Below are 72,089 nucleotides of genomic sequence, written 5' to 3' on the forward strand. Positions count from 1 at the left end.
TTTGGTCTGTCTCTTTAACTACAATACAAAGACCATGAGGTCAGAAACTGATGTCTTATTTAACACACTAGTGTTATCTTGGGCACCCAGCATGATGTCAAATATCGAGTTGCTGCTCAAATGACTGTTGAATGAATGAGTAACTATTCTGTGAGTTTGTAAATGGGACATGTTGACTAAAAATGTATCAAACTGTGATTTAGTTCTTGTTATTATAGGGTTGGGACTTTCAACCCCCAACCCCGGACCTCTATGGGCTGGAAGTTGAAACCATCACCAATGGCCAATGATTCAATCGATCGTGCCTGTGTAATGAAACTTGCATGAAAATTCCCGACTTTGGAGAACTTCTGGGTTGGCAAATGTGTGGAGGTGCTGGGAGGGTGCCATGCCTTGAGAGGGTATGGAAGCTCCATTTCCCTTCCCACACACCTTGCCCTTTATATCTCTTCTGTGTAGCTGTTCCTGAGTTGTGTCACGTTATAACCAATGCTCTAGAAAGGAAACTTTTTCTGAGTTTTGGGAGCTGCTTTATCAAATTGTTGAACCCTATGAGAAGAGTCATAGCAATCTCTTATTCATAGTTGGTCAGTCAGAAGTACAGATGACAACCTGGACTGACAGTTGGCATCTGAATTTGGGGGCAAGCAGTTTGATGGAAATGAGCCCTCAGTGGGTGGGGTCTGCACAAACACCAGGTAAATTGTATCATAATTGCATTGTAGGATACACAACTGGTATTCGAGATTTGCTGGGTATAAGACAAATCCCACACTTGTGGTGATCAGAAGTGAAATACTGAAAACAAGTTGAGAGGAGACACAGGAGTTTATTCTTCTCATGATTAAATAATGTTGCATATTTAAACTGCCTCTCATAATTTTTGGCCCATGGTAGGAATTCAGAAAAGTTAGAGAGGAATCCTTTTTATTTTCTTTACCTTTTTAAAAAAAGATTTTATTTATTTATTTATGAGAGGCACAGAGAGAGGCAGAGACAAAGGCAGGGGGAGAAGCAGTTTCCCTGTGGGGAGACTGATGGGGGACTCAATCCCAGGACCCCAGGATCACGCCCTGAGCCGAAGACAGATGCTTGACCTCTGAGCCAGGCATCCCTTCTTTTCCTATTAATAGCTAATACCAGCATATTTTCTTCAAACATAAAATGTAGCTCAATAATTAGCCAGAATCAGGCCCACAGTAATGATAGTCTGTTGCATTATGAAGGCCTATATTTCAGAATAGGGTGAGAGAATTTCATATATATTCTGTAATTCACCAAAGTGGGGCAGTTCATTCGTTGACTGCCAGTAGCTCAGGTCGTGATCCCAGAATACTGAGATCAAGTCCTAATCCAGCATTTCCCCCCACCACCACCACAGGGAGCCTGCTTCTCCCCCTGCCAATGTCCCTGCCTCAATCTCTCCGTGTCTCTCATTAATAAATAATATCTTTTTAAAAAATTCACCCAAGTTGACTGAATGTACCATTAATTACTGGTGATTTTTATTGAATCTCTACAACTCTCCATTTTAATGAAAAAATACACAAGTTAGGGGGCATCTGGGTGGCTCAATTGGTTGAACAACCAACTTTTGGTTTGGGCTGAGGTCATGGTCTCAGGATCAAAGGATCGAGCCCCATATCAGGCCCCGTGCTCAGTGGGGAGTCTGCTTGAGATTCTCTCTCTTTCCTTCCCTCTGCCCTTCCCTGCACTCATGCTTACTTTCTCTCTCAAATAAACAAATCTTTAAAAAAAAAGAAAGTATAGTTTAGTTTAAAATTAGAGAACTCATTTGAGACTTTTCCTGATGAGTGTTAGAGATTTACAGAAATGGTCGGTAAATTAAAAATATGGAAACTTTTTGAAATTGAGTCTCTGAAGAAACCAAACTCAAACTTTTTCAAAGTTTAAATACTGTATGCCCCCCAAATGGCAGTTCTTTCTTCTTTATTCGTTGCAGTATTAGAGGACTTTATTTTTTAATTTTTAATTATTTTTTAAAGATTTTATTTACTTATTCATGAGATACACAGAGAGAGGGAAAGAGAGGCAGAGACATAGGCAGAGGGAGAAGCAGGCTCCATGCAGGGAGCCAGATGGTGGGACTCGATCCCAGGACTCCAGGATCATACCACTGGCTGAAGGCAGGTGCTAAACTGCTGAGCCACCCAGGGATCCCCTAGAGGACATTTTTAAAAACTGCCTTAAATAAAAGATGCTTTGGAAAAAAACATTAACTCTTTCAGGTGATCAGAGTATTTTTTTTTAAATTATTGATCCTCTTTGTTTTATTTGTAGAACAATTATCTAATGATGTGCAAGTCTTTCTAAATTCCTATGGAATAAAAAGAACCAGAGATCAATTAGGTTTGTTAATTCTTCCATATTCAAAATAAAATCATATTGATGACATTGTTGATGAGCATTACAAGCCACAGTTTATGATTCCAAAGTAGGTTTCTTCCAGCATTTTTGCCATAAAATAGTGAATTGTACTGAGTCGTGACCATGTTTATAGCTGTGGAGTAATGGAGCCATCTTATCAGAGTATTGTGTAGAAGTTAAAAGACAAAAATCTGGAATTTGCCAAGAGGAATTTTAGGGAATAAATCAAGATAAAATATCCTGCTATTATGTAGGCAATACTTATTAAAAACCATAAGGAAGTGAATGAGCTGAATAATGGGGTTCTCTGGGAATGGATTACTCTCAACAGAGGGAAAAGCAACTGTTAAGTCCCTGAAACACAATCTTGCCTTGGTTGTTTGTGATTAAGAAAGCAGCAAGGAGTCAGTGTGTCTGGCACAGAATGATGAAAGGGAGGGGGCAGGGTGAGTGGTAGGAATTGACAAGGACACCTGTGCTTGCTCTTTCCATTCCATCCTCCTTTGTGAGCAGATTTGGTTTTCTCTGACCACAAATATTTAATTTAAGCTTTGCCTGTTTATCACAGTACCCTGACTGGTGCTTATTTATTAGTGTCAGTAATAACTTGTTTGTTTTGGTCTCCCTGTTTAACTAGAATACAAGTGCCACCAAGTCAGAGACTGTGATGTCTTATTTATCATACTTGTGTTATCTCTGGCACTCAGCACAGTGCCAGGTACCTGGGTGGCCCTCAAATGACTTTTGAATGAATGAATGACTGTTCTGTGAGGTGGTAAGTGGAACATGTTGACTTGCTAAAAATCTATCAAGCTGTGACTTAGGAGTTATGAGCTGCTTTATGTGCACATTTTATTTCGGTAAAAATTGATCCCTCTGGGATCCCTGGGTGGCGCAGCGGTTTGGCGCCTGCCTTTAGGCCCATGGCGCGATCCTGGAGACCAGGAATCGAATCCCACATCGGGCTCCCGGTGCATGGAGCCTGCTTCTCCCTCTGCCTGTGTCTCTGCCTCTCTCTCTCTGTGTGTGTGACTATCATAAATAAATAAAGAAAAAAAATATTAAAAAAAAATGATCCCTCCAAAAGTGCAGAGTAAAAATATAAACGATCAAAACTTAACAAACCTAAGGAGGTGATGATAAAAATGGAAAGAGGAAAACCGGAAACAAATGGTGAACTGGACCAGATGAGTATACAGCCACCTATTGCTGTTGGGTAGACTCATGCCCACCCTCTCTCTGTGATGACTTTGCACTAAGTACAAGCTTCCCACTCTCATTGAATCCTTTCTCTTGCCTCTGAAGAATGAAATCCCACTCCTGCTCCTGGTCCCAGGGAAGCAGTGGACAAGGAATCTTCCTGCCAACCTAAACTGAAAAACTGTCCTTTGGAAAGTTATTTTAACGAAAAAGCAGATATGATTTTAACTGGGATATCAAGCAGTGCTATAGTTCTGTTACGTTTACAATTAAATCACCTTTAAGTAGCATATGGAGAACTCCTACCATTTAACTCACTGGAAACAGTAAGATCAGAAGACATAATTCCACATCATTGACCCTTCCTAAGTCCAACGATTGCATGTAATAAATGTTTAAGTAGTTTATTTTTTTAATGTTTAAGTAGTTTAAAAATAAAGTATTTTTATTAATTCATTGAATGTTAAATATTAGAACAAAAATGAGTCTTCTGATGCCAACTGAAGTTACTATATATATTCCAGATGCCAACTTATTCCCTCTTGTTTGTGTTTAACTTGTACACAGCAGGTTTTAATAAATTAATAACGTACAACATACAGGAAAACCTGATTCCTTTGAAATAAATAAAGCAACGATTAGGTTACCCAGTTGAAGAATTCCAAGAGGTAGACTGAAATTTGGTTTATGTATACATAAGTTATGTAAACTTCTTCATCCCGTATACTGCCATTTACTTGATAAACTTACTCTAATCAGTAACAATAATTTGAAAATTTATAATTAAATATTAAAATTCTTCAAGTTGGATAAGTGGTTTAAAAACATTTTCAATAGGTAGCCCCACCCCCAACACACATACACACAACAGAGTTTTTTTTTTGTCTGGAAATCGTTGCTGAGGTATTTGGACTCTCCTTTAGAAGTATAGAAAATCTAGTGGCTTGTGACTCCTGGGAAACAAATAAAACACTCCTTTCCCTTTCACCCCACTCTCTAATTGTCCACCAAGTATCTTTAGAATTGGATAACCTAAATGTGATAGCCAGAGGTAGATGAATATATCATTATCTTTTTTATTTCCTGATCCCACTAATTAAAAGGAAAGAAAGAAGGGAGGGAGGGAGAAAAGGAGGAAAGGAGGGAGGGACAGAAAGATAAAAAGGAAGAAAGGAAAAGGAAAGGAAAAGAAAGAAAAGCTGATTATCTGGGGAGAAAATGTATACATTTTTTCTATACATCAGCCCTTCTTGTTGACTGTTTCGACCAGGTTACTATTGCCTGATTCAATTCACACAGGGAACAGAACTTAAATTAACCTGTTTACTTCTTTGTTTATGTGCAAGAGAATAGTTTTTGTACCAATGACTGAGCTTTTATCTTGATATCCCGGTACCATTTTTTGATTAATTTGCAAAGTAGAGTTACCTCATGTACAGATCTTCTCAATCGTTAAAGGTTTAATTGACTCATTATTTGGCACATGGACCAGGCTTCCTGGTCCCAACCTGACCCTGAAGGATGACAGAGTGGTCTTCCTAGCCAACTGGCACACTGTGGTGTGACTGTAAAAGATAAGCAAGTGGCAACAACCTTAGATATAATTTTGAGGCCTCACAATAGATCTTCTTGACAAAGTTATATTTTCTGCATTTAAAGGTATTACTGGGAATGTTTTTATTGATCCTTGTATCTGCTTTGGTGCTGTGGTGTGATAGTCATTCGATGGCTTCTCTAAAATACCCTGATTCTAAAGTGGAAAATTAAGGTAGATTATATAAAAATGTGTGTCCTCTAACTGCATATGTTCATTTATTCAGTTTTTCTTTCATTTGATATTTATTTAGTATTGATTTGTGTTTAAGGTTAGCAACCAGGCATTGGAAATGCAGCCACAAAAAGAGAGATGGCTATAGATATCCATGAGTTTCACCATGAGTTTATTTGGAAGAAAGATCCATGCAAAGTGCAGGTCCATAGGGCTATAAAAATAGCCCATAAAAGACCAAATTTTATTTAATTCATAGGAACTGTTAATGTTAGTGATTTACAACTTCAGTAAAAATTCATCCTAGTATAGTTTTAATGTAGTTGATATTCTTTGATTATAAAAATCTTACGTTCTGCATTCCTTTTACTGCAAGTCTGGTAGTCATCCTACAAAGTAAAACATGTTGACATGTTTCAGTTAAAATGCATTTGAAAAACTTTAAGAGCAAATGTGTGAATAACCTTTATGCTGTGAAAACCCTGTGCTCTTTTGATTATAATAGTAAGAAATTATTTTATTTAGATTTTTTCAGTCTCTGTAAAAAGATATCTTTTTTTTAATTTTTATTTATTTATGATAGTCACACACACACACACACACACACACACACACACAGAGGCAGAGACATAGGCAGAGGGAGAAGCAGGCTCCATGCACCGGGAGCCCGACGTGGGATTCAATCCCGGGTCTCCAGGATCGCGCCCTGGGCCAAAGGCAGGCGCCAAACAGCTGCGCCACCCAGGGATCCCAAAAGATTTGTTTCTGAAAAAGTATAACATGGAGGAGGAGAGAAAGCCATTTCTTGCCCTTCCTATCAGCTGAGATTGTGGTTGGTATTCCTCTGCAAACAACCAAGATAAAAGTCTGCAGTAACTACCTATTAATGGTAATAAGGTGAGTTAGAATTAGTTTTATTAATCTCTCTCCATACTTCTATGTATTAAGCAGGTGTTTGTAACCTTTCTATTGGTAGCGTTTTATTGCCTTTTTTATATGAAAGCAAACTTACATTGTTTAATTCACCAATATCTTCAAATTAGAAATATGGACAGTAGGAGTAAATAGAGAACTGAATTGTCAGTGTTCTATAGAAACATAGTTTTACCAACTTTAGTTTTGTAGAGAAGCGATTTAACATATTTCAGTCTGTAAAAATCTCCCTTCAAGAGAAATTTTTATGTAAAACTGCAAAAAATCAGCAGATCCCTAACCTTACATCCATTTTCTGCAAATCACCCCAACCTCACATGTGTAATCTCTGCAGGGGTACTAAATTCCACAATTTAAGGACACAACCAAAGCATTGTTGTCAAAGCATTCATTGAGTGGGAAATATCAGAAAGGGAGACAGCACATGAGAGACTCCTAACTCTGGGAAACGAACTAGGGGTGGTGGAAGGGGAGGAGGGTGGGGGTGGGGTGACTGGGTGATGGGCACTGAGGGGGGCACTTGACGGGATGAGCACTGGGTGTTATTCTATATGTTGGCAAATTGAACACCAATAAAAAATAAATTTATATATAAAAAAGCATTCATTGTGGCTTTCAGAGCATTCCTTACTCCTGATGGCTACGATAGGAGGCTAAAAGAACCAGGAAACATTTTAATATGGGCTATACAATGGGTCTGGTTAATTTACCAAGAAAAAAATGGAGTACATCAATGCCAGAGGGCAGAGGATACTTGGCTGACTTGCATTAAAAAGGACTTGTCTAATCTCTATACTCCCCTCAAAGGATATTGCTTTACCAATAGTTTCATGGCCTAAATGCCACAGGGACTTAGTATCCATTTTTCTACTCAAACTTCAACCAAAGTCCTACCATCTCAGGGATACTGTGCCGGAAAGTGTCCCAGGTTTATGCCGCTCCTGGAACATGTAAACTTGCTTATTCCTCATATGAATGAACACAGCTACCAAAGGCACCACACTCATCACCTACAAGTGTCAGTCTTCATCATCTCATTTTTTTTGAAGTCCTGATCCTTCCAAAGCAAAGGCTGATAAATACCATGATTTTCAGGGAAGCTCTATCCCTACTGGGAATATCTCTTATTGAGACAGAAAGAATGTCTTATTTTATTCTTCTTTACTACAGAGACATCAGAACCTGTAAATAAGTAAGGCCCAGACAAACATATGTCTCAGTCATTTTCCTACAAAATAATGTTGGTGTGTGTGTGTGTGTGTGTGTGTGTGTGTGTATTCTCTGAATATGATAGCCAAAACATTGAACAAGTTGAGATACTATACTTTTAGTCATAGTACCAAATGACTTTCCTCCCTAGATCTCTTGGGCATAAACCGACGGGTCTTTTGAGTCACAGAACCACTAGCTGCTTTGCTATGAGCCAGACCCATGCTACCAAGGACCCAGAAACCAGGGTAAATGCCCAGGATAACCAGTCTTCGAGGAGTAGATCTAACTCCCCATAATTTCTGGGTAATGTGCTTCTCCTAGGCTAGGCTGCCAAAGGACTCAGAAGTCACTTGATAATAAGTTATATATACTGTAATTCTTGAAAAACTACTTGAGTTCTCAGGACCTTGAGCCAGTTTTTTGCTGAGTTATGAAAGTGAGCATGGAGGCAATTCACTAAGAAACCTTGATGAACCTGAGAACTTTATTATCCGGTCCAACTCTATATGTAACAGAGAACAGAAGCTTTTGCTAAGGCATAGCTGGGATGGAGTGGGTAACATGGAGCACCCTATATAAAAAAAGGGAGTAGAGAGGGAGAGAGAGAGAGAGAGAAAGAAAAGAGAGAGAGAAGAGAGAGAAGAGACTTTTTCAGGTAATCATTACATGTTCAAGGGCTAGGAATTCTTACTTTTGTTAGTGGCCAACCTTTCACTTTTATCTCAGTTCTAGAAACTTAGACTCCTGTCTTAATATGTCACATATGGATCCTCATCTTGCTGTGTTTTCCCAGGATGGTAAAATAGGGTTTTCTTTTATTTATAGACTTTATTAATATAATTCTCCTTGGAGACTAAAGTGGAATCTCTGAACTTCATTTCCTGTGGTTGGAATGTTAGACCTTCCTGTTATGATTTTTATTTTATTTTACATTTGGTTTGGTTTCCTAAACTAGCTGACAGATTTTTTTTTGTTGTTGGTTAAAGATCTATACTATAGACCTGTACTCTAATGAATTTGCTGTTCGACATGGAAAGTTTAACTCAGTTTTAGCCTGTTCTATATCAGCCAGTCAGATGTTTCTGGTAATCTGGAAGAAAAAGATGCTTTCCTGTTGGGAGGAACCTTAATATGAAGAATAGATTCTTTTGAATAGGGGATAGGAAAAAGGAAGGGAGCTTAGTATAGGGAACTCTTTTTAGGTACTGGGTATCTGCTAGGCAACTGTGTATATGTATTATCCTTTGGACACTACATTTCTTGGGAGCTGGAAACATGTCTTATTTTAAACATAGAGTCTAGCACAGTATGCCTGGCACATTGTGAATAAACACTTCGTAATATATTATCACATTTTCCTTTCACATACAGCTAATAAGAAAGATACCATGACCATATTACAGATATAAAAGTGACATTCAGATAAATTAGAAAGTTTGCCCAATAACACTTTAAATGACAGCCCAGCATTCAAATCTGGAATCCAACTCTAAAATATATATTCTTTATTCTATTTGATTATTATCATGTGTTTTCACTATAAAAACATGCTTTAAGAAAGAGATCAGGCAACTTGAATATTAACAGGTATATAAAAGGATAGGCTCTTAACATTTCTGAAACTTCCCGAGATATATGACTAATTACATATAAAAATTCAATTTCAGTAAAAATTGAAATTAGTTATTTGCTTCCCTCAAGTGATACAATAACGTGGACTCTGGAAGATGAGGCCCAGGAAGATGCAATGAATTACATAGTTATATTTTTTGACAAAATTGAAGTTGTTTTTGCTAGGACAAATTTTTTTTTTCGTGATAAATATAAAAGAGAAAACAAGCAAGACCAAACTTTTCTTAGAACTTACTGGAACTCAAGGACAAATAGGAATGATTAGATAATTAACAGTAAGGAAAGGTGGTATCGGTTTTAGCTTATGATACTATTAATAAGCCAGTGAAATCATCTAAGTGACAATAGCAATACCAAGGGCTCATTTGAACCCTGAGTCTCTATAGTTTGTGATATATATTTGGGGTTGGGGGCTCCTGATACAGGAATCCGTAAACAGAGAGTGGTCACCAAGGAGTCTTCTACACTCTTGAATTTATGTGTTTAATTTTCTTAAGATATTATTTTCTGGTATTAGTGCAAATAAGTCCATTCCAAAGGAGACTGAATTTCAAAATGTTATAAGTAGTTCTTTAAGATAATTATCAGTTGGGTAAACTACCCAATAATGTAGTAATTACTGCAAATACATAGAAAGTACACAAACTGCTAATACGTGCTAAAGACTTCACAGGGCATACATTCTCTGAACCTCCCCACAACCCGTGAGGTAAGTACAATTATTATCTCCACTTTTATCCCCACTTTCTGGATAACTAAACTTGGGTAAAGAAAGATTATTTTCCCAGAGTCACAGAGGTATTAGGCAGTAGAAGTAGGATTTGATCCCAGGGATGTCAGAAAAAGAATTTATAGACCTAACTGCTATACCATCCTTTAAAGAATGAAAACGTCATTAGGTCAGGAAATCTTTGTTTTATTTTCTGATTTCCGTCAAATGTAAGGGTAGTGCTTAACTCATTGTACACATTCCATCAATGTTTGTGAAATTAATATTTCTCCTTTCTTTACTTCAAATATATACCATTACATCTGTGGTTTTTTCCCTCAAAATTCCATTCTTTAATATATTCTATTGATTATTATTTGTAATTCTTATATAACCTCACATAGTAGGAGGCTTTTAGCCCTCATACCTAGTCCTCATGATTTCAATTCTGATTTTGTGGTTTGGAATTTTAGTTTATTGTTATTCTTTTAGGGAATTTATTTATTTATTTATTTATTTGAAAGAGATAGCATGAACAGGGGTGGGAGGGGCAAGAAGAGAAGGAGAAGTAGCCCCCCCCCCCCCCCCCGCCACTGAGCAGAGAGCCAGATGCAGGGCTTGCTTGATACCAGGACTGAGATCATGACCGAAGCTGAAGGCAGATGCTTAACATATTGAGCCATCCAGGTGCCCCTTTGTGATTTGGTATTTTATACTCGGATTTCAGAAAACCCCACTGAGAGTCTTGGAATTCAGAATATTCTCATAGCTGACCAATACTGTGTGATGACTTAATTCCAGTACACATGAACATACACTATAACACTCTGACTTGATGTTTACATATTTTTTATTTAAATTCAGTTAATTGACATATAATGTATTGCTGGTTTCAGAGGTGGAGGTCAGTGATTCATCAGTCTTCTGTAACACCCAATACTCATCACATCATGTGCCCCCTTCATGACCATTACCCAGTTACCCTGTCCCCCCATCTACTTCCCCACCAGCGACCCTCAGTTTGTTTCCTATGATTAAGAGTCTCGTATGGTTTGGCACCTTCTCTGACTTTGTCTTGTTTTATTTTTTTCTTCTCTTCCCCTATGATCTTCTGATTTGTTTCTTAAAGTCCACATATAAGTAAGATCATATGATAGTTGTCTTTCTTTGATGGACTTATTTGGCTTAGCATAATACCCTCTAGTTCTGTCTGCATTGTTGCAAATGGCAAGTTTTCATTTTTTGATGGGTGACTAGTAGTCCATTGCCTGTTTATATCACATCTTCTTTATCCATTCATCTAGTGATGGACATCTGAGCTCCTTCCATAATTTGACTATTATGGACATTGCTGCTCTAAACACTGGGATGCAGGTGCCCCTCGGATCACTACCTTTGATTCTTTGGGTAAATACCCAGTCGTGCAATTGCTGGGTCATACGGTAGTGCTCTGACTTGATTTTTAAAATTGTTATAAAATTTCACAAACTCAGTACCTTCATTCAAACAGTACCCAGATCTAGGAACAGAATAATAGCAGCAGCCTGGCTCTCCTCCGCACCTTGCTACCTTCTTGTGGCTGCCCCTGCCACCCGACCCCTACAGGAGTAACTGGGATCCAGATTTCTCACACTGCAGATTAATTTACTCGTCTGGTACTTTAAGTAAGTAGAACCATATGGTACACATCTTTTTTTCTTCTGACTTCTTTCCACATTAGGCTTGTGAGAACCACATATAATGTAGTATCTGTGGAATATTTGTGCACATGTCTTTTGATTGATACTCAATTATATTTCTGTCTAGGATATACCTTTGAGGAACAGTGCTGCATCACAAGCATGTATATGTTTAGTTTTAACAGATACTTACACTCTTCTAAAGTGACTCTTAACAATTTTCAATCCCAAGGGTAGTATCTAAAATTTCTTGCTCCATAGCCGCATCAGTGGTATATTTGCTAAAAAAGCAATTATGAAGATTATTTAGTGATATCAAATTGTGTTTTTAATATGTATCTCTTTGGTGACTAAGTTGCTCATTCTTTTACATGTTTATTGACAATTTGCATATTATTTTTTGTTAAGTGTTTGTTACACTCTTTTTGCCAGTTCTTATGTTTTAAAAATACGTGCTAGATGCGAATCCTTTCTCAGACATGTGTGTGGCAAATATCTGCTCTTAGTCTGTTCATTGCCTGTTTATTAATGTCATATTTTGGTAAGTGAAAGTTCATAGTTGTAATTTTACGGTTAGTATTTTGTGCCTCATTTGAGAAAACCTTGCCTAGCTCAAGGTCATTTACCTTTATTTTCTTCCAAACGCTCTATTGTTTGGTCTGTCACACATTTCGCTCTTCAATTCATCTGGGATTGATTTTTATACCTTGTATAAGCAGGGGTCAAAGTACAGTTTGTTTTCTTTATAGATATAGATTGTTTATAGATGCTGAAAATGCGGTCTTTTCCCCACTGGATACTCTGACTTTATCTTACCTCTGGATTTCTTCTTGGCAGGAATGCTTTCCATTTTATACCCATGTTCTTCTCCCACCACCTACCTTTATGTCTTTCATTACAAACATATAGCTTAAAACCAGTTTATCTAGTTTTAAGAAAAACACACACAAATTATACACGAACACTGGGATTTTTTAACGCAGACCTTCACTGTCAGGACAGAGCACTGTGTTTAAGGACCATGATTGTGAAATAGTTGGTTCAGCAACTTCCAGTGTGGGCAGGTCTGCGATCAATGGGGTGGAAGTGGTGTGCAGGGAGTAGCATGTGTTCCACTCCCCTGCTTACATGCTTCCCTGTTCTTTGAAGTCAGCAAGTGTAGAAACTGAATAAAACAACAATCTTTTTATTGGATGCCTGGGTGGCTCAGTGGTTGACCATCTGCCTTTGGCTCAGGGTGTGATCCCAGAGTCCCGGGATGGAGTCCTGCATCGGGCTCCCTGCATGGAGCCTGCTTCTCCCTCTGCCTATGTCTCTGCCTCTCTCTGTCTCCCATGAATAAATAAATAAAATCTTAAAGAAAAATATTTTTTTCCAGTTCCCCTGAGAACTAGGGTTCTGTATGTGGATAAGCTGTGCTCATTCAAGACTCAAGAAACTAAAAATCGCAGAGAAAGTGTTCCTGTGGCTTTAGTTGTTTCTCAAGTTCCAGTGTGGAGACCCTCACAGGTTGTACAGGGTGCTCAGGCTCCTGTCTTATTTGGGGGGATTGAGAAATACTTACGTTTCTGCCTGATTCCTAGACCAAAGCTCTGTTGGGTGTCTTTATAGACTGAAGGCTTGTTTTTCAGCTTTGTTGGTGATAGAAGTCAATAGTTTCTTCCCTTGACCTTACCTGTAGGTCATTCTGGGAACTTTACCTGGACGTCTGGCTTAGAGCACACCTTCTCCATGATGCTGACACTTGGCTAACGTGTCACACTTCCTATGGAAAACCTCTTAGTGCCTAAGTCATTAGGATGCCTTATTTCCTGCCATTGTGCCCCTTTGAATAAAGAGACGACAGATTGTTACTGAAGGATGAAGTACTTGAGGAAAGGAGGGCAAAATGCAATTTGGAACAACTGGGTTCAAAATACAGTTCTGACTCTCAGAGGCAAGGTTACTCTAGTGGCAATAACAGAAGAGCACTGGTAGTAAAGAAATGATGCCACTAGTGCGGAATAGGCTCCTTAAACATTCATGTGATATGATTTGATAAAGGCCTTCAATGAAGAGAAAGTAAGCTCCAGATTAATTGTCAACTTCTGCTGTGCATTTACTAAATTGTTTTTCCCTACTTGCCATTAACTAAGACAGGTTGAGTTCACAATGAACATGTCTCCAACTTTGAAATCCAACTTTGCTTCATGATGCAGTTTTACTGACCCAAACTTCCAATTTTGTTAGAGATCTTCCTCATTTTACAGTGGCGTTATGTCTCAAAAAGCTCATTGTACAGTGAAAATGTTCTAAGTGGATGATGCGTTTAATACACCTAAAGTACCGAATGCCATAGCATAGCCTGCCTTAAATGTGCTCAGAATGCTTGTATTAGCTTATACTGTAGCAAAACGATCTAACACAAAGCCTGTTTCATAACAAGGTGTTGACTATCTCATGTAGTTTATTGACTGCAAGGCGAAGGTGAAAACCAGAAGGGTTGTCTAGGTGCAGAATGGTTGTTAGGGTATCAGTCCTTTACCCTGGTGATTGTTCCACTGAAGGGGAAGTGCACCTGTCTGCTGCTGCCCATCATCCCAAGACAGTATCTTACTGTCTATCAGTAGCCTGAGAAATAGTCAAAATTGAAAATTTGACGTACGTTCTGCTGAATGTGTATTGCTTTTGGACCATCATAAAGTTGAAAACCTCCAATAAATGGGGTATTGCCTGTACTTGCAATAGAGATGTTTACCTGGAGGAAAGGAAAAGAAGTAATTGATTCTTTTCCCTTTGTTATTATTTTCCTTTGTTATTATAATTTACCTAAATCCATAAAGGATCTGAGCTAAATTATATAATAAATCATTAAAATAATGCTAAAATATGATTTATATAAAGTCAAAGATAATATCCATGCCACAATATAAACATGAGGCTAGAAACAGCAGCCTACTACAGAGTTCGACTTTAAACTTCCTAGAAACTAAGATAAACACTTTTTTTCTGTTACCTGTTACCTAAGAAAAGATAAAATTCCAGCCTATCGAGTAAATAAAGATTTTTCAGGCATAAACTGAGAAAAACTTAGAGAAAGGGTGTCAAATTCTGTTAAAACTGTAATTACAATTAAAATTGTAAGGCAATTTATAAAGTAATAAAATAAAGCTTAATCAAACACATTCTCATATTTGAGGAAGATTAATGGAAGGCACACTAACAGATCAAAATATATTAAATTACTACTTTGGTTTTCCAATTACATTCAGTATTAATCATTAAAAAAAGTGGACAGTAAACTACTTAGTATGTATTTTTATATTGAGTTATATTATGTCCAGAAACAATGAAGTATGATTTATTGTGTTTATCATAGGGAATATTACTTTATTGACACCAGTGATTTATGTGAAAATAAATATTTGAAAATACAAAAAGAGATAAAGTTGAAAATAAATAAAAGCAAAATCTTTATTAGGTCTTAATTTTTATTTTCTTAGCTTTCCTTCAAGAAATACTTTCTGAGAACGTCTTTTGTTTTGAGGACTACAGGAAATCCAGCTGGTATAAAAGGCATTTAAGTCCCCACACTTGCATGATCTAGTTCTTCTTCACAGACTCTGATTACTTTTTTTAAACATGGGTGATGGAGAAAAAAATAAACACCGTTCTAATATTTCTCTTTCCTCTTTCTGACAACATTATCATCATCATCATTATTTTTTTTTTAAGCTTCCAACAGCCAGTTTAGCTCTGTTATCCCGGGGTTGTGTCCCACCCCCTGCTCTGGGGATTTTGCTCTGAATCCTGGGGTTCTTACCATTAAAACGTTATTAAAGGGGATTACTTCCATATTGATAAATTCTCACTTAATTCCAGTTTGGTTTGCACCCTCAGATTCCAGCCTGAGACATAGACTCTTTGCTCTTACCAGCTCACTTGGTCTATGCTTAGCAGCTTCTTTGTTGTCTACATTTTTTTTTCTTTTCTTTCTTTCTTTCTTTTTTTTTTTTAACTGTGAAGCCAAGCTGATTGTGGCTTAATGCTCATTGTTTGCTGGATTGTCAGAAAAGGATTATTTTATAAGGTGCCTATGTGGTTTGAGGCTTCTTTGCTGAGTTCAGGCATGGGGAGTGATAATCTTCTAATGCCATAGTCACATCCGTAAACCCAGTGGGTTCAGAACAATCTAGGATTTCAAGTGTTAGAACTGGACTTAACCGGATTTCTTTATCTCCACATGTGGGTCCACTTCTTTCCTCTTATGGCCTTGACCTTGGTTTAGAAGACCTCCTGGAACTGAGAATTCAACATTTTTCTGTAGCTCTTAAATTATAGTGAAGCCCCAACCTGGTCCTCTGCTCTGTCTGCCTTTCAGATATAAGTGATCAGGATTCCTATCAATGTTGCCAAGGAGACACTAGCTTTCATTTTGTGCCTTGAATTGGTGATTAATCATTCCAATCCTGTCATTACCTATCTTCTACAAATCAATGGAAGTCAGTAGCACTTAATTTCATGGCATTTATGATTAACTATCCTGTCCTACTTCTCTAGTAGCAGAGATATTGCACCAGCTGGGTTGTCCCTTTGCACTGATATCCTATTCCAGTTAAACATTGGTGGAATCTTTAACAATTACATTGTTATAACATGCCACAGGCTATCCACACTCCTCTTACTACCAATTATGGTTGCTCGTCGCCAGCTAGCTAAGGGATCCATTTCCTAAATCCCATATTAGAATATGCTTCCTCGAACTAGCCGTTGGTAGTGGCTGTCTTAAATTGTGTTTCCTGGAAATAAAACTCTGAGACAGAGAGTTGTACCAGAAGGTTTGTTGAAGAGTGGTCTCAGGGGACACACCCATGAGAAAGACAAAATCAGATGGAGAGAGAATCTATACCCCAATGTTGTTGGAAGAGAGGCCTCACATACTTGTGGGGGGGACCTCTGGAGTTAAATGATGTTTCAGAATTGTCCTGAATTGAAACAAAGGAGCTAGAACTTGTATCCCTCTGGCAACCAATCAGTGGTTTCACATCAAAATCTGAGTAAGGGAATGACTTTATATGAGGATGTTTCCAGCGGTGATTTCTAGTGATTGCCACACTGTATGAGCCATCAGCTGCCCAGCATTCCCAGCAACTGGAGGATAGATGGATTGACTCTAGAGAGGAACGGGATGGGGTTATCTAGACAGAACACCATAGCGATCATTTTAACCTGAGAAAAGGTATATAATACAATTTACTGCTGCCAGGATATTATAATGTATTGGAAGGAGGAAGCTGACATTTTTGAAAAAATGGAAAGGACGTTTGTGTATTTAATTATGTTGTGAGGTATTTGTGGGTGAGTCCTATTAATCTATATAGATGGAACCAATTGGAAGAGATTGTAGAAAGTCAACACAGGCAAAAATTATTCACTGGGTTTTGCATTTTCCTCCTGAGTGTGCTCATAAATTTGGAACTCCCCTCATTTATGCCCTCTCTTGGAAGTACTATAGTAACTAGGCTTCTAACATCACCTCAAGGTCTTTATTTATCCCTTCTCTTGAATAAATAATAACTTTTGATTGTGAAATATTGAGCACTTGGGATCAGTTGGGTCCTGGCAGCCTGTTGAGCATGGCAGGTTCTGTTTCTGCACGACCTGGACTCTGGTCACTTGTGTTTCTTACACGGCTGTCTGCCATCAAAAAGGTGTTTTACTCAGTGCTGCCTTCTTCACTCACCAACTCCTTGAGAGAGCATTGGTAAATATCATGTATCACTCAACCCATCGTCAAGTGTTCCAAGTTGTACGCTGGCTGCCTGCCTGTAGCCTTCTATTTCTTCTCACACATATAATCACATCTTGCTCTGCTTCCATGGTACTTTATGCATATTTGGTTTATCTCCCTGCATCGAAATGATTCATTTTCCCCTTTGATATCGCTTGTTTGTGTCTTCCAGGCAGCATGCATCCTGCAGAAGCATGACTGCATTTTATTCATTTTTTTCCCATTGGTTCATTAAATGATCTTTATTCGGAAAGGCACTAGGGGATACTCAGATACTTAAGACAAACCACTGCTCTCAGAGAAACAACAATCTATTAAGGGAAAGCAAACTATAACAAATAAATTACAGTGTAGCACGATAATGTTCTTATAGTGTCTTTCCTTGTAAGCACTGAGTCTGGTACGTTTTCACAGTTGGGTGATCCCTGGGCACAGCATTGTTAGGAACAACTTAGCTTTTGCTCATGCAATTCCTTTTGCATCAGTTGTGGTTCCTACATGGAACTAAATCCTCTTCTTTCTTTAAGACCAGTTGAACAGGTGATCCTATTTTGAGAAGTTCTTAAGCGATGCAATAATATATATTTAAATCTTGGGTACATGAACTTCCTCCAAAATTTCACAGAAAAAAATAAAATTTTATCACGGTGCTTATTAACTAATGCCATTATTTGATAACAGTTGCTATTATTTATTAATAACTACTATTTATTGACTGTTTACTATGTGCGGGCTACAACTTTACATATTTTGCATGTGTTTTTGCACTAATTATCTATGTAGTTTTAGGAAGTAAGTATTATTTTCATTTTATTGAAAGTAATAATGCTTGTGCCTCAAAGGCAGTTTATTAGCACCTTAAAATGATAACTGCTGTCTTAAACCACAAATTCATTGTTTGCTTTATTCCTCTTGATAAAAACTGAAAATATCTTGTACCTGTTGAGAGACACTTCCTATGGAGGTTAGTGGAATAGTATATCTATGACACTTCCAGATGCTCAGAAATGGTACTATTTTTCCAATTAGTGACTTTATGTCTTTGGCCACTTAGATTTGTATTATCTTTTGGTGTTGATTTTTACATTGTGGAACATGGCAAAATTTCACAAAAATATTCATTAGAATATGGAAATGATGCTGTAAGACTTTAGAAACATTCCGTTTTATGGAGAGACTATGTGTTTCAAATCTAGGTAAATAATTCCCTCTTATATACAAATCTCTTTTTAAACTGTTTCCATCTGATCTTTTTGGGAGTATCATCCTTAGCCCTTAGGTAATTTCAATCTCTTACAGATGTTCACCTACCTTATTTAATTTGCTGACAAAGAAAATAAAAGTGACTTAAGATGAAAATACTTCCTCAGATCTCTGTGATTTCTTATTCAGGCTTATAGAACATTATTAAATGTGAATCCAAACAGAAGACAAAAATGTGTGTGTGTGTGTGTGTGTATGTATGGAAAAAGGAAAATGTGTAGAATATAATGGAAAAGAGAATATATATACACATACATAGCATGTATATAAAGTTTATGTGTGTGTATGTGTGTGTGTAGACACACGCAAAAATAACCATGAGATGTATGACTTTACAGTAAGAGCCATCTTTAGAACCATAGGCTTTAATGTTTTTCCAGTTAAAAAAAAGACTTTTTTGGACCTTGAATCATTATCATATTGTGCTTCTTTTTATTATTATTATTGTAGCTATTTTAAGTATTATGTTGTGTATATAGAAATATTTTTTTTATCATAGTGACTAATGTAAATGATTTCCCGATCACTCTAAGACCAAATGCTTTGCTCTCATTACAGTCTTTTAATATCACAATGTTTTTTTTTCCTCTGGAATATTCAATAAATGTGGCTATTAGTTGATGGAAATCATTTCATGCTCATTGAAAAGCAAAATACATTTAAGCCTCATGGCAGTCAAAGAACGACTGAAAATAGATCTCAATTTGCCTTTACAGCATCCATTTCTCTTTGTGAGTCAAAGAAGTCACACTGTGAGGAAAAACAGGTGCTTGGAAGCCTGCTCTTACTAGAGACCATTAGCCTCAGGAAATGTTAAATGTTAAGAAATATTTTCTTTTTCTTGATTCCTGTTCAGGTACAACTTTTTCTCCATTTACCTTGTCAAATACCTCTGTCAACCCATGTCTTATCTCTCTTTCTGATTTCTTGTAATTGAAAGACTGATGCTGAAATCCTAGTGTGCTACATGCTAGAGCTCCAGATTTTATTAAGAAAAAAAAATTAGGTTGCTGTGCTGCTTTTCTTCTGAAACATTATAATTTTCTTTGTGAGAATGGAATATCATTTTTCTTATAGGTCACTAGTTTCAGGTAACATAGTATTTAACATTAAGATCCACCCCCTTGTAGGGTGAGAAGAAAAAAAAAACAACCCTGTGTTAAATTATTCCTTATTTGGAAGAGACATGAACAGATTTTTGTTGAAATTCTTGTTTATGGGAACAGTAGGCAAAAGAATGAAGAAAGTAAATATATTTTTCTTATCAAATTTCTTTTTACAGTAATCATTAAAGTGGCATTATTATAGGAAAGTTCAATGTGCTTGTAAATACCAAGTATCTTACGAAACCATAATTATATACCATTCAGGTATACTTGAAATGCAAAGAGCTCTACTGGGCAAACCCCAAAACATGTGTTATTAAAAATAAAATTTTATCTTTTACTTAGTAAAAATCAAAGAGCTCTTTGAAACTATATATATATATATATATATATATATATATATATATATATAGTTTTTTTTTAATATTTAGCTGGCCACATCTGGAACAGATTTTCCCCCCCTTGTGGGGTGGGGGGTGGATAATTAGAAGGAGGGGAGCGCGCATTTGTTACTTACTGTACGGGCAGTTCTCCTTCTTGGTACCGCTGACCTTCCCGTTCTTGTCAATCTTGAGAAAGTACTTGGTAAAAGAGAAGAGCTTTCTCCAGCGGACATCTCCTTGGAGGTGATTGTAGCTCCGCATGTGCCTCCCCGCACTGGAAGGAGGGGAGAAGGAGGAAGAGGACGAGGAGGAGGAGGAGGAGGAGGAGGAGGAGGAGGAGGAGGAAGAGGAGTTGGTGGCCTCTGGTGACACCATGTCCTGACCAAGGGCTTGGCAGGTGACAGGGATGGAAGACACCAAGAACAGCAACAAGAAGCAGCAGCAGCAGCCAGGCAGGTGGGGAGAGGCTGAGGCACAATGTGTCAGTATCCATTTCCACATTGTACTGAAACTCTCGGCACTGGAAATTGTCTCATTAGAAGGAACATACTGGAAGGGTAATAAGCCCTGGTGCGAGGCAAGGAGACAGCTGGAGGCGGCGGCCGCTGGTTAGCTCCCCCAGGGCGCGGATCCGGCCAGAAGTGAGTGCACCACTTGTGGTATATATATATATATATACCTCCAGCTTCAAAATACAATAGTAATAAAAAGCTTCTCAGATAATTTGTCCAGCAAATATTTTCTTGTGGCTCAGCTATGTTTGAAGAAGTTGAAAAGCAGTGACTAGTGTTACAGAGTTGCAACATGTTTAAGATAGTTCTTCAATACCCATTGTATTTTCTTAAAATTTCCATTTCACAGACGCCTGGGTGGCTCAGTGGTTGAGCGTCTGCCTTTGGCTCAGATCCTGATCCCAGAATCCGGGATCCAGTCCCACATGGGGCTCCCCACAGGGAGCCTGTTTCTCCCTCTGCCTATGTCTCTGCTTCTCTCTGTCTCTCTCATGAATAAATAAATAAAATCTTTAAAAAAAGAATTTTGAAAAAATAAAAATTTCCGTTTCACATTGATGATTCATGATAACTTGTCATTGAAAAAAAAATCAATGCATGTAAAATAAGAATAAGAAAATAAGAATGTTTGTTGCTTATGTGCTATATACCATGCCAATTTACCAAAAGAAATGCATCCAACCCTGCTGTCTTGCCTGATTTACTGAATGATAACTGTTTATGAAACTAATCTTTTAAAGGTCTTATTTATTTATTTGAGAGAGAGAGAGAGAGCATAAGAAGGAGGCAGAAGGAGGGAAAGGGTGAAGCTGACTACAGCTTGATGACTGATGATTGACTACAGCTCAATCCCAGGGTCCTGAGATCATGACCTGAGTCAAAGGCAGATGCTTAACCAACTGAGCCACCCAGATACCTCTATTTATGAAACTTATAATAGAATCTAAAGAGCCAAATAGTCATGGGCATGGGGCAGTTACATTCAAAGATTGAAGACTTGGGACTAGATCTTTGAGCAAGAGTGTTTATTGAAATTTTTTGTCTACATAGGATAAGTTTATTTACATTTAAAGGTGTCTGTCTCTGTCTGCCTCCCATTAGCTTAACTGTTCTATATAAAGGCTCTATGTCTAAACTTTTACTTGTAATTATCAATATTTTCAGTATTTTCTTCTTTCCTTCTAATAATTATGTTTGCTTTAGAAAGACGACTTTTATTTCCTCTCTCAGAATTGAAAATGTCAGAGTAAAAAAGCTATTAGGTTAGTTGTTAGGATACCCACGCTTAAGACTAGTTTGTCACCATTACCTGAAACTCAGTCTTGGTGAAATTTAGTTTTCCTACCTCTGTAACCAGAAAAACACCCAGTGCCTATTTTCACTCAGGTGGAAAGCAAAGGCTTGAGGTTGTAGTGCTTATATTTTATCTTATTTACAAATGTCAAAACAAAATGGAGAGAATATCTTTCTTTCTTCGTTTTCTTTTCTTTTTTCTTTTTTTTCCTGTAGTTTTGTTGTCTTTAGGAAGTGCATTTGAATTCAGTTGAAAATCTCTAAGTCCCCTTGTCTTCTGTGACTTCCCAAGAAATTAATAAAATCTGCCTTTAACTCAGAATCACAGAACTTGAGAACTTAAGGAAACAAAAGCAATGGAGCATTTTTAATTTGTGTAGAAGTGTCTTGAGCTAATATGCCTTTCCCTTAATTCCCAGGTTGAATTTTCATAGGATTAATAAACATTAATAATAATCATTAATCATTGAGCTCTATGTAGTAGCAAATATATTTTATCTTAGTCACACAAAGTCTGAAGAAATGGTTTTATTCCTACTTAATATGGTTACAAACAATTTAGCCATCTCTCTGAAGGGTTACAGCTTTTCTTATTCCACATATCACTCTTATTTATTTATTTTTGGTATTGTTTGATTACTTCCTGTTTGATTTTTTCAAAGAAATACACAGTTATATTTTAAACTTAAAAGATTACTGCCTCACCTCAAGTGATAATACTTGGGAAAACATTTATTTGATAGATAAAATTTTCTAGTAAATAATAACATAATTTCAAAACTATTGAAGTAAAAAAAATATCCATTTATTAACTGTGGATGGTCTTCTGAGATCCAGCAGTACCTGTAGTAGATTGTGGGGAAACTCTATGTGTTTGAAAAACAGTTTTTTGATATATATATAAATATATACACACACACACACACACATATACACACACATATATATGTATATATATATTTTAAGGAAATACAAAATAAAATCTATCACAAAGGAAGAAAACTTTATGTCCTTTTACTTTTCAGAGTTTCCATATTGTATTTTTAAATCATAACTGGGTGGGGGGAATTCCCTCACTTCTATGGGTGTGAGATACAATTGTTTATTTTTTCCCCCTGATTTGGACATATGTTATAAAGATGTGACAATATTTTAACTCCTGAAATATTTCAATTGAAGTGAGTAGAAAAGATGAAATCAGTATTGTTTCAAGGAAATGAAAAGGATTTCACAGAGAAGCACACTATAGAGTGACATGGAGTACAAGGGGTATTTCATTCACAAAGACATGGAGTTTGTTATCAGATATGAATACTATCCAATAAACCTAAGCTCTTTTATGGCAGAAAGGATTTTTCCCAAGGAAGAGGCAGAGTTATAATATTATGCAAAAACATAAATAAATAACCAATGCTAAAGAAGTTCTTCAAATAAGCTAACAATTCTGTACTAAATTTCATAGTTCCTAAATTTTAATGTTTAGTATTTAATAATATGCCTTTCAATTCAAAGCAGCACCTTTAACTATCTAGAGTTTTGTTTTTATATTTCAGATTCATATTAAATTTGTAATTCTAGCAGCAATGATTTTATTTAAATGTTTTTAAGAATTGAAATAAGACAGTAAGCCTTCATTGCGATGTTGTCTCCTACAGTTTCTCCTACCAGACACATTTATTTAGATTTTCTATAAATAGTAATATATTCAGGCTCACAAATAATTTGAAATATTTTCATGCTAAAGGCAAACTGTGATTTTCTTAATATGATTTCCCATATTTATTATCTGTAGTCAAAATTGTAATGTTATCTACTTGTGAAATACATGCAGAAAAATATCTGTGAAATGGAAATGACCCCGTTGGCCCTTTTTCTTCCTTCCAAGATTGTATCTCACCGTATTTTCTTATTATATGCATCACATCTCTAGAATATTGAAATTTCATTACTTCTCCACCGTGTTCGATTTTTTGAGTTGTATTTTGATGAATATCAGTTTCCACTGCCCCAAAAGTCTGATTCCCATCTCTTCATATATCATACTCATAGTTATTCTTCCAGAATCAGTCCAAACCTTTGTGAACTTTATCTTACTTTTGAATGCAGAGATTTTGTTTGTTTTCAATATCTTGTGTTGCCATAAAATTATGCTTATATACAGTAATTGCAATTATTTTGTGTTGTGATTGTTATGTTTATCTTTCTAGGTTTCTTATTTGTGCATACTAAGGTAAAGATAACATCCTATTCATCTTGTATCGCAAAGCTGGCCTAATTCCTGGCTTTTAATATGCATTCATTAAATGTGTTGAAAGAATGATCAAGTAAGTCACACCTATGCAATGCTACAGAAAAGAGTCAAGGCTTTATTCACTGAAAAGAGAAGTTAGACAGGTGATGCTGACTGAATTTTTCTTTTACACTTGGATATTTGGACACCATAAACATATTGTATTTGAGAGCAGGAGCTATTACTGGGTGCAATAAAATGTTTTATTTCTGAGACAGATTTATCTCATAGTACTGTGGAAAATAAAGTAAAAGCAAGAAAAGGATTGGCATAAGAAATAAGTGAGAAAGTTGTAACAATAATATAATTATGAAATGATGCTGAAGAGATAAACTTGGGCAGACAGATTTAAGGAAAATGTGAAACATTTTAGAAGTAGAAAAGCAATATTTAGGGATAACTGGTTATATTCAAAATTCAAAATGGTGATAGGGGTCTCAATTGACAAGTTTTATTATTTGGATGACATTCATAAAATATGAAAGTAAGGATAATGAAAGATTTTATTTCTGTTTATAGTTTGGGACATGAGGGTAAGGAATATGATTTTCTAAGTTTTTAACATATTGTCATTGGAATCCTAGTGGACAATTTAGAGAGAGCCAGAAGATAATAATAACGTCTAAGGATTAAGACAGAATCCTGAACAAAAAATGAAGTTTTGGAGATCATAATCAGAAATATGATCATTTAAAGCAATAGTTTACCAAAGGCACGATTTAGAATGATAGGATCAGTGAAGAGAATGCCAGGAATAGACAAGTAGGAATAAATTTGTACAAAGGAAACTGAGTAGAAAAAAAATTAAGGAAAAAGAATCCTATAGGGATGAACATCAAAAAAGCAAAGGGAGAGAGAGTGCTTTCAAGAAAGAAAAATTGTCAACAGCATGAAATCTATGGAGATGAAAGTAAGCTAAACTACTATTACAAATAGTCTGTTTTATCTTATTAGAAAGTTTCAGATTGTAGCCAATAAAGACAAATTTGGTGGACTTTTCCCGACTACTAAAATAATGTAAACAGCAAAATATTTTATAAAAACACATGCACATGTAGAAAGGGCACTCAAAATATGAATAAAAAGAGGAATAGAAAACACAATATAAAATTCTTATGTTAAAATAAAAATATTCTAAAAAAATAGGCAATACGTTCTCTTTGAGATGGGAGAGTCAAATGTACTCAAGGGGAAGGTTTAATCCAAATTGAATGCAGAATTTTTGTTAAATATTTATTATGTGTTGTCACTTGCTTAGTATTATGCCACTTGAAATACAAAGTTTAAAAATTAATGATCTAATAAAGGTCTCTGAAAATGTTAATAGACTTGCTATAAGAATATAAGACAGGAAAACATTGTGCAAAGAGTCAGAATAGGAAATAAGTTCTACCAAACTTAAAACATGTGAAAAAAAAATCGTTGAGACTGCATGACAAATAGATTCTAAAATAAATTTGTTAATTGACAAATTATAGAAGTAGAATAAAATCTATGTGACCTTTTTGGTAAAGTGATAAGATATAAAATTAGCAGTAAAATTTTAGATACTATTAAGAAAAAAGAATATATTCCTTATACCAAACAGAATAAGATTCTAGATGACTTACTCTTTAAACTTAGAACAAATAACAATTTGCAATGAATTGTATTTATTGATTGGATTATTCATTTTACAATCCGTATTGATGGCCTACAATGTAACAGGAATTTGGTTATAAGATGGAGGTGCAATGGTTTAAAAAGCTCATAATGTCCATAATTCTATAGGTGTGTAGAGAAAGAATACCTATTTCATACTGGAAAATCAGAGATGCTGAAGGATCCTAGATTATATTCAAGAGAAGGTGATTCATAAGTTGAGGCCTCAAAGATGATTTTTTTAAAGGAATAGGATGGGTCGAAGGAAGAAAATTTTCCAAACATAGAAAAAAAAAACTTTAAGAAATGTTCTAGATGTGAAAGATATATTTGAGGACATTGAAGTTAGCTGAGTACAGCTGAATGAGAGGATAGCAAGATATGTCAGAGGAATTAAGGGCCTTGGAAAAAAAAACTTGCTTAGGAAATTAGACTTAGTTTTAAGGCTATTAAGAATGACTAAATGGTTTAAGTAGGGGAGTGTTAAATTCATAAGTAAGAAATAATATCTGAAGATGAATAAATGAGGATGAATTCAAGATATATTTTATATTCAATGTTCTCATCGAATGACTCAAAGATTTACTGCACTAGAAGATAAAAAATAGAGGGGAATTTAGAGTAACATCTTTTGGACTGATCAGCTGGGTAGGTAATGGTGTTATTTACAGAGATGTGACTGACTTGGAGAACATATCTTATGTTTGCAACATGTTAATTTGATACACTTATTTATTGTAGGATGGTTGCCATTGCTATAATTATCAGGTCTGTTTAATGGTTAGAATAATTAAGTTCTAATCACTTAGCAAGTTTGATGGTTATAATTCAATTTTGTTGTGTATATTCACTATATTGTATATTAGATCCCAGTGATGTATTTACTACTGGTCGCAAGTTTGTACCCTTAACAAACAGACAAACAGACAAACAAATAAGCACATCTGTTTTATCCCCTAGGCCTTTCCCCTGTCGAATACCATTTTACTCTCTGTAAAATTTTAGATTCCATATACAAGTGATATCCTAGATTACTTATCTTTGATTTTTCTCGCTTAACATAATGTGTTCAAGCTCCATGCATTTTCACAAATGGCAGTGTTTTTGTTTTCTCATGGCTGAATTATCATATATATACATATATATACATATATATATATATATATAATTTCTTTATCCATTCATTTGTTGGTGGGTAACAAGCTATCTTCCATATTTAGCTATCATGAATAATGTTGCAGTAAACATGGAAGTGCAAATATTTCATTTCTTTTCTTTGGGTCTTTACCCAGAGGTGCACTTGCTGGGTGATATGATATATTTAGTTTTAATTTTTTAAGGTCATTCCAATATTGTTTTCTGAATATATAGCTGAACCCATTTACATTGCAGCTGACAGTGTGCAAGTGTTCCAGTTTTTCCAAATCCTTGCCAACACATGTGTCTTCCTGTTGATAGTCATTTTAACAGGTGTTAGTTGATATTTCACTGTAGTTTTGACTCACATTTTTCTGATGATTAGTAATGTTGAACATGCTATCATATACCTGTAGGCTCTTTGGATCATCTACTTTGAAAAATGTCTGTTTAGTTCCTCTGCCCATTTTTTAAATTGGATTTTTAAAATAGTTGTATGAATTCTTTATGTATTTTGAATATGATATATGGTTAGTAGAAATTTTTTATGTAGAAATTCTATAGGCTGCCTTTTCCTTTTGTTTCTTTTGCTGTGCAGAAGCCTTTAAATATAATGTAGTCCCACTTGTCTGACTTTACTTTTGCTGTGCCTATGCTTTGGTGTCATATTTATGAATCACTGGCAGGACTAAGGTCATGAACCTTTTCCTTTATGCTTTCTTTGAGAAATTTTACAGTTGGAAGTCATGTATTTGTCTATAATCCATTTTGAATTGGTTTATGTGAAAGGTGTAAAATAGGAGTCCAATTTCTTTTTCTGAATGCGGATAAATAGTTTTCCCAGCCCCTTTTGTTGAAAAGAGTATCCTTTCCTCATTTCATATTCCTGAGACCCTTATCAAAGATCATTTCACCATATATGCGTGGATTTATTTCTGGATTCTCTATTCTATTGCTCTATGTATCTATTTTTATGATTACTATAGCTTTGGTGTACGTTTTGAAACTAAGAGGTGTGTTGTCTCTACCTTTGTCTTTCTTTCTCCAGATTGGTATAGTTATTCATGGTCTTCTGTGATTCTACTTGAATTGTAGTTATTTTTTCTGTTTTTGAAAAAAAAATGTCATCGGTATTTTGATAGGGATTTGCATTGGATTTACAGAACATTTTAACGATAGTAGTAACACTTTAACAATATTAACACTTCCAATCAACAAACACAGGACTTTCCATTTGTGCATTGTATAATTTCTTTCATCAGTGTTTTGTTTGTTTGTTTGTTTGTTTTTGTATTTTTTTTATTGGGGTTTGATTTTCCAACATACAGTGTAACACCCAGTGCTCATCCTGTCAAGTGCCCCCCTCAGTGCTCGTCATCCAGTCACCCCATCCCCCTGCCCACTTCCCCTTCCACAACCCCTTGTTCGTTGCCCAGAGTTAGGAGTCTCTCATGTTCTATCACCCCCTCTGTGTGTTTGGTTTTCAAGTCTTTCGCCTTCTGAGTTAAATTTGTTTCTAAGTATTTTATTATTTTTGATGCTACTGTAAATGGGATTATCTTCCTAATTTATTGTTCCTATAGATCATTGTTAGTTTATAGAAACATAACTGATTTTTGTATGTTGATTTCATATCCTTTAACTTTACTGAATTTATCAGTCCTAACAGTTTTTTTAGTGGAATCTTTAAGGTTTTCTACATATAAGATCATCCTATCTACAAACAGGGACAATTTTATTTCCTTTCCAGTTTGGATGCTTTTTATTGTTTTTTCTTGTATAATTACTTTAGCTATGAAAGAATTTTTCTTCTTATGAAGAAAAATGTTATAATAGATATCACTTCCTAGGGCTTGGGACCTGTGCATGTATTATGTGATAAAGCACGCAAGGATTAACATTGTAGATGGAAATGAGGTGCTAATTAGTTGACATCAAGATAAGGACTTTATCCTGGATTATTTTAGGGAGGCTGATATAATCACATAAGTCCTTTAAATGTGTGGCAGGAAGGCAGAAAGATCAGAGACTGTTGAAAACACTATTCTGTTGGCTTTGAAAATGGCAGAAGGTACCACAAGCCAAAAAATGCAGGCAGCCACCAGAAGTTAGAAAAGGTAAGGAAATGGACTCTTCCCACGAATTTCCAAAAGGCACACAGCCCTGCTGACACCTGCCTTTTGGCTCACTCGACTTATTTTGGACTCCTGGCCTCTGGGGCAGCAAGTTAATAAATTTGTCTTGTTTGAAGCAATTTGTAGGCATTTATTACAGCAGCAATAAGAAACTGATGTAGTTGGGAATGCTTTGTACACTGAAAATGCAAATATTGTCGAGAGAATTTGAGGAAGACTTAAATAAATGGAGAAATACAACTTTTTTACTGACCAGAAGAGCAAATAATTTATGGTTGAATTCTTAAAATCTACCTGCCCAGATATGATTATGAATTCATTATAATCACAGTTTAAATTCTAGCAGGATTTTTTTTAAGAAGTCGGCAAACTGATTTAAAAATTTACCTGCAAATTCAAAAAACTTAGTATGAGCAGAACATCTTTTTTAAAAGAACAATACATTTGAAGCACTAAATGCTATTTGCTTTCAAGGCATTATGAAGTTACAGTAATCAAGACAGTGTAGTGTTGGCATAAGAATTGTCAATATATCAGTGGAACAGAATAAATGGCCTATGAATACGCCAACACATATGTGGATAAAATATTTTAAATAAAGGTACAAAGGCAACTTAGTGGAGAAAGAATATTCTCCCACAAATTATCTGGAACAATTGGACATCCACATGAAAAATAATAAATATGTAAAAGTCTTTTGATTTACACCTCAGATCATATAAAAGTTAAACTGGATCACAGAAGTCCGTGTAAAACGTTAGAAGTCTTTTGGAAGAAAACATAACAGAAAATTCTTGTTAAACTTGGTACTAAAAAGATTTCCAAGGGAGTTGCAAATTAAGACAAAATTGAGATACAACTACATCTATTAGTATGGCCAGAATCCAAAATGCTGACACCACCAAATCCTACCAAGAATATTAGGTATATCGGAAACTCTCATGCCTCGCTGTTCGGATTGCAAAATGGTACAGTAGCTTTGGAAGACAGTTTCAGTTTGTTACAAAACTAAATAAAATCTCACCATGTGACCCAGAAATTGTGCTCATTCATATTTACTCAAATGAGTTGAAAGCCTATGTTTACACAAAAACTTACAGAGGTTTGTAGCAACTTTATAATTCCCCACACTTGGAAACAACTAAGGTGTCCTTTAATAGGTGAATGGATTAATAAACTCTAGCATGTCCAATCAATGCAATGTTATTAGTGCTAAAAGGACATGAACTCTCAAGTCGTGGGAAGACATTGAGGAATCTCAGCTGCATATTACTGGGTGAAAGAAACCAATCTACAAGGCTACTATATGGTTATAACTGGATGACATTCTGTAAAAGTAGTAAGTGGAGATAATACAAGGATCAGAGTTTGCCAGAGGTTGGGAGAAGGAGGACTAGTCAGCACACAGAGAATTTTTAGTGCACTGAAACTCTTATGTATGAGGCTGTGATAGTAGTTACATGTCATACATTTGTCCAAATGTGTAGAATGTGCAACACCCAAAGTGAGCCCTGATGTATTCTATGGCTTTTGGATGCTAGAAATGTGTCAGTGTAGTTCTTTTAATTATGATAAATACAACACTCAGGTGCAAGATGTTGATAGTGGGAAAGGCTGTGTGTGTGTTTTAATAAGGAAGGTGAGTGTAACCTAGACAAGGACATTATGTGAAATGAAAAATAGGAGCTAATCTCACTCATGTTTCAAATTAAAAAAAAAATATGATTTAAAGAAAGGAAATACTTTCTTTAGTGGGAAGGCTCTATATTGTAAAAATGTCTCTTCACCCCAAAATGATCTTTAGATTCAATGCAATCTTATTCCAAGTGCAAATGTAACTTATTGGAAAATTACAAGACAAATCTACAATTTATATGAATATGCAAGACCAAAATTAGCCAGTGTAATCTTAAAGAAGAATATGAGAGTACATGCTGTACTATATATCAAAACTTATTGTGAAATTACAGCAATAAAATCAGTGCTGTATTTCAGTAAGAATAGTCAAATAGACCAGTGGAGGTGAGCTCTATGATTTGTGTAAGTCAACTTCGACAATTATACCTTGCTTTTCACATCCATAAATCCTTTAGGATGTGGTACATTTTTTAAGAAGTACTAGGATTAGTTGATGCAGGGATGACTCTTTCTTTATCCTTGGTATTAACTGGCCAAACCCTGGAGACAGAATATCACTAACAGCTCTTACCAATGCAATTTATAGGCAATAGATTTAGACCTAAAAGAATTAACTAAGTGAATAGAAAGAGAACATGAAACAGAAGAACAATTAACAAAAACACTATTTCCTGACTGTTAATATCAACTTTGGTGCAAATTAGAGCTTTAAAAGAGAAAATAAGAATATTGGCAGAGAATGAATTAAGATCAGATTTTCTGTTTGCTGAAAGCCTTCCCAAGCTTCAGCGGCCACTTTAACCTATATATTTACTGGAAAAGTAAATCACTTATAATCATTGATTTCCTGCAAGCTGTGGAGTCCGGAGGGTATTCTGTTGAAGGCCATTTTGTGGGGAAAACATAGTGGAAGAGTAATCCTTGCCAGCAAGAATTCTCAGAAAAAAACATTTGGAAGAGGGTGGGTCACATCACTAATACAAGATAATGCTGATTTAAAGGGATTATTTGGGTTGTCAACTGATCCCAAGTGGCTGCAAGCTTTTGTGAGCAGGCCATTATGGGCCTGAAAACTAATGGGCCTGAAAACTAGTTTCTAGATATGAAAACTAATCTGTCACAGTGGGTAAGAATAAGGGAGTTTTCCACACTTACCCCAAGAGGAGAAGCTATCTTTCTCCATCTCTAGCAACTAGAATCCACTTTTCTGAAGAAGTAGAAGTATCAAAGTTGCTGGGCTCCTAAATTGGCTGTATGATGGTAAGGATACACATCTAAGCTAAACTGAGGTTGTTGGCATAGACCAGGGTAGATACTGTAATCCAGTCAGTTCCCTGCTTCTCTACTAGTTTTTGGGATCCCTGTATGACTCTGCTGGTAAGTGCCAAGAATATATTCAAGAGGTAGAACTGATGTGCTAGTTTAGTTTGTCTGCCTGAAAAAGCTGGTGGTGTAAGAGAAAAGGTATGGCAGGAATATTTAGCCAGTGGTGAGGTCAAATAGCTATTGAAAAATAAAATAAGAAGGGAAAGTTAATTGGATTGCCAGTAGAAATTACATCCTCAAAATTTGGGACAGAAAAGTGAGATTTCTTCTACCTGTAGCTGTCAATTCTGGTAGCTATAACATATTGCCATAGACTGTGTGGCTTAGACAATGGAAATATTTCTTGCATTTCTGGAGCTTAGAAAGCTTAGGTTCAAGGTTCTTGGTAAGAGCTTTCTTCCTGGTTTATGGAGACACTGGTATGGTTCTCTTGTTTTATTGTCACATGGTAGAGAGAGAGAAGAAGCAAGTGTCTTTATCGTATTAGGGCACTGCTCTTATCATGAGGATACTATCCTTATGACCTATTACCTTCCAAAGACCCCATCTCTAAATACTGATTAGGTTTTCAGTATATACATTTGGGGTGAAACAAACATTCAGTCCATAATATTCTACTCACGGTCCTCCCAAATGGCACATTCATGCTTCTTAACCTATCAAATTAACTCTGAATGGTTTCAAGCTTACATGAGTTTAATCCTGTTATAAGAACAGAAAAAACTTGAATATGGTGCTGAATTTGTGCTCTCATATAAAGAAATAAGACGTACAGTGACTGAGAGAAGGGTTATGATCCAATCATGAAGACCCTAGCAGAGAATCCAAGGCCTTTCACAGATGCATGGATGAGATGGTCTGCGGGTAGGGTAAAAGATTTCCGGGAATTACTAGTGGGCAATGATCCCACAGGAGAGGAAGAAAGCACTCTTAAAGGGCCATATGTGAAACCTAAAGGGCACACAGATCTGAAGGGTATAGCTACAGTTTGGAAAGTGTGACTATAATCCAGGGTTCTGTTGCCCTTACTGGAAGGTGAAATTAGAATTAATATTACATGCAAAAGGGATGCTATCTAGTTTTAATTAGACCTACCGATGGGAATCTTTGTATTGCCCAAGCACTTTTCTGTAGGAAAATTAAGCAGTATAGAATTCTTAAAGTACAACACCACTGTTCTTATTAAGGAAATAATTGAAGTAGAAGCATTAAATCCCATTCACTTGTGGGATGTGACAGTAGCCATTGGAGAGTATAACGCAGTGATTCTCCTCATTACTTACACCATAACCAATGTAGTGAAGACTGTACAAGAAGTGTGACTGACCAAAGACAATTGGTATGCCATACTAGATTTAGCTAATGCTTTCTTTTTAATATCTGTTTGGAACCCAGCATAATGCTATTTGCATTTTCGTGAAATAGTATTTCATATATGTGTATGGTTTTTCTGCAGGGATACTTAAATTCAAAGGGACACATCATCATTTAGTGTAGTGGCATCTGACCCTAATAACCATTAGGAGCAAGTTGGTTCCTTGTATTGATGATATGATCATTGCCTTGCAGAAGGAAGGCAGGCAGGAGAGTCTAAGTTTTTCACATCACAAGTAATGTCTGGCTGAAATATAAGGCTGATCAAGTGTTACACTTTGAGGAATAAAATTACCCAGAGACAGCAGAGATATCCCGCAAACTGTGAGAAACAAATGAGTATCTTTATTTTTTTTTACTTAAAAATTTATTTTTTTTTATTGGTGTTCAATTTGCCAACATATAGACCTAACACCCAGTGCTCATCTCGTCAAGCGCCTACCTCGGTGCCCGTCACCCAGTTACCCCCACCCCCCGCCCACCTCCCCTTCCACCACCCCTAGTTCTCTTCCCAGAGTTAGGAGTCTTTCATATTCTGTCTCCCTTTTTACTGATTTTGCCACTCACCGGGAGGCCCCCAAACAGGTGGGTCTTTTGCATTTTTGTGAAATCACATTCCCCACTTAAAGATTTTTTTTTAGTCCCAATTCAGGAACACACCAGAAAGAAGGCAAATTTGAATGGAGCCCCGAGCAAAAACAAGCACTAAAAGATCCACTTGAAACTTCTCACCTGATTGTCAGCTGATTTACTAGTGTCTGCAGGTCAGATACGCTGACTGGAGACTTGCAGAAACTGGAGATTGTGTTCAGCAGAAGTCATTAGGGATTTGAACTCAAAAGCTGAAGCTATCTCAAGAGATGTGGAGGTTTTTCCAGACCTTTTGAAAGACAATCACCAGCTTGTTACCATAGACATTGGTGAAAGTGACTCTAGCAGTGAATGACAACTGATTATCCTGGGACCAGAAATACCTTTCTTGTTTTGGGGGGGTATCTGGAAGGATAGTCAAGGAGTAGTTTAGTAAAAGTCACTGATAAAGTGGAAATATTATATTCATTGTGCCAAAAACAGAGTGCTCTGTGGATCTCCTCCCTATCCACCAATTTCTACATGCAGTGATGTCAATAATCAATTTGCTTGCTTCGCTGATGGGAGTTCCTAAATCTAGGATTGGTAGCAACTGCACATGGGCCACAATACATCCTGTAGATGGTATAGTTCTGATGAAAAAGTAAAAGTACATCTGTACCTTTCAGACCTATTTCAGATCTATTTATAGATATTTATATATTCTTGTGCCCGAGTTAATGGCATTTTTGTATAATCTTAGACATGTGAACAATAGCCACAGCCCTCTTGTCAATGTGGAATGCTTCATTTCTCTGAGCCTTTAGAAAAGGCAGCATTAAGGTATTATAAATAAAACCCACCAAAATGATGGGGACAGGCATGCTGGGGCAGATGCCTTAGCAGAACTCTAAAGCTAGCTCCCTGGGTGCATGAAATAAATTGGCAGTCAGAGGGGCAAGATGCCGGGCTAGACACTTTTGGAGTAATGAAAATACATTTCCTTCATATCTGACTGGGCCGATAATGTGGGAAGGACCTCTGTTTACTGCCAATTAGGGAAAATTTTTGCTTGAAGATGAACCTGTGCAGAATTGCTGATGTGGCACCGGACACCTATTAGCAGCATTGTAGGGGTTACAAATAGACGCTGACGGTGGGTGACATCATCTTACTCTAGGTGTTGCTTATTCTGAAAAACAAGAAACTTGAGAGAATGCAAAGAAAACTTAGAAATGATGATCGATCACTTTTGTCCACATGACTGTATTTCATCTGATAAAAGTTTATACTTCATGTCACTAATGTTCGAAAATCAGATATGAAAAACATGTGACTTAGACATATCACTTCCCATATAGACCTCAGAGTAGCATTTTCATTGGAAAATGGAATCAGCAAAAAAAGTATCTTAGAACTAAGATAAGTTCTAAAACTTAGAACTGGGGATCCCTGGGTGGCTCAGTGGTTTAGTGCCTGCCTTTGGCCCAGGGTGTGATCCTGGGGTCCGGGATTGAGTCCTACATCTGGCTCCCTGCATGGAGCCTGCTTCTCCCTCTGCCTGTGTTTCTGCCTCTCTCTCTCTCTCTCTCTCTCTCTCTCTGTCTCTTATGAATAAATAAACAAATCTTAAAAAATTAATAAAACAATAGAAATTTTGATGTTGGTAAGGCTATGGAGCAACATAATCTCTCAAATTGCATTGAGAAATTTTAAATTCATACAACTATTTTTTTTAAATCTACTTCTAGGGGCACCTGAATGGCTCAGTTGGTTAAGCATCCAATTTTTATTTTTGGCTCAGGTCAGTATCTCAGGGTGGTGAGATGTGGCCCCATGTTAGATAGACTCTGTGCTCAACAGAATCTGCTTGTCACTCTCCCTCTGCTCACCACAGCTCCTGGGTTCACTCTTGCTCACTCTTACATACATATATACATACATAACATATATACATACATAAATTCTAAAAAAATGTGATTTTTAACAAAAGTTAAATATGTACTCATTCTCTGGCTCAGCAATTTTATTGCAATAGAAATGCATGTGTGCATATACAAAGTGACATATTCAAGAAGGATTGTTGTTCATAATAATTCAAAACAGAAATAGAGATTTCCTAATAGTAAAATAGCTAAATACAATAAAATATTGAACAGTGAATTAACTATAACTCTGTGGAATAAAATGGATAAAAATTGCAAATGTAATATTAAATGAAGGAAGCTTGGAACAAAATAAGACTCATGTAAGTGAAATTCAGTAAGAGACAAAGTACATTTATACTGTTATATTAGAAGACAGTGTTTAACTTGGATGGACTCAAGGATATAACTGGAGTGAATGAGTGGACAACTAGCTGTTAATATATTTTATTTCTTACCCTGTTTTACATGACTGGTAATGGCCAACCAATGATTTGCACTTAGGTCAACTAATTATAAAATCTGCATTGTATACACCACAAAGCAATGTTTCCACACTAAAAATCCTTCTTTCATTGGTCATTTTCATGTTTCAAGATTGCCTATATCCACAGCATAAGCAATCTAGTCTTAAATACTACATTTTAGAGCATGTATTTCCACTAGTGTCTGGCCTTGAATGTCTCAATTCAGCCTCTCCATTTATAGCCAATCTGATCTTCACATTATGGCAATCTTTTAAGGAGGTTCCAGGCTGGTCTTCTGTAGCTCTATATTTAAAAGGAAATATTGCACTGGGGCATCTGAGTGTTTCAGTCAGTTAAGTGTCTGACTCTTGACATTGACTCAGGTCATGATCTCAGGGTCATGGGATTGAGGCCCGCACTGGGCTCTGTGCTCAGCATGGAGTATGCTTGTCCCTGTCCCTCTGCTCCTACCTCAGCATGCCCTTTCTTTCTCCTCCTCTCTCCCTGTCTCAAATAAATAAATATAATCTTTTAAAAAATATATTGCCCTAAGTTGGTCCTGATTGACTTTGACCTTTAGTTCTCATTTTTCAGTGAATCATCATCCAACATTTCCTTTTATGTATTTCACCTTTCACCAGTGAACATATTTCTCTTTACAAACTTGGTTAGCAAAATAAAAATATGTTCCAACTGTCTATTTCTGTTTAACAAATCATTACGAAATCTAATGGCATCAAGCAAAAATATATTATCATCTTTCATGATTTTGTCCTTTGGTTAGGTTCAGCTGGGCTGTGATTTTGGGGGAAGTTTCACATGTATTTGAAGACAATACATGTCTTCATTTGAAGAACCCAATCTGATGGGTTGCAATAATCTGAATGTTTATTTAGATAACTGGATTTGCAAATGGTTTCTTCCTTTATAGGTCTGGTGTCTTGGCTGGGGTATCTGAGACAACTAGGAGTGATCATTTATCTCTACACGTAGCCTCTCCCATGGCTAACTTAAGCTTCTGCACATCATGACAGTCTTGGAGTAAAGGAGACTTCCTACATCTTGGCCATCTTCTCTGAGAATATTCTAAGAGACCGCAGCAGAAGTTTTAAGAGTTCCTCTAACCTAACTCCAATCATGAAGTACCACTTCTGAAAAAAAAAAAAATGAAGTACCACTTCTGTTACATTTAATCTGGCCAGCCTAGATTTAAAGAGAAGAAACACCTACATAAAGATGTTAATATATACATTACATAAAGATGTTCATTGGAGGTTGATTGAAGACTAGCTATTACAGTACACCTCTGGTTCGGTTTATACCACTCCTACATTTATTTTTTTTTAAGATTTTATTTATTTATTCATAGAGATGCACAGAGAGAGAGAGAGAGGGAGAGGGAGAAGCAGGCTCCATGCAGGGAGCCCGATGTGGGACTCGATCCTGGGTCTCCAGGATCACACCTCAGGCTGCAGGCGGCGCTAAACCACTGTGCCACGGGGGCTGCCTCCACTCCTACATTTAAAAGTTCAAAGGCCCCTAAAGCATCGTCCTATTATAGCGAGAGGCTCAGGATTTAAGTCTAGAGTATTATTGTCCAAGTAAGAGTCAAGCATGGAAGAGTTTTCTCAAGTAGAAATCTTTGAATACAATTTATCTCAACTAACACCCAGAGAGTAAAGGGACATATTGTCTCGAACCCACATCCCCAATACAGAATAGTGATACATGAGTAGGATAAACTTTGGGAATGAGAGGTCCAGAGGAAGCTTTGAAAAGTTCCCACATAATTCTTAGGTATTCAGAAGGCCATGCACATGTACAAGAGAGTACATATGTCCAGGAAAGTGCAACAGTCAACATAGACCTAAAAAGGCCCTTTGTTCTCACTTCTGGTTGATATTATGGTTGTGAACCAGTAGGAATTGAGGACTTAGCCAGCATTGTAAACTGCCTAGCTGAGTGCTTACGGCATTCCACTGTATGTGTGCAGAGCACCCCAGCAAAGACTAGGAGACTTGTTGGTTTTGGGCATGTGAGGAAATCTCTGTCCAATCATTAGCTGACCACTAGGTTAACAATCAGAAAATTCAGTGGCCACTCAGGACAAAGAATAGAGACTTCAGAGAATGAATTCAGAAAAGTCACAAGATGATAACTACAACAAATAACAAAAAATCAAACCCCGGGAGGAGAAGAACCTGATTTCCCACTTAGTCATGGTGTATAAATCCTTTTATTTGTTACCATATTTGCACTCCTCTCATTTTGTTGAGGATGTTTACATCTCTATAAGGGATATTAATCTCTAGTTGCTTTTCTTATGATATTTTTGTCTGGTTTGGTGTAAGTGTACTGATGAAATAGAGTTGAAAAGTATATACTTCTCTGTTTTTAGAAGAATTTTTCTTAAGTTCCACTCCTAGTTATATACCTAGGAGAAATGAAAACATATCTATACAAAAATTTGTTCAGGAAGAGCAACACTAGGGACCCCTGTGTGGCTCAGTGGTTGAGCATCTGCCTTCGGCTCAGGGCGTGATCCCAGTTCTGGGATTGAGTCCCCACATCAGGCTTCCTGCGAGGAGCTTGCTTCTCTGTCTATGTTTCTGCCTCTGTGTGTGTGTGTGTGTGTGTGTGTGTGTGTCTAAGGAATAAATACATTAAAAAGGAATAGAAACACTATTCACAGTAGCCCACAGGTAGGAACAACCCAAATGACATCAATTGACTAATGAACAAACAAAAACTTTATATCCATGCAACATAAGATTATTCAACCATGAAAAGGAATGAAGTACTGATATATGATTAAATACAGGTAAACATTAGAAGTATGCTAAGGAACAGAAGTCAGACACAAAAGGCCAAACATTATGTAATTTATAAGAAATATTGACAATATTAATGAAAACTGATTATTAAGTGTTGCCAATAAATAGGTTAAAAGGGTGAGAAGTACCTGCTGACAGGTATAGGGTTTCTTTCTGTGGTGATAAGAATGTTCTGAAATTAGATAATAAATATAGTTATACAATTTTATCAACAAACTAAAACTACTGAACTGTGCACTTGAAAATGTTGACTTGATGGCGTATAAAGTCTATAAAAAAACATCCTTACAAGCCCTTTTGTCTAGCTTAAATATTCTATGTTCTTCAATCTTAGATCTTTCTGAAGTAATAACAAAGGTGGACCCCATAGCCCCATCTGAGGTTTGCCCCGAAGGCATTTTTTTTCTTTGCACATATTTTGTGAGGAGAGATGGTGAAGAGAAACAGTATTAATTTTCAATTTAGAAAATCATGTTTCTTTATGTTCACTTTAATTCTCTTCAGAATTGAACATTTCATTATTTGGTTTTTCACTCCTTTTTAATGTTTTGTCATAGACATATGGACGATTCTAGATATTATAATTCTCTGTTTTTCTGGACAATCTCCATAGACCCACAATTTATTAGATAAATGTGTTTTCATGTTATCGAAAGTGACAGTGTTGCCAAACTCCCTGCCATTACATGGAATGTGTTATTCCCCCATCTCCAGTAGCATTGTCTTATCTGTCCTTCAGGCTCTGATGAATCATCTCCTCCAGGCTCATCCCGTTTACACGAAAAGATATTCAGGCTCTTGCAGGTCTTACTTACTCTTCAGTTTGAAAGTCAATGCTAAATTGTACAGGATTGATACATTGCCCATTTCTAGGTACCAAATTTTATTCTTGTTCATCTATTACTGTGTAACAAAAATGCCTAAAGCTAAAAACAACAATTTGTGATGTGAGGCATTCAGGTAGGGCTTGGCTAGGTGAATCTCTTGTTCCAAATGTCAACTGAAATCATTCACTGGTAGTTTTTAGGTTGGTTGGGAGGGTCCAAGATGGAAGAAAGGCTTTGGCTAGTTGGGGCTTCCTCACAAAGTGAGTAATGACACAGGAACCAAACTTTTTCATGGTTCTCACCCTCCAGTAGGATTCCAAGAGACCAGAGCAGAAACTTCAATATGATTTTCTGAACTGGCCTCATAGGCCACATGCTATCATTGGTCACACATTATATTGTTCATAAGAAAATCTTAGACAAATCCAGATTTAAAGGTTAAGGATAAGAAAGGCCTGTGAATAGTGGGAACTGTGTTTCATTGGGGAACTGGGCAAATTTGTGCAAAGTTTTTTCATAGACATTTACTTGTACTAAAATTCCATGTTATCTTATGGATATATACATGCATAGACACATAACTTCCTAGAGCTAAACTTTCAACTGCTTCTGCATTTGGTAGCTGACTGTCCTTTAGCTCTTTTGAACAGTCTATACTGTACCCATTTTTTTTTTCATATTTCTGGTGCAATGGAGATCAAAAAATAAAGTAAGTCACATGTTATTGATTCCAGTTCAAGCTGTAGGTTCTCTTTAACATCTAAGTAACAGTTTTTTGTTTTGTTTTGTTTTGTTTTGTTAAGATCAGCCTTGAGGGGAAAAGATATCAGCTTCCTAAATGTACAGAATCCTGTTAGATAGGTATTATTCCTTTGAAAGATTCCTTTTCACTCCAACTTCAAGTGTAGCAAATTTTCTTTGTTATAAATAATGTAACAAAATAGAGTTTCAGTATAACCTATTTAATCAACTAGCCTTGTGCATTGTAGTTTGGGTACAAAAGAAAAACACGTTGTGTCATCATTTCAAAAAAGGTCACTTGTCTTATACATGGTGATTTTCTGTTGTTTGGACATTTTCTTATTTTCAAGCATTGTCACATCTGACCTTTAGTTTAGAAGTAACTTTTGGCCTTTTGCTGCTACTGTTTCACTAAATACCTTTAAAATAAATGGAAATATGTTGCAAAGCTGGCATATTTAGGGAAGTGTAGCAATACAAATGCAGTGTAAAAAATAGAAAGAAAATCAGATGATTATATATCGTCTTACTTGTTAAATATTTCTGGGTTGGCAAAAGGTCTAAAAACAAAACTTACTGGATGTTTCTTTCAGATCTTTATTTGTAGTCACAATTTTGTGAGGTTGTTGTTGCTGTTGTTTCCTTGGTTTTATTTTTTGTAAGTGAACTGCAGTGTTTTAAAAATCCTTGATGGGGAAAAAAGCTGAGAGGAGAATGCACATGAGTAGCCTTTGTTGTATACAAGTTCTCAGTCTGCCTTCACAAGTATTTAGTACACTCAAAAGCCTAGATTTTGCAAGTCCCAGTTTTTATAAAAGAAAAGTTGTGACTAATATTTATTAAGAGACCAATGTCATGCAAAGGTAAAGGCACCAGAGAAAAATAGATAAAATGAACTTTACTATGCAAGTTTTTTTTTTTTTGAGCCATTAAAAGAAATTTACAGATCTGATAACTGAGTAGCTGGACTTTTTTAAAGATTTTATTTATTTATTCATGAGAGAGAGAGGGGGGCAGAGACACAGGCAGAGGGAGAAGCAGGCTCTCTGCTGGGAACCCAGTGGGGTACTTGATCCCAGGACTCCGGGATCACAACATGAGCCAAAGGTAGACATTCAACCACTGAGCCACCCAAATGCCCCTGGCTGGACTTTTTGAACAAACAAACAAAATTCTTAAAAATCTGGATGTAGGGATCCCTGGGTGGGGCAGCGGTTTGGCGCCTGCCTTTGGCCCAGGGCGCGATCCTGGAGACCTGGGATCGAATCCCATGTCGGGCTCCCAGTGCATGGAGCCTGCTTCTCCCTCTGCCTATGTCTCTGCCTCTCTCTCTCTCTCTGTGTGACTATCATAAATAAATAAAAATAAAAAAAAAGAAAAAATCTGGATGTGAGAAAGTAAATATATGGGTTATAAAACCTTCTGTCTGAAAATATTATGTATAGTTTTAAAAGGAAACACAAGTAGGCATTGTATCTTCATTTATATGTATCATCTTCAAATCATATTTGTATATTTCTGTAGAACAAATTGCCCCCAAACTTAGTAACTAAACAAATATTCACTATCAGACATGTTCAGTGAGTCAGAAATTTAAGGATGGCTTAGCTGGGTGGTTCTGGTTCAGGATCTCTCATGGAGTTATAATCAAGATGTTGGTCGGGGTTGCAGGCATCTGAAGACTCGATTGGAGTGGGAGGATCCATTCTCAAGCTCATTTATATAGTTGTTGGCAGATGTCTCCATGGTGTAGAATGGCACCTGGCTTCTTCCAAAAGGTGGGAGAGAGAGTTAAGGAGGCAGGGTCATTACACAAAAGGGAAGTTATAGCATGTTGTATAACCTACTTCAGAAATGACACACCATCATGATGCCATTTTATATTGGTGACACAGACCAACAATGATATACTGTGGGAGAAGACTATAGAAGCTACGAGTACAAGGTGGGGGGAGGAGTGGGACAGTGGGAGCCATCATGAGGTGAGCCACAATCCCAAATAAGATATTTACCATAATAAATAAATATATATTTTACCATAATAATATATATATATACATTAACACAATATATCTTGAAACAGACTGAAATGTCTTTCTCACATCTCTATTTTATTCAATTTGTTCTATAAATATGATAAATAATTTCAAGATACATTATGATGATGTAAATCAAATGTCTGAATATTTATAGGTACATAATATACATTGCATAGTTTTATGTATGTGTATTTGTGTATATTGTATCCTAATCCAGTCTATTTTCCTTACGTAGTTTCCTTTTTCTTTTGTTCATAAAAAGAAAAAAGTTTTTGCTGTATAAATTTTTACATCTCAGTAGGAAGTTATAAGCTATTACTTGGTTAATAATTACACTTCCTGAAAACCATCTCTTAAAATTAGGCAACTCTTTAAGAATGTTATTATATGTTTATATTATTTTCTGGGTGGAGTGATAAATAGTGGATTGAATTTTCCTCTGGCATGCATAAAAATATTCTAATACATCACTGCAAATAGCTTGTATTTTAATATGCAGTTATATTTTAAGTGATAATCTTCTCATATTAAACCAAACAGTGATTGACAGGACATTCATCACGGACAATCAGACACGTATTTTTAGGCTCGATTCAACAATGAACTATTTAATAGTACCTCTTAATTTAAAAATATCACAGAGATAAATACAGTATTTTCTCTGAGAAATAATTCCGAACAATTTTATTGAATTGTAGGGTATGACAAATTAATTCTAAGCTAGCATATGTCTGAGTTGATTAGCTTATACATTATGCCACAGCATTTTACATTTTTTAATTAGCCATAAAGTGCCAATAACTCACAGAATTCTTTAATTTTGAAATCATTTACAAGTAGTATTTAAAAAGTATCTTAAAAAGTGTTTTTTTTTTTTCATGAAATCAGTTCTTGGGTAATTTTTTTTGTCTCAAATTATCATATAACAATAGTTTAAATTCCAGCAGGGAGTTATGACTTAAATCTTAGCTATGTTAGGCATTGTTTAGCTTTCATCACATGTATTATCATCCCCTTCCTCAAATTTGATAAGACTGGTTTAAGTTTTAACTGGGATAAGGTGTTTGCTGTCATTACTGAGAGGATAATTGTTGAAATAGATTCTGGTTCAGTTTCTATAAGCTACTTTTTCCTTCTTTCATATTGAGGGTCATTTTATGGATAAGTATAATGTTTGTACTACTGACTCATAGGCTTCCTTTGTGAAAATATATCTTAGTTAGAAGTTTGCTATTTGTATATAAATGTATTATGAGTTCAAATTTTACTTATTTATTGACATACTTACCCATTTAAGGAATAAAAATTAGTTGAAGAACTACATTGAATAAAACTGTTATTTTTATGTTTTTTAAATTATTTATTTATTTATTTATTTATTTATTTATTTATTCATTCATTCATTCATTCATTCATTCATTCATGAGAGACACAGAGAGAGAGGAAGAGACACAGGCAGAGGGAGAAGCAGGCTCCATGCAGGGAACCCGGGATGGGACTCGATCCTGGGACTCCAGGATCACCCCCTGGGCCGAAGGAGGTCCTAAACCACTGAGCCACCCAGGGATCCCCACCAATTTTCTTCTTAATGTGCTTCTAAAACATTATCTCTACTGTGATGAAGGGAGCTTCACCTAGAAGACTCTAAGGCTGCCCTTGGAATAATACAAAGGATTCTTCATTCATGTATCTAGCAACTGATACCAGCTGTTACCTAGCTGACAAGTAGAAAACTGTTACTCTTATAATTAATTCTCTTTCTCTCCAAAATATTTAAGAGGATTAAGATAACCATATCAGTCATTTTGAATGTACTAGGTGGCACACATGCAAAAAAGTTTAATCATATAAATAATTTTTAGTAAACATGTATAAATACCTGTCTAATCCATACTGAAATTTATTTAATTGAATAAAGACATTTATTCTTCCAAAGACTACAAAATTAAATTGTTGGCCACTTAGAAAATTATCTTCATTAAAAAAAAAAGAAAAAAGAAAATTATCTTCCATCCAAACATTTCTGAGATGAATATCATTTTTCTGATGCATATGGAAATGAGAACAGACCAATTGAGTGGCTTATTCAAGGCCATGCTGAAGAGAAGTCGTGGAGACAGAAATAGCTATCTTGCAGGGCTTTCTAAACATCCAGAACAGCTGTTGTAGAAATGTCTCCGACAGGAAGAGAACGCATTTTCCAGGTTAAAATTGCTTCTACTCATACTAATCAATGAAAGGTCCTCTCATGTAGGTCAAACAGACATTTTTAGTTCTTCATCTTATCTGACCTTCTGTTCTACTAGGCTACCTCCTTCCTACTCAAGACTCCTCTTATCATCCATTTCACAACTCCAGATTTCCTTTGCTGTAGTCTTTGCCTCATCATTTTCAGCTCCGTTCTTACAAGTTGTTTTTCTGAGCAAAGGCCCATCTCATCTTCTCTTGTAATTCCATAAGGGAACTGGCTTTTTGTCATCTTCTGATTTTCTGCCTACTATAGAGCTCTCCTTGCTTTCTGATCCTTCTAAGTTTAGAGTAAGAGAAGAGAGAAATTGTTTTATGCTCTCTGAGATATGGCAGGATTTTAAAGATGACATATTTTGGGTCATTTCATGCTTTCTTTGGAGACAACCCATGCTGGTGATGCCATGGTTACTACTGGCTGACAGATCTGTCTTTCTACCAAACGTCACCCACATCCAGTGATCGTCTACCTTTTACCTTGCCAGACCCCCTTACTTTTCTGGGAAGCCTTTTGCACAGAATACAAGACAACACTGTGCTGTTTCTTTGTTTTGTTTTGTTTTGTTTTCTGTGTAGCCTGTATCCAATTTGCAGAAATGCTCTAGCTTCTTTGCCTCGACCAACTGTGGGAATGGTGTAATTCTTAGGCCCTTTGTCTGATGCCACAGTCACTTCTGCCAGCCTTTGGCTCTTTGGATTCCTCGAACACAATCCCACCTCTCTACACTGAAAGAGACACATACCAAGCCCTCTAAGTAATTGTACTAAAATCCTTTTCTCAGGAATTCTAAATAGGAGGCAGTACTTCCTGCCCTTTTTCCCTGGAAGGTTGGGCTCCTAGTTAAGTTCTCACCAAAGAAATAATCTTCAGGGGGGCCTAGGTGTCTCAGTCCACTAAATTTCTGACTTGATTTCAGGTCAGATCACAATCTGAGGGTCATGAGGTCGGGTTCCACAAGGACTCTGCTTGAGGATTCTCTCTCCTTCTTCCTCCGTCCCTCCCCTCACACTTTTTTTCTCATAAATAAATAAAAAAACAAACAAATAAATAAATATTCACTCATTTATGATTTTATTTACTTATTTGACAGAGAGAGAGAGACAGAGAGCGCATGCGGCAGAGAGCACAAGCAGTGGAGCACCAGAGGGAAAGGGAGAAGCAGGCTCCCCGCTGAGCAGGGAGCCTGATGCAGGACTGGTTCCCAGGACTCTGGGATCATGACCTGAGCTGAAGGAAGATGCTTAACCTACTGAGCCACTCAAGTGCCCCCAATAAAATAAATCTATTTAAAGAAATATTCTTTAAAAATAATATCTCAACCTCCATCCTCCTCATCCTTTCATACCCTTTGGGATGAGATATTTCTAGGATATCGAACTTCTAGTTTACTTTCTCTTAGAATTTTTGTGTTTTACCTTATAACACTCTTTGGAATATGACTTGTCTGATATCTTTAGTAATTGATTATAGTAAATGAAAAAAAATCTATGACTAAAGGAATATCTAAATATATTTCCTAATTCCTTCTTATGTGAATGCTTTTCCATACTTTATGAGGCCATAAACAAAAGGATTTTCTGTTAGTGCTAATGATTTTCAAATTTGTTCATCTCCTTTAAGACAAAAGTTGCAGTAGCAAATTCAAAGGTGCTCAGGGGGCAATGTTTGAAGTGTGGTTGTGGGTATGGAGTCAGGCACACCTATCAGAAATTCAGGACTCCCCAACCTGACATGGAAGAGCACAGAATTTATATTCAAGAACTCTCATTTTCTCTATTAATACTTAACTAGTCTATGATTCAGAAATATTTCAAGAAAATTTAGAAAAATATTTATATTTTAACGAACAATTTTAAAGTTTTTCTTCCATTGGAGTTCAATTTGCCAACATACAGTATAACACCTAGTGCTCATCCCACCAAGTGCCCCCTCAGTGTACATCACCTAGTCACCCCAACCCCCCACCCACCTCCCCTTCCACTACCCCTTCTTCATTTCCCAGAGTTAGGTGTCTCTCATGTTTTGTCACACTCACTGAAATTTTCACTCATTTTCTCTCCTTTCCCTTTATTCCCTTTCACCATTTTTTTTAATTTTTATTTATTTATGATAGTCACAGAGAGAGAGGGGGGGGTGGGCAGAGACATAGGCAGAGGGAGAAGCAGGCTCCATGCACCGGGAGCCCGACGTGGGATTCGATCCCGAATCTCCAGGATTACGCCCTGGGCCAAAGGCAGGCGCTAAACCGCTGCGCCACCCAGGGATCCCCCTTTCACCAATTTTTATATTCCCAAATGAATGAGAGCATATAATGTTTGTCCTTCTCCGACTGACTTACTTGACTCAGCATAATACCCTTCAGTTCCATCCATGTAGAAGCAAATGGTGAGTAGCCATCATTTCTAATGGCTGAGGAATATCCCATTGTATACATAGACCACATCTTCTTTATCCAGTCATCTTTCAATGGAAACCAAGGCTCCTTCCACAGTGTGCTATTGTGGACATTGCTGCTATAAACATTGGGGTGCAGGTGTCCCAGCATTTCACTGCATCAGTATCTTTGGGGCAAATCCCCAGCAGTGCAATTGCTGGGTTGTAGGGCAGGTCTATTTTTAACTTTTTGAGTAACAATTTTAAAATTAATGTAAAAAATTAATGAAGCATGAAGCATAACAGTTGTAATTTAGTGCAAGTTATTTGACAATTAGTCTCCAATATTATTATTAACAACATATCACTGTCCCAGTTTGTCTCATGTAAGTATTAGAACACACTGGATGCCACAACAAGAGTTAATGTATCAGGAACAGACATCTGCTTACTTATTTTTACCCCTAATAGCAATATTAGAATACTCCAGTTCATTCATGGTTCCATTTATCCAGGAATTTTTTAAAAGGTTTTATTTATTTTTTCATGAGAGACACGGAGAGGCAGAGACATAGGCAGAGGGAGAAGCAGGCTCCATGCAGGGAGCCCGATGTGGGACTCAATCCCGGGACTCTGGGATCACACCCTGAGCCAAAGGCAGATGCTCAACCACTGACCCACCCAGGCATCCTTCAGTCATTTTTTAAAAAAGAAAACAGATTTAAACTAGGTAATTTTGAGTCTATTATCTAAATAGTATGACTCCAAATTTAAATAAAAATATTGAAAAGAGGGTTCCCATTACTAATCCCATGTCAGGCACTCATTTGAGTGCTTTGATCGCATCACCCATCTAATTCCACAAATCTATGAGATAATTGCAAGTACTATTTCCATTTTATACAAGGAAACTAGCTTAGAAAATTGTTTAAGATTGCACATATGGTTGAGTGGGGAAGTAGAATCTCACACTTGTTTTATATGTGGACACAGCACAAACTTCTAATGACGACAATGCTCTGAATGTAATGATTCCCGATAGCATTTGTAGTTAGTTCAGAGACACTTCCTATTAATGGCAGGATGTTATAAACATGTTTTTAAAAATTGAATTTATACTAAATTATCTTACCAAATTATGCAGATAATTCTTACTTCTTAGCACAAAATAGAATATATGTAATCAGCCATCTATCTAAATATCTATACACATAGGTGTAGGAAAATAGGACCTGATTACATATTTCATTCAATCATTTTTTTAATTCAAGATACAGAAGGTTGAGCTGTTGCTTTTTAAAAGTGTAATAAGTACACATATTAATCAAATGCCCAAATTATCCTGCAATTATATATGTATATATATATGTATATATATGTGTATATATATACACACACACACACCTGGGGCTCATTAACATTAATAAGAATTAAAAGTCTGGGGAAAGATGACTTAGTAAAGATTGTGCAAATAAAAAGTTAGGTTATGCTGGTCCGATGGTAGTGGGTTATCAGAACTAAAAAAAAAAATAGTTATGTTTCAATGACTTGAACTGGAAGAGTTTACACAGTTTTAATAATACCTGCAACATTTACATCAGATCTGAATCATGTTTCGTTCTGGTATATAAAGCAGGGAAGCTAATGTGATACTGTAGGGGGAAAATCCACATAATGAGTGATCAAAGAGCCTAAAGGCCTCCTATTATATGTCTTAGGTTTCATTTTACCTCTCATTTATGTGTAGCAATGAGGTGTGAAAATTGTGCTTTGGTTGTCTTAAGTATCAGTAAACTGCATCACACTACACTTCTTTACTACTTAATGGGAATGAATGAGATTCACTCTACAATTAATTCCTGCATTTAAATGAAAAAGGTAATATCTGAATGGTGTTATACTTCTTCTTCAAGTGAGGTTTTCCAGTGAATGATTCATTAGTTCTTTCAAGTCTAGTTAGCAATAACTTCTCTTTTGTAAGATTTTGTCTTTTTTTTTTTACATTGAAGAGCTTTCCACATCCATTTTTTATTAAGATTTATTTATTGATTTATTGAGAGAGAGAGAGGCAGGCAGGCAGAGACACAGGCAGAGGGAGAAGCAGGCTCCATGCATGGAGCCACATGCATTTTTGTACAAATTATACTCAATAAAGATTAAATTACCTAATGAAATATGTTTTCACTGGAGTGATAGGTAGCTGGAGCAATATCTAGTGATACTGATCCTAAGATCTATTAAAGAGGCAATGTGAAGTTCTCACCCCATAAAGGACTAAAGAAATGCAATTTTTGATATTACTATTACTAAATAAAGTTATTTGCCTTGTGTAAATCACTATTATTCACAGGGTATTAAATTTGTGGTTTATGACCGTTTCATTTCAAAAGAGGTTAATTTAATAGATATTCACTAAACTATCAAGAATTTGGTCCTAAGAAAAAGAAATTTTTTTTAAAGATTTTGAGAGAAAAAGAGAGGAAAAGTTTGTGTGGGCGAAGAAGCAAAGAGAGAGGGATAAGCAGACTCCCCATTAAGCAGGCCCATTTCAAAAATCCCGAGATCATGACCTGAGTTGAATGCAACACTTAACCTACTGAGTCACCTAGGTGCCCTGAAAATAAGAATTTCTCTTTACAGCTGGTCAGTGTTATGGAATGACATGTTTATCCCCTTTACCTCTTGCCCCCGTTCTTACATTGAACCCTTAAGCCTCAGTGTGATTGTTTTGGAGATGGAGCATAGGCAGGTGGTTAAATTTAAATGATGTCATGAGGATGGAGTCCCCGTGGTGGGATTAATCCTCTTCTAAGAAGAGAGAGAGGCTAGAGGTCGTTCTCTAGGCCCAGTGTGGACATGGCTAACTGTAAGTCAAGAATGGGCTCTCATAGGACATTGGACCTGCTGGTACCTTTATCTTGGACTTCCCAGATTCTAGTATTATGAAACAAATACTTGTTTAAGCCACAGCCTATGATGTTTTTAGCTCTTCAAACTGACTGAAATAATCACCTTCCATTTACTTCTGGAATTAGATTGCCTTTCTACCTTTCTACTATGTTGGCTGAAGTATTTAATTAGACCTTGAGAATGAGGAGTAATAGCCAATATCTTTCATAACTTCTTGAAAAGAAACTCAAAGAAGGCAGTGCAAGAGTAATTACAGGAGCAATTCAGAGTGGTGCCATCTCTTTTTCCAAGACCTCTCTATTTATTCATTTACACAACAATTTTTTGAGGTCATATTTAATCCAAGTGCTGCTTGCTCTTTATGATGGAAGTCTAAAAGGATTAAGAAGTGGGGCACCTGGGTGGCTTAGTCAAGCATCTGCCTTCAGGTCAGGTCATGATCCTAAGATCCTGGGATCAAGCCCTGCATTGGGCTACCTGCTTTGTGGGGAGTCTGCTTCTCCCTCTCCCTCTGCTATTCTTCTGCTTGTTCTCTCTCTCTCTCTCTCTCTCTCTCTCTCTCTCTCAAATAAGTAAATACAATCTTTAAAAAAATTTTAAAAAGTTAACAAGCTTATTGCTAAGCAGTATTGTTAATAATTCCTTTTCCATTTTTTTGTTTCATTCTCTTCTATTTTTCATTGTGGCTACAATTATATATTATCCTGCACATTGCTAATATGGGCAAATAGGTTAGGACACAGATTTGCAATAGGCTGAAAGAGGGCTCTTTTGTATTCATCCGAGTTTAACAGTCTAATCAGAATGTTTGTAAGGCTTTGAAGTAATAACATAAATTTACCAGATGTTTAGAATTACTGCCTTTTTCATCCCATTGCTCCATATCTTCTCATATTACATGGAAATTATTTGACTTAAAGAAGATTTTCCTTGTCAAAGAAGTGGCCTTTTTTTGGTCAACTGTTGAAGAAGTCAGTTCTCTGTTAGAGAAATCAAAATTCTTTTTCCTAGACTTTTCCCTCAAAGATCTTCTAGGCTTTTTGCCATCCTAAATTGCTATTAAATATTCTTGCTCAAAACACCTGGGATTTTATCTTTAAAAAGTCTGAAGATGGGTAGATGAGCCAGGTGGCTCAGTGGTTTAGCACTGCTTTCAGTCTAGGGTGAGATCCTGGGGACCCTGCATGGAGCCGGCTTCTCCCTCTCCCTGTGTCTCTGCCACCCCCCTCTCTGTCTCTCTCTGTGTTTCTCATGAATAAATAAAGAAAAATCTAAAAAAAAATATCTGAAGATTCTCATGCAAAAATACGTATATTTGAACAATCTTCACTAATAACAATTCATCATATTTTGATGAACTTTCTGGACAAATAAAAAGTCATTATAATCCAGTCCACCGAATTTAGAGAGTCATCAGTCTAGAGAGAGCCTTTTGTGGGTAAAATTATGAAGTGTTAATAAAAAGGTTTTTTTCTTAGTTGCTCCACGGGCAATTTTTGTTTGTTGGTTTAGAAAAGGGAATGCTGTATTTTAAAATACTAAAACAATTTTTCAAAAAGATTTTCAGAAGTAAATATAGGCTCTCATCTTCATCAAAACATCTTTTACAGTAAACTTATTCTTTTAGTCAGAGCTTAGGAATAAATTATAATAAAGTATACAGTGCTCCACGTGTGTCAGGAAGACAAAGAAAACCCTGAAATTTTTTCCTCGACATCTAAAATATGGGTGGATGTAAGGAGTCTATGTCTTTGAATTGATTACCCTCTAAGGTCAAGCTATATAGTTTTTCTCTAAATATTAATCTCTATTGTATATAACATAGTAATCATGTCATGCCAATATATGCAAATAATTTGGAAGAATTATAAAATACATTAAAATGTGTTCTATTGGCTAGTTAAAATAAGGTCTCTAAGACTTCATATTTGGTGGCATTTGATTTTTCTTAATTATTCAAAAAGCTCCTTCATAACATTTTGCCCCCTTGCTTCTAGGCCCCACAGTCACCTGAATATTGTATTTTTTTCTCCCTGTAGGCATGATAAATACCCTTTCCTTTGCAGGTAACTTGTATCTATCCTCCAGTCCAACCTCTCATATTCTGTAGATTTAATGTCTCTGTGTGGACTATTTGTAGGTGATAATGAAAATGCACACCATGTAATGACTTGTAGTTTTGCTAAAATCCAATGTGAATCACGTGCACTGTGAACTGGTGTGGTAGTGTGGTGACTTGAGTCTTTGCTCTGGTCACAGTGTCTAATTGGGTCCCCAGTAGCTGACTTTCATGAGTGGTTTCTGGCTCTATAAACTAATCTTCTGAAATTTATTTATTTTCTTAAAGAAGGAAGAAACTTTGATTCTTTCTTAATATGACCATAAAATGAAAACTAAAAGTTATTACTCTAAAATGCAGATATTTTTGAAATCACTTACCTTAACTCCACAAACATTAAATTTGATTCCTACTGCAGTTCTCTAGAATGTAGATTTAGCTTAGTAGCTCAGTCCTTACAAGAATAGGCTATTTCGTTTTTTTTTTTTTTTTTTTTTAGGGTTCTCTTCTGTTTTTTAAAGATTTTATTCATTTATTTGAGGGAGAGAGAGAGTGTGAGTGAGAGAGAGTGTGAGAGAGAGAGAGAGAGAGAGAGAGCACATAGGGGAGGGGTAGAGGGAGAGGGACAAATAGACCCCCACCCCGCCCCCACTGAGCAGGGACATACCCCTCCTCCAATCCTCCCCATCCAGGGCTTGATCCCAGGACCCTGAGATCATGAGCTGAGCTGAACCAACTGAGACTTAAACAACTGAGCCACTCAGGTGCTCCCAGGGTTCACTTTTTTATCTTTAGATGAATGTGGTCTTCTTATGGCCATCTGATAAGTGAATCACATCTGTGTGATTGGGTGGTCCCTTGGGAATCTTTGAAAGAGCTTTTATTGTGATCCTGATCAAGGAGCCCATATGTCAGTTGCTTTCTCATCTTTGTTGACATGATCCACGTTCCTTTCCCTGAAAAAAATTATTTTTTAGTTAACTTTTCTCAATAATTTCATCATAAAATTAACTATATCCTGAAATTGATTCTGAGTATATTGCTTTAAGCTGGATTCAGTGAGGAAATGCCTGGAACAAAAAGGGATGAGGAACATAAAGTCATTGCCTCTGGACAGTAATTTTTTTTTTCCTTTTATCTCCACATGGTGTAAAAATAACTGTGTAAAAAAATTATCCAAGGCAGACCGTTCTATTGATTAGAAAAGAGAGGCTTCTAGTTGGGACTTCCATGAGTATGTCCCATTTTCATCCCTCTGCAGGTGAACAAATCTAGTATCTGTGAAAAATTAATAACCGTGATAGTGGAAATATACTGTAATAACATTGTTCATATGTTTTATGAAGTTAAAGGCTAATATTATTTCCAGAATTATCCTTAGGGATATAAAAAATTGTGAACTGTTAGTGATACTTAGATTTTCTCACAAATTAGCATAAGGCTTTGATACTGATGATAAATATAATTAACACCAAAGAACCATATAAATAAAGTCACTGTAACTGCTGTTATTTATCTGCAAAGCTTGAGGTTGCAATATTAAAACATTTATTGTATCTGCTTTTAAAAGAATTTTGAATAATAATCAAACACTCCATAAAGGAGAAAATCACAGAAATATAGAGAAGGATATAAATATTAACTACAGAAAGCTATTGTAGATATGCAAGTATTATTTTCATTACAAACTGATGTTTTGAGTAGAAAAAATACATATAATTGAAACTGTAATTCAAGGGTTGATAAATATATTTCTACACAAAGCTTTACCTCATTATGTTTCCTATCTTGTGCCCTGTATTTCAAATACAATTATAATTGTCTTATTTGAATTATAGAAGTAAAATATGTGTGCATACTCTTGAGGCACATTTATAATATTATTTACCTACATGTGCAAAAAGACAAAATTTGGACAAACTTGTAAAAAAAGGGGGGGGAGGTTTTAAATAGTTTTGGCAGTGACACTTTTTTTCTTCAAATAAAATCTTGCTTTTTAAAATTAATACACTAAAATGAGAATAACAGATCTATTTAAATACTGCCTGGTTCACTTTTCCTCTAACCTTCCTCCTCATGGTGGAAATCTCAGAACTTTCAGGTCTGGAACTCAGTTTGAAAGCGTCTTCCCAAGTGCATCCTTGAAAACAGAATTGATCACAACTACAAACTCCCAACAGTTGACTTAGTCACACAGAGCTTCACCCTGGGTCCATTCATTAGTAAATATGTACTCAACCTTGGTTCCTTTAGTAGACTTCACAAAGGAGGAAAGAGGAAACTGCAAGTAACAGCATTAACTCTAAAGACGCTGGGCACAGTATGCTAAGCCTAGTCCTAATTACATAAAAATACCAAACAGAAATAAGGAGAGAGAGAGAGAGAGAGAGAGAGAGAGAGAGAGAGAGAGAAAGGATTGAGGAAGAGGATGAAAATGAAACAAAACAAAACACAACACAGGTTCTTGAGTACCGTGTAGAAGGTCTTACCCAGTGTGGTAGAAAATAAAGAAATGTTGAATGTGTGTCATGTGACGGAAGCTGAATTCTTAGTGTAGTATGCATTTATGTATGCTAATGGGGGAGAAGCACAGCACTTCACCCAGCCAACCAAACATCATTAAATGTCATTTTTCTTGTTTGGCTTTTGGATTGCCATGGGACTCTCACTCAGTGTGTTTTAGATACTTGCCTGTTCCACCTGTACCCTTCTGAACCTGCCCTGAAAGAAGAAGGAAGTCCAGTGGGACATTGTGTGATATGCTGGTGGGCTTCACTCATTAGGAATGATTTTTTAATCTGTGGTGCATCAGTACTTGACTTCTGCTATGGAGACTTACTGACATCGCTGGTTTAAAGTTTTCTTGAAAAAAATTGATATTGCTGTTCACTGATTCCATCACTGACGCAATTTACATTTTTTATGAGTAGACTCTTGGGAACTCTTCATACTTCAGCACTGAAAGAAGGAAGGTTTGAACCTTTTTCATAGTTGACTATTATACATAGCTGACAAACCACGCAGAAAATGTACTTTATTGCTACACATCTCAGTTGCTATCATGGACATATTATTTAAGGAACAGGGAAGGCATTCTACTTTGTAGGGTGTCACAGCTCACTTGTGGAGTGGTCCTTGGTGGGAGAAGGAAAAAACCTCTAGTTAGCAGCTAATCGTGTGACCTTATGAAGCTTGAGTATGGAATGTGACAAGGAGGAAATGAGAAGCCATTTTTTACTGGTTTTCATTATCTTGGTCCTAATATTTTTTTAAATAGTATTTTCTTTTTTAATTGCAAAAAATGCTGGTGTCTTCCCTCTAAATGGTAATGAGACTTTTTAAAGGCCTCTACACATGAGGTGATTTTATAGTAATCATTGCTTAAAGATATTTTTTGCAGTATTGCTGCCCAACTTTTGACTCCTTTACAATTACAAGACTAACCTTATTTAAACTTTTAGATATTTCTTAGAATTTTGCATTGACTTTTGCTGCTTCTAAGTGATTTCCTTGTTCAACTATAGTATAAGATAATTTTCTTCAATTTCAAGTATATTTTTGGAATTCTTAGAGATTATTCCATGCTTATTACTGTTTCAGATGAGTTCTTGGTGTCCCGAAATTTTCTCATTAATATGTTTAACTTAATTGAGTATGCTTATCCTCCAAATGAGCTATATATAACCATGGCTATAACCATAGTTAAAAATATAGTTTAACATCTGAAAAAGGAGAATTAATAAAGGATAATAAAATTCTCAAAAGTCAGACATTTTGAGATTCTGTTTTCTTATTGGAGAGCTACCTGAAAATTAAAAAAAAAACATAAAATAAATGTACATATTTCAAAAGTGTCTCATGGAATCTGAATTTGCTAGGAACTTCAGTAATTTTACAGGTTACTTTTAATGGTTTGATAAAAGACCACAGGGGAAATTAAAATAAATTTTTGTACCTGAGGAGGTTCACAGCACACTTGGAGAGAGCACATGGGAAGGGAGGGTGCAGACAGGGGAGGGCAGCAGGACCTGGGGCACATGGCTTTACTAAGGTCCACTGCAGAGGCCTTTGCGATTCCTGACGTAAGACTAGATTGGTCAATTTAAACCAAAAAAGAATGGGGTTCTATAAGCTCTCAGGGGTCTTATGTAAGAGGTGCTTATGGGAGGATATCTGGGTGACTCAACAGCTGAGCCTCTTCCTTCAGGTCAGAGTGTGATCCTGGGTCCTGGGATCGAGCCCTACATCAGGCTCCCCATGGGAAGCCTGCTTCTCCCTCTGCCTGTGTCTCTGCCTCTCTCTCTCTCTGTGTCGCTCATGAATAGATAAATAAATAAAATCTTTAAAAAAAGAGAGAGAGATGCTTAGGGGGAAGATCCTAAGAGGCATGGAAGACTGTTGCCCACAAGGAGTGTTGGAGAAGTCATATCAGAAGCTTAGATTTGCTGTGAGTCTGTGGGTTGCTTTCTAGGGCATGCAATTATGGGTTGCCTAGGGACATTTCAAGTCCTCCACAACTTGCTTGGCCACATAAATGGATGCTAAAGCAGTAAAATTGTGGAGGGGTTTAGCTAAGCTCTGAACTCACACTCTCACCCAGATAATTACAAGTAAAACTGGGGAAAACTTGAGTTAAGGTTGGCGAAATGCGTAAACGTCACCATATTGGTTGTGTTATTTACTAAAGTTTTGCAAATTTCATTGGTGGAAACAGGGTGAAGTATACATAGGATCTCTACATCTCTTACAGCTTTGTGTGAATCTGTAATTGTCTCACTAAAATTTTTAACTAAAATGTTAAAAAAGATACATATTGGTTATAAAATACTTAGAAAAGACAAATAGACCCAAGAAGAAATTGTCTCTGTATAGGTATCTGTGGCCACTGTTTTCCTCATCTTCTTCAGGGCACTTTCCAGAGAGTGAAATAGTGTGATTCGGCTTCCATTAGCAATACAGTCTGTCCCAACTAAGGTCTTTGTGCTAGGATTCAGTCGAACATCATTGACTAAGAAAGATGAATTGTGGACTGTTAAAAAATATTATGCAATTATTACAGCTTTTTTATGACTGTGGGAAACACTTCCCTACCCAGTATAATGTTATAGCAGAAACTATAACATTTTAGGGTTGGAATGGATCTCATGTATTATTACCTAGTCCAACCTCTGTATTTCCTATATGGGGAAGCAGGTTGAATGGTGCTCAGTGACTTACCAGGGGTACACAGCTGCTGAGTGACAGAGGTAGGATCACCACATTATGCTCATACTCTGACACTCTACACCCCACGGTGGCACCTAATGGCATTTAAAAGCATTGTCTATACTTAATGACTGTGTAGTTCTTATATTTGAAAATTGCAGTCTCAGATGATAGAACGCATATGAACAGGAGGCCTGGATTAAACATGATTTTAGAACAAATTGAATGCTTCTGGAAATGTGTGTTCTGTTGAGATCTTCAAAGTTATCAGGCATACAATGACTGCTAGAGTTTGACATTAATTTCTCAGGATGAAATAGCAGGTTATTCTTTTTTAATATTATCTGAAGTGATGAAGGTTTAGATGAGCGCTCATTACTTAATTCATAATTATTCTAAGGAGTTTGTCACCACTCATTTATTCTTCTTTTTACACAGTCCCTCATTTGAGAACTTACCTTCATCACTTTGTTCATTTGGCATCTTGGAATATTTCTCAGAATTCAGTAAGTGTTTGTGAAGCTTTATAATGACTTAAAAACTGTGTGTCAGTATGTAATTAACATTAGTCAAATATATCTTAGTCTGAGAAACTTCAGTGTAAGAAGATTGAATAAAATAAAGATTAGGGGAAAAGGGGCATTTTTCACATCACAGCTGGTACATTCCTGAATGAATGTGTGTACCCACACTGCAATAAAATGTCTTACCTAAAAGTATTGACAGGCTTCACAGAAAAATAAACTGTAAATATTTAAAAATTATTAAACTACCACACATTTAGAAAAAAAAAATCAGTAAAAAACATAGAAGATAGGAGGCCATTTATCGTGTTTCTTTTTCAACTACATACAAAATCCAAAGGTTGAATCAGGAGAGAAACCTGGCATAATGTTCAGTTCTGAATGCCTAGCCCCAAATCTGTCGGCTTCTCTCCATCTCCTCTGCCAGTTGTACCTGTCACCTTTCCTAATACAGTAAGTCTTAAGGCACCTTCCTCTTTCCAAGATTATCCCTCCTGCTTTCCTGATTATCCCGTTTTAATCCACTGTCTGCTGGCATCTGGACTCATTATTGTCCCTTTTATTTAAAAAAGAAAAGAGAAGAGGAAATCAGAGATAGAGGAACTGGAGGATGTTAGATATGTTTCACTCTGGTTGTGGTGGTGGCGTCCAAACTCACCACGTTGTACAACAGGAAAAGTGTGCAGTTTGTGAGAAACGAACAAAAACTATTCCTGTGTTCCCATTGTCCTGACAGTAAAATCCAGAATCTACCTTCTCACAAGGTCATCTATTAAGAAGACCCTGTTATTTTTCTGATTTCACCAATTCCCATTTCCTGGCTTCACTATGTTCCAGACACACAGACTTTTTGTTTGTTTCTTGTAAATGCCAAGTCCTTCCACATCCTATAAATTTCATGCTGATATTCCTCAACATTGTTTTCTCACCAATCAGATCTGAGATTGTACATTTTCTCCTGAGAGAGGCCTCTCTGATCATTCTATCTAAAATCATTTGCATAATGTCTCACTTTTTTAAAAAAAATATATATCTCAGGTAGAAATCATGTTGTAGGGATCCCTGGGTGGCGCAGCAGTTTAGCGCCAGCCTTTGGCCCAGGGCGCGATCCTGGAGATCCAGGATCGAATCCCACGTCGGGCTCCCGGGGCATGGAGCCTGCTTCTCCCTCTGCCTGTGTCTCTGCCTCTCTCTCTCTCTCTCTCTCTCTCTCTCTGTGACTATCATAAATAAATAAAAATTAAAAAAAAAATCATGTTGTATAATTCCTTGTCAGTCATTAGTTATATCTCCCTTTGCCCCAGTTAGGCTCCATTAAGCAAGGATCTTTTATGCCACATTTATTACTGTATTCTCAGGATCTATATCAGTGCTTAACACATGTCAGACACTCAAATATTTCTTAATGGTTGTGTACCATCTCCTAATCCTTGGTTGCTTCATATGCCCTATGAAGTAGGTCTATACAGGGACAGCAAAGTGCTCAATTTTAAAAACACCATTAAAAATAGTTGTTTTTAGTATCCCATGTGATCATTAACTAGTTTCCAAAACTGTTGATTATAGACCAGTGAGTATAAACATTGATAACTAATATTTAAAAGTCACTCTGAGCTCCTCTCTTTGTTTCATCACATACACGATAGAGACAAATGATCTTTTGGAATGTACATCTATAAGGAATTTAACGGTAGAGAAAGGTCACAGCTAGCAGCTGGCTAGATTGAAAAGGAAAAACCAAAATTTAAAAAGATGTAAATTTTTCTCCCTAAGATTCTGGCTGTAATTTTTTCCTCTCAATAATTTTCTGTTGCATATTTTTTTTTGTCAGAGATACTCTGTGAGTCACTATCACAGCTAGGAGACAATTTGACTCAAGGACTTCATGAAATAGAGTCATACGATTAGGTAATTGGAAATCATTCCATATTTGCACCAAACTAAAAGACTACCCTTCAAAGGAAAATTATCACAGCTTTCAAACAAGGATTCTTTTATATTCTGTATTATAGATACTAAATTGTTAGGACAAGGCACTCTCCCACACACAGAATATTACATAATCAATTTTCCACTCTTTTATCTGCTTTCCCTAAGCATTGACAAAGAGTATTCTGTATCAGATGCTACAATTTCACAGTTATATTGAATCTTTCTAAAATTATAAAAATCTTTCATGAATTCAATTATATATTATTTTTAAAAGTAATTTTTCTTACTTTGGATAAAAATGTTTATTGATTGAATCCAAACAACAGGCACAGTACTTATAAGGTGACAGCAATATCAGGAATGTGAAAATTGTATAATTTTATCATCATATTAAGATTGAAAATGATTTCTTGAATGTTGATATCAGAGAAAGATGTATATGTCAAGGAATTACAGATTATCCAAAAACTTGGCTTTATGTATTTATAAGAGAGAGTGGTGTGAGTGGTTTTGTTTATTTTTTTATTATTTGATTAAGTATTTAGGCTTGAATTGTCTAATATTTTAATTTTCTGGTTCATATTTCTGGCTTACATCAGTTGATGGCAAAGATGTTTCTGACTGCCTGATAAATACAAGAAACTATATTAGGAAAAAATGATTATGACACAATTACTTTTCCCTCATGACAAATTAGAGGTTATATGCACACATAAAATAAGAGGGGAAATATTACAAGTCAAAATTTTAAAAATTACAAGATGCTGTAAAAATAGATAATGGTGATGATAGTAATAGAGACCTCTTAAGGTGGCTAGGAGGGTCTTCTGGGGAAGTTGAAATTTAAGGTGAAGCTTGCATAGTAAGAAGTTATTAGCCACGACTACATCTAAGCAAAAAAGTACTGCAGGCAGAGGAACCAACAATTTAGACTCTAGGACAGGGAAGTATCATATAGATTCCAGCAACTACAAACCAGAGTGACTAAACCATAGTTGAGTGAAAGGGGAAAAACATGCTGGATGAGGTTGTGTAAAATAGCAGACCTCTTGGCAATTATGTGGAATTTTGTATCTTCATTTAACAATCAAATTAAATTATTTTAAACAGGAGACTACAGAATCTGAGTTTTTTTTTCTTTTGTAATTATAGTGTGGGTGTTCTGTGCATTATTAATTTGAGTGAAAGGAAAAATAAAAAGTCAGGAGACCATTTAGAACAATACCATGGTCTCAGAAGAAAGGCTTGATCTCACATTGTGGCAGTGGATGGGGAGAAAAGTGAACTGGCTTTGTTACAGATCTTGGCAACCATGATTTGATGGAAGTTGGAGGTAGATAAGAAGGATAGCTCTTGGGAAAAGCAATTTTGGGCACACAAGGTTTGGGCTTCCACTTGGATGCATAACAATAGGCCTTGGGCTTGCAATATTACCTCACCAAGAGATAAAGAGCCAAGAGCTTGTGCCAGACTTAACACTTAGTGTGGGAATATCTCTTCTTTTTTCAGGTTCAGTGAATGCTCTTAGATGGTCTCCACTTAAAGCATGTGCATCACATGGCACATGGCCAACTCCACTGGTTACATCTATTCTCCAAGAGGAGGGAACTGGATCTTTCCTCCTGTGGTGCACGAGGGGTAAATGTGGGCAGATTGTCCTGAAATAGCTGCTTGGAGAGACCTTCTAGCCATGGGGGACCAATGCCTACTTTTGAAGCTGATCTTGCTCTGTGTTTTCTCTCTGTAAGGCATTGGTCCATCTAGTGTCTGATTGTGTTCTAGATTTTGTTAACTTATACCAAAATGCAGTGGGCAGAAATAGGTAGAGTTCTATCCTGGGATTGATAACTGGTATGCAGTACTCTACTCCTCTGGGATTGATAACTGGTACATGGTACTTTCTGATAACAATGTGAATATTTTAAACTTGAGCAAGTGAATGATGAGAGGGGTACAGTTTGGGATAGGATAAAGTCAAGAGTTCAGACTTGACTATGCAGGTGTATATACCTCAGAGGAAAGATCTCTCATTTAGCCATAAGCAACTCTTTTAAAGTCATGAGAATGAGATCATCTGTAGAGAGAGAAGGTAGGGTCCAGGACCAAATTGCAAGAAATGACATTTTACGGTTTGGCTAATATAGAGAAATTTGCAGAGAAAAATGTGAGAGGGCAGAGAATTCAGTGGGAAATTAGTTATGTGTTGTCATAGAACCTAAGGGAAAAGTAATTTGTTAGTAAACTGGGCTCAAGCAGATTCATTGAACTGGGTGGTGGATGAGGATGGGTAGAAGTTAGTTCAGAGTGGTGTAAGAAGTGATGTAATGTCAGAAAGTGGAAGTGAAAAATGTAAGCAATTTTTTTTGAAGAAGTTCATGGAGGCTTTTGCTGATAGGAATATGAAGTCAACAAAGGCTAAAAAATACTTGATATGGGAAACAACAGAGCAGCTTGACATGTGAATGAGAATGATCTAATTAGGGAGGTATTGATAAGTAAAGAGATAAAGGGAAAGACAGAGAAAATTATATTTTTATTGAGTCCTATGAAGAAAAAGATTCACTTATAATAGGAAAAAAAAAAGCCCAAATATTTGGTTCATTGTAAGTGAAGAAGTAGGAAGTAAAAGGAGACACAGGTAGGTTTGTCACGGGGAATGAATGAGCAGTACTTCAAAAGTGTGTTTCTCAAAGATAGGAAAAGTAGTCAATGGCAGAAAGTAAGAGGGGAGAGAATCAGAGAAATACGACTCTAGGGGAGAGCTTAATAACTCAGTTTGAATGTATCATGACAGTTATTTTATAATGTCTAATTTCATAGTATTCTCTCATGATGTTTGGCTGCACAGATTGCTAGCAATCTTGGCCTAGGTATATTCACCAAAGTGGATGGTAGTGGAGGGTACACAGGTGTAGGCATGGAAAATCTGAATGCCTAATTTCATACAGACATTGCAACTGTTTTACGGTCGGACTATAGTTGTTTAGTGGACATGAACTGTTAGCAATCTAAATACAACTAGCTATGCTACTGCTATGGCATGAATGTGAACCCCCAAAATTAGGAGGTGGGGCTTTTGGAAGGTGATTAAGTCATGAGAGTGAAGCCCTCATTAATGGGACTAATACCTCCTTAAAAGAGGCTCCAGAGAGCTCCTTGCCCTTTCTGACGTGTGAGGCTATGAGAAGTCTGCAACCCAGAAAAGAACCCTCCCTCAGCCACACTGGTATCCTGATCTCCAACTTCCTTCCCCCAGAACTGTGAGAAATGCATTTCTGTTGTTTCTAGGCTATCCAGTCTGTAGTACTGTGTTAGAGAGTAGCTTAAGTAGAGTAAGACAACTACTGTGGGTTACTTGAGATATTTAAACTATGTGCCTCCAGAATTATTAACCAACTGTCTGAAAAGAATCATTATATTCTAAATATCCCTGCTTCTGCGACTTCTAAACAATCACCTCCTGTCTTTCCTCTCAAAATATCTGTGTGTATATGCACATATGTGTTTGCATAAGTATATGTGCATATATATAATATATTTAAAAATTTGTGTATTTTCATATCTATCTATCTATCTATCTATCTATCTATCATCTATCTAATCTTCTTTCTGTCTCTATCAATATAGGGGGGAAAGCCCCAAGATATGACCTTAAATCAATTGAAAATACTCCAATTTAGGATCCACCCTAAACCCAGAGGGATCCTCAAATGAAACTGCTGAAATACCTAGACATCACAGATCAATGTGCAAAATGCTTAAATTCTATTTTTCACTTATATCTTTTTCCATCATTTTACTCACCATCTCTATCCATCAGAGTTTTCTCCAAGTCCTGGCATATTATTTTAAACCAAACTTCTTAATAACTGATTAGAATTTTGTAGTATTCCATAATCAGTCTCTTGCCCTTGTTTATATTTTGACAATTGTGATTTTCATCTGATGTGTTCTTTTATCTAATGTGGCTCCCATTGCACCATGTATTCACATATTTGGGAACACACATAGATCCTTTCTCCCTAAGTTTTCTCTTATTCAATTGGTTTTATTCCTCTATTACTTGATAGAGGGATATTGACTCTGAGCCTTTCTCAATAACAATACTATTCATGCAACTGGGTACATAGTTTGTGGCTGTTTTCTTAAAAAATGGGTCACTTTCACAGATATGAATGGTGTCACGATACAGTAAATAGAAAAAAAAAGGCAAAGGCCAGACCCCCAAAATAATACACTAACATTTATGATTCAAAGTGTGTGTATGTACTTGTATGACTATAATGTCTCTGAAAGTATACACAAGCAGCTATCGACAGCATATAGTCTGCGGTGAGGCTGGACTGCAGAATGAGAGACATGTGGAGGAAAAACTTTACCTTCTATGGTTTATCAAGTGTAATCTGTTTATTATTTTATCTTGTCATCTGCATGCACTTCAGATTATAGTAAGTATTTTTAAAGAATAAAGAAATAGAAATCACAAATATTCAAGAATGATGGCACATTGATGTCTGACTTTGTTTCCCTCTTCTCGATTTCTCTGGAGTAAGAATAAAAGCCAGGGAAGGCAAGCTTACAGATGCCAGAGCACGCAACTGTCAGCTTCAGTTAACTCTTCAGAGCTGGGAATTCTTGCGCCTTCACCCTGGGTGAGAGACAAGTTGAAAGTATCCAATAGCAGGGCTTGGTTTTATTCTCTGCTTTAGGTGAGACTCATCCAATTGACTAACCAAACAACATGTAGAGACAAACTAATGGAACCAAATCATCTTGAAGTGCCTCAGGCTGCTCAGGGCTATTTCTGGTAGACATGGGGAATTACAGTGTGGCTGAGACTTGCCACCTACAGGTTGGGACTCTGGGAGCACAGGTGTTCCCTCCTTTTCTCTTAGCACAGAAATTGGAATTTGGTGTTTCTGTTTGGTGGTATCATGACCACCAGCCTTCTAGAGCAGAGACTATTATACTTTGTTTCATTCTGTCATTCCACTTCTTGAGAAACAGACTGACCTAGTGCTGAAGAAATGAAAAGTGATAAGGAGGGAAGGAAAAGTGAAAACTTGCTTTCCAATACTAAGGCATGGGAGAGAAGAAGACAAAAATAGCCAACAAGAGTTGGCTTTTTGAGCTTAGGAGTTTTTGTTACAGTCCTTTGTGAAATGTATGGAGTCTCTCAAGGAGAAACAGAGTACAGGATTTTTTTTTTTAAGCTAAAAGATAGAAAAAGTTGAAGTACAAATTCAATACATATACTGAAAAGGAAGATAGCGAAGGAAAGTCTAGCCAAATATATGCTGTTATGTTCTAAGGAAAATTATTAAACTTGACTAAATAAAATGTTTTTGAAGATATTGAATTAATAACAAAAATATCCTCAACCAAATTCTCTCTAATTCACATGGCCTGACAGAGGTATTCTATCAGTATTTAACATCAAAATGACTCCTATGTAATATATGCATTTTTAGAACATATAGATGGGAGAGAATGGTTCAAAGTTAAGATCTTAAGAAAACAACCATTTTCTAAAACCAGATAAAGGCAGTGTATGAAACAGTTTTAGGATCATCTTACTTAAGATAATTTCCTTTAGAAATCTTAAATCTAAACTAATAATAACAGTATAATGAAAATACTTGTACATCATGACCCAAGTAGGAATAAGGGTGTTTTAATATCAGGATATCTGTTGGTGTAATCTACCTCAGTGAGGTCCTAAAAAAAGAAATGCAGTCATTATCTAAAATATTGGAGAAAATACACGATAAAATAAAAAGTAGTTATGATAAAAAGTGTCATCATATTAGACAAAATTCCTTAGTTTGACAAAGCCTATCTAAATAACTAAAATTAAATATCATACTTTACGGGGAAAATGTTCATTCATTACTCCTAGTTTATAAATGAAAAACTGAAAGTTCTGACTTACCAAATAAATGAAATAAGAACACATAAGAGTATGCAATGTGAAAGAGAAGGGGCATTACTTTTAAATGTCTGGGATTAGGGATCCCTGGGTGGTGCAACAGTTTAGCGCCTGCCTTTGGCCCAGGGCGCGATCCTGGAGACCCGGGATCGAGTCCCACGTCGGGCTCCCGGTGCATGGAGCCTGCTTCTCCCTCTGCCTGTGTCTCTGCCTCTCTCTCTCTCTCTCTCTCTCTGTGACTATCATAAATAAATAAAAAAATAAAAAAAAATCTTGCTAATGAACTAGCAGTTCCCCTCCTGACTACAGGCACAAAGTATATCTAAAACTGACCTATAAGGAGGTGGGTTAAAAGGAGGCCTACTCCTAAGTTTTCTTTCATTAAGAAAATGGATTGGTATGTAAAATAAAATGTATACTTGACCTAGGATATAGCAGACAGAAACCATAAATTTAATGTATATTTGGCTCAGGGAGTGATCCCAGAGTCCTGGGATCAAGTCCCACATCAGGCTCCCTCCTAGGGAGCCTGCTTCTCCCTCTGCCTGTGTCTCTGCCTCTCTCTCTCTCTGTGTCTCTCATGAAAAAAGAAATAGCATCTTTAAAAAAAAAGAGAGAGAGAGAATCTTGGCATTTTCCTAGGAAATAGGACCACAGTTTGAGGTAATATAAACAAGCAAGGTTTTTTTTTTTTTTTTTTTTTTTTTACAGTCTTTCATGGAGTGACAAAATTGAACTTGAGAGCCAACAAAAACACAACTGGGGGTTTCTGAAGACATTTGCCAATGTGTGAAGCTTTCTGGAGCGGGCTCTTAAAACAAAAACTCTCTAAGTGGAATGGTGATTTGGCATTCTCTCTGTGCTGTGGAGACCAGGAGCAAAGTTCAGGGTGTGCCTGGGAAAAGGACAATGATGTGTTTACCAAGGAAGCTAAGAAACCTGGAAGGTGAAGCTTTAGGAAGAGTAATGTTATCAGAAGAAGAAACTGAACTGAAATCCTTAACTGAGTGTTGATAACATAATGAAGAGTAACCCTTTCATGAAAAGAAGAAAGAGTGAAACCTGACTGGAGAAAGATACAGCATCAGGTACTTCTATATTTTCTTTCTTACTTTTTTATCCCCCCCCTTTTTTTTTTTGCACACTGCTAGTCTATTTTGTTAAAAGTCAGGATAGATTTTATATGGTCCAGAGTGGGGCTGGTGTCAGCAAAGGGGTTTCTGAGATTTCGGAGATGCTGAGATATATATATACACACACACACACACACATTCAATTGGTGAAGTTTTATCAAGCATTTCATTAAAAAATTTGTTCTTTCATGTATGTTATACTTCATTTAAAATCTTACTTAAAAATCACATATGCATAAAATAATTTTAGTTCCAATAGTTGTTTTTTTGTTTTGTTTTGTTTTGTTTTGTTTGGCTGGAAGCAAAGGTATTCCTGAACTTTGCAAATAGGTAAGATAATAAATTTTTGTTAGACTAGTTATCAACTGTTGAGACACTTCTTAAGGTTAAGTCATCTTTCTATTTCCCAAATAAACCCTATTAAGTAGTATTATGTAATTATAATACATTCCACTTACATCTTCACATCCTAGTTCATAATTGATTTTTGTAATACTGTCATCAGATTGTTATACTAAGGTCATGTGGCTTCTTAAAACTATTTGAGGGATGTTCCATTTTTTTTGTTGGGGATCAGGAAAAAAAAACACTCTAAATGTTATTGAAAAGATCTGTTCTGTAAAGTTCAGATAGAACTTGAAGCAGATAAATTCAGCTAAGCGGTTAAGGAAATGTGCTATGCTGAGTTGTTCAAGTCTAGCAAGATGTTCCATCCCTGGGTACTGCTTTATTTGAGAGAGCCTGAATTGAGACTGAGGAAAGAATTTAGGTCCTCACAGAAAAATTGGGGCAAGGTTACTAGAGGGTGAAAGGATGCTTGATGGCAAGATCAATCACTACCCAACGTAAATAATCAGACAGTTTTCAGTCTTTACACTTATATGCAAAATACAAATTGTTGACTTTTTGGCTTGTTGTACTAGGATAATTCCTCAATAATCCACTTTATTTAAAATACATAGTTACACTAAATCACACAGCTATTTATAACAGAGTTTCTTTTATTATAATACAAAGAAATTTGAAGTAAAGTCTTTGATTCTAAGTTTTCCATGCCCAGTGTTAATAGTCCTAGAATCTTCAACAATTCAGCCTACCAGCTTTGGATACATGACAGATAGAATAGTGTCCCCCGGGATCCCTGGGTGGCGCAGCGGTTTGGCGCCTGCTTTTGGCCCAGGGCGCGATCCTGGAGACCTAGGATCGAATCCTACATCGGGCTCCCGGTGCATGGAGCCTGCTTCTCCCTCTGCCTGTGTCTCTGCGCCTCTCTCTCTCTCTCTCTCTCTCTCTGTGACTATCATAAATAAAAAAAAAAATTTAAAAAAAGAATAGTGTCCCCCCTCCCAAGTATGTCCACACCCGAATCCCTGGAACCCGTGAATGTGATACCTCGTAGGCAAAAGAGACTTAGCAAATGTGACTAAGAACATAGACCTTGCAATGAGGAAATTATCTTAAATTATTCAGGAGGCCCAATGTAATCACATGAATTCTTAAAATCCAGGAACAGTTCTGGCTGAGTAAGAGAGATGAGATGGAAAATGAGGCAAGAGATTCGAAGCTTAAGAGGGACTTGATATTGCTGGCTTTAAAAATGAAGAAAGAAGACCTTGAGCCAGGGAACGTGACACTGTCTAGACTCTGGGGAAGGTCCTCGGTCAATAGCCAGGAAGGAAGTGGGAGTCCTGTAACCTCTAGGATCTGAATTTTGCTAACAATGCAATTAAGCAAAAGGTGGATCCTTGTCTTGAGCATGCAGAAGATGAGTGCACCTTACACACCTTGGTTGTAGCCAGGGAAGACCCATGTTGGGCTTCAGGGCTTCTGACCTACAGAACTAAAGAGTAACTTTATTCAAGCCACTACATGTGTAATAATTTGTAATGGCAACAGCAGAAAACTAATACAGAATATCTTACACAATAAATTCCCTGAGAGCTTTGCACAGCCATTGTACTTCTTAGAGCCTCTACAATTCAGTATCTTGTAGAACTTTCTGATACCAAGAACCTATGAGAATAAGTGACTGCTATGTTGTGTGCTTAAGGAAACTAGAAATCAGTTTATTTCACAGGAATGAGGAGGCGCAAATTTATGCAGTTTTTATGATAAGGTGTATCTTTTCATCTCAAACTTGGTCCTTAAATTGATGCTCGACTATGTACAATACAGTCCATTTCCAACAGCAATGAATGTAAAAGAAAAAAAAAAGAAAAAGGTTTTGTGAAAAATAACATTCCTTATTTTTATAGCCGGAATTATTGGACAAGAGTCCTTTCTGTGAAAGTACAATGAATATTTTAATCATGCATCATTTTAATGTCAGTTGTGAAGCTACGTGAATAGCATCGGACTCTTAAGGAGGAAAAAATGAAAGGAAAAGAAAATATGAGGATGGAGGAGAAATTTTAAATTCAGGACTTTTCATTTTGTGTCACTGAAAACTCAAAAGGGAAGTTAAAGATTAATAAACACAAATTTAATGCCTCTCATTTTAAGACTGATGAGGCAGTTATTGTAATGACTGTCATTATCACAATATCTCTGTCAATATGAGGTCTATAACAGGAGACACAACTCTCTCTTAATGTGATGCTTTAAAGAGTGAGTGCCTATATAGATTTAAATTTCAGATGAAATCCATTTAAATGGTGGCTCACAGTATTTAATAATCTGTTTCTTTTGTATTCAAAATGTACTAAAAAGCACCATTCTTATAGAGGTCCTTTATTTCTGGAATTCTTTATTTTACTCCTTGTCAAGCTATCTATTATTCATGCCTCTCTCCGGTACATAACTCTTTACTACAGTTACAGCACTTTGAACACTAAATACCCTCATGGTCTGAAAGAGTTAATGTAGTTCCCTAGGCATCTAATTTAATACATGAGAGTGACTTGCCTGCTGATGATGAGCTAGCTCAATATATATTATAGAGAATCAGTCATCTTGTGAAAGTAGCGGTTAAATACACTTTAATTGAGATTTTTGTTACAAGTGGGGAGTTTTAAAAGTGCTGATGAATTAAGAATTCCACTTAGAGTCAGAGTTAATGTTTGGCTATAGGGCTAATGTCTAGGGTATATTTAAGGCACCATGAAAGTGGATGTAGACATAAGTAGGAATAATTCATGCATCTGATGGATGGTTGAACTAGATGACTTTAAGGTCTTTTTTAACTCTGAGAGTACATGATTCTATGCACTATGCATATTAGAAATTTAGCCCTGGAACAAATATGCATGAGCAGTCACACTATAAAATCAGAGCATAAAGAGGAAACTATAAAAATAACTAGAGTGTGGGGGAAGATGGACAGTTAAAATAAGAGCCCTGCTTTGAATCGGATTTAAAATAACTTTAAAATGCCATAGTTTGAGTGTCCTCTGGCTAGTGATTTCCACGTTTTGGGGGTAAAGACTAATTTTAACAGATAGTTTTATTATTTCCTAAATTGATTACATACTGTTAGTATCTCTTGAGACATTGTATGAAAATAAAAAAAATATTCCATGTTTTTAAATGATTTTGTATGTTGATAATACTCAAATGTGTGCTGTTTGCTTATGCAACAAGGGCGCAGGTATATAATGTTTTGTGAAAATAATCCCAGGCTCTCATAAAGGTCCAGGGACACAGATTATGAATAACCTCTTTAAAGTATCATTTCTTAATAAGATGATTATCTTAAGATGATTCTCTTAAGACTTGAGATCGGTTCCTCAGTTGACATTTAGAGGGTGAGTGTGAAGTCCCAAGGCACCCGACATGTAGTAAATATTGTCAGAAGCTGCACACACCCCATTCCCCCTATCAACAGGAGAAGATAACTAACATGTTTTCCCTTTACCCAGTTTTCTAGGAATAATGTGAAGACTTTCCTATTACACCTCACAAAAATCTTAAGACTCATTATTACAGTTATTATAAGGTTGCTAAAAAAATAAAATATCAAGATGTTAAATAACTTTCTTAGAGATAAACAGACTTCAACCCCAATAGTCTATCATTCCCACATACTCTTTTCCCTTCACTAAACAATACACTTATCACATACAGTGCAGTTTAAGCAACATTAGAAAATCAATACGAATATATTGGAAAATAGTGCCTTGTATTTGCAAACACATGAAATTTAAAGTAGCAACTTTCAGTATTATTTTCAGTTCTATAAAGCTTTTGACTTTTCTCATAAACTCTGTGACATAGAATATCAGATGGCAAAAATATTCCCTTTTTTCTTTTTCGTAATTTGTAAAACACTATTCCCGTGCCCTGGAAATCATATTACCCAATTTAACACTTTAAATGATCACAGCAGTACCTTAAGTTAAATGCTAGTTTTACCTCCATTTTCCACATGCACATTCAAAGGAAGGAAGTGGTTAAAATGACATCTCTTAAATTTTATGAATAGCAAGTGGCAGGACCCAGAATATGAGCTAGATTGGTCGGATTCTAGAGTCTGTTCTCTTAGTTCTTTGCACATTGCTTTAAATAATAATACAGAATGCCTGAGCAAATACCACAAATATGCATAAAAGGACACCTGGAAAGCAGTAGAAAAAATCTGATGTCCAAGAAACCCCGTTTAACACCACCTGGCTGGATGATCAAAGGCAACATAAATACCTTTCCTTGGATTGGAATTTTGCAATCCTCAAGTGATTTAGAATATATCCTAACATTTAGCCACAACTTTTTGAGGGTGGTACAGGTTATTTTTATCCCTATTTTATAAATGCCTAAATGTGAAGAGGCAAAGTCTCCCTTTAATAAGTGGTAGACTTCCATGGGCAGATTTTATCCTGGCTCAAGTCGTCTACCCATCAGGTAAATTAGACAAGTAATTTACTTGTTTACAGGATCATTTTTTGAGATCTCTGGGATTGATACCTCTGGATTTGGAGATGTTTGATATAAAAACCTTCTGGCTGAATGGATTTGACTGAATATTTTGAGACAGCAAGAGTTCTAAAGT

The sequence above is a fragment of the Nyctereutes procyonoides genome, unplaced genomic scaffold, assembly GCF_905146905.1.
Source record: "Nyctereutes procyonoides isolate TBG_1078 unplaced genomic scaffold, NYPRO_anot_genome, whole genome shotgun sequence".
NCBI lineage: Eukaryota > Metazoa > Chordata > Mammalia > Carnivora > Canidae > Nyctereutes > Nyctereutes procyonoides.